General features: G+C 39.6%; 1 protein-coding gene across 1 annotated transcript; it reads left to right on the plus strand.

The window, feature by feature from the left end:
* Positions 1 to 555: 555 nt before the first annotated feature.
* Positions 556 to 51,835, plus strand: plpp4 (phospholipid phosphatase 4). Its single transcript, XM_085182684.1, has 7 exons — positions 556 to 1,476; positions 29,062 to 29,170; positions 33,127 to 33,217; positions 36,772 to 36,835; positions 36,999 to 37,123; positions 47,125 to 47,295; positions 48,835 to 51,835. Exons 1-7 carry the CDS (start codon positions 1,388 to 1,390, stop codon positions 49,041 to 49,043), a joined length of 858 nt encoding a protein of 285 aa, XP_085038810.1. The 5' UTR covers positions 556 to 1,387; the 3' UTR covers positions 49,044 to 51,835.
* The last annotated feature ends 20,254 nt before the right edge of the window (positions 51,836 to 72,089 follow it).

Below are 72,089 nucleotides of genomic sequence, written 5' to 3' on the forward strand. Positions count from 1 at the left end.
TTGTTTTGTTCTTATTAGGGAACTGGCAAAGACTCCAGGCACATCACCTAGAATTCAAATGTATGAAAAAAAGGGAATACATCAAAACCTCTGCTGTGCGTCTGCGAGTATAAGAGCGTGCACCCATAGCCTACATTTATTTATCTTAGCTACACATAGCTAAAGGGATGCCTTGTTAACCAAGCAAGATGCAGACTTTCTATTTCGTCCCAGGTTGCAGAGCTTGTGACCCAGAAAGAAATCTGTGGTCTGGGGCTTTCTCTTCAGTGGTCTCTCCCTCACGGCCTAACACGCATTCAAATGCACACGGCGGCACGTTTCAGACTGTCAGGTAATGCAGGTAAGGCCAGCTTTAGAGGGCATAAAATATTCATGTGTGTCTATAAAGTGCTGGCAAGGTTTCCTGGCTCACAGGTATTGCTGCTGTCTGTGCTCCTTCATCACTGCCTGACTGCTTAGACCCTGAGGTGCTAGATTTGTCATAGGGTATGATTGGACAGTATGTGGAAGGCCCAACAGAGAGAAAGTCTCTCCGCCCCTCCCAAAGTGGACTTCTTTTGTTCCAGGATTGCAATATCATGTGTCAGTAATATCATGTAAGCCTGATGTTGATGGATTAGTTCTACTAGAGTTGTAAAGGGTCTGGTCATGAACACCTGCCCAGACTGTGCCAGCGGAGAGCCGCACTGCTTTGTGTCGCATTTACAGCTAGTGGGTCATTGTAGTCTGTGAAGAGATGTTGGTTCAAGGTCTCTTTAGTGCAGAGCAGACAAGAAGAAACATGGAGGAGTGTTGGACATGAGCACTGGAGCCTTTTCCTCCCATGAGTGTCTGGGTGGTGTTCCAGAAACTTCTAGTCATCTGAATCTCCAAAGTCAAACACAGAGGATGAGAGAGAGGGAGAGGAAGAGAGAGAGAGAGAGAGAAGAGAGAGCGAGACCCACACCACACAAGCTCGCTGACGCTCTGAGTATCTCCCTTTTACTTTGCAGCCTCTCATCACTTCCCTCTCTGTGCTGACCCACACCTGTACCTTCTCCCAAATCGGCTGATATCTTCTGGCCCCGAACTCCAATCTTAAATTAAGAAACTGATGGAGTGGAAGAAGGAGAGTTTCACTCGATAGAAGAGCAGCTGTCAGCAACAGAGTTGATATAAAGAAAATCGCCCGAGGGGGACAGAAACAGACGGGGACGAGCGGAGACAGGCGAAGGAGAGAAAACGAGAGGAAGACTGCTTCAGGTGACCGAGTTGCAATGGAGGCGCACGGCATGCGCGATTAGGGAGCGCTGGGCTTTTGTTAAGGTGGATTACAAAAGTGAAAAAGCCTCCAGAACTGACCGGGACCGCCTTTTTTCTGCTTGAGTTGACGGATTGTCTCCGAATCATGAACGTGTCGCCTCCAGACCGCAGGAAAAACATGCGAGAATTGGCTCTGGAGATTGGCATCAGAGTTCTGCTTTTCGGAGTTTTCGTGTAAGTAAAGGCTCCAGCAGCTGAGTTATCTGAGAAACACGGAAAACATTCAAATTAATAATAATAATAATAATAATGCAAAACTGCCTGGCAACTACGCACGTCTTGGCGATGACATTCATTTTCGTCACTGATGTTATACATATGCCTTTCCATTATTTCGACACAGAAGTGTTGTGTTCAGGTTTATGTGCCGCGGTGTGGTGCTGAACGAACAGGTCCCCGTGCTTGTGTGTGTGTGTGGCGGGAGCTGCAGTTCAACAGCGTGGACAGACCGCTGTCAAACCAGCAGCAGACCGACGCTGTGGTTAACAGGTTGCAAAAAACAAAACAAAAAAAACAACAACTTAAATCTCCACCAGAATAGACTTTCTGTTATGAGCGCGCTCTGTACTGACTCTTATGAAAGAACTAGTATTTAGTTTCTTTTGATCACAGCCGGTTAGAGAGCTGCAGCGACAGCTCATCTGACCGTTTCACTAGACACGACACAGTAATCTAACTAAGCACACAATGATGAAATGATACTTTGCCCCCCTTTTTTTCTGTGAAGCTTCTTCCTCGCAAGCAAAAACTAACATAAGTAGATTATAATTGTTTGTCTATCTTGGAGCTATTAAGCCCCAGGTGCATCATGATTTTATCATTTACCATTTTGCTTATTTTTATGCTCGATATCATCCCAGTTGAGCTACAAGTCCCGATATCTACAATGCATCCCCTTGCTGCATCTTTTCCATTTATGGGAAAATAAAAGAAGAAGGGAAAAAAAAGAAGAAGAAGACGCTCCTCTGATTTTGGAGTGTGTAGATACAGTGCGTGCATTCCGTGTGTGTCATTAATATCTATCTCTTGGCTAAGTGGTCCAACTCTGTGTGTGCTCTCACAGCAGACGGATTATCCGGCCAACAAGAGCCTGATGGTGTGCCCTGATTGTGTTTGACATGGATAAACTCAGATAGAGAGATGAAAAAATGCATAAAGTATCTTGGATATGCCCTTTGTATATTTGAATGTGATACTAGGCTCTTGGATTTGCTTCTGTGAATCTGTGCCACATTGAAAGAAAAATGTAGTTTTACACAATATAATCTTCATCATCATGGTTTACCATCATCATCATCATCATCATCACGAGGCAAGTGTTGTATTGTAGCACAGAAGCCCCAGCCACAAAGCACTTGATCACCTTAATGAAGTGAGTTTTACTCCTCATATTCCCTCTAGACTGCACAGAGCATTAATCTGCTTCTGATAACACTCAGTCTCCCCCATCAGTACACTTGATCTACCCCTAATAGGATATTAAGAGCAGGATGGTTACCAAGCATCACGTTCTTCTATGAGACAGTGCACACACACAGACATGCACTGCATGTTGTTCAGCTTTGGGAAGGTTGTTACTTTCCTGCTGGACTACATCTGATACCGATACCTTGGATTAAATAGGATTAACTAGTGACAAAGCTGGTGAACCAAGACGCCATAGAAGCCAGATTCCTTTGTTTACTGTTCATTTTCATTTGATGGATACAGAGTGCCAAATTTTAAGAGCAAGTTTCAATCGTGTATTCCGAGAAGGGAGAATTCGATCTTCTGTGTTTCTTTGGGGCTCAAAGTTATTGTTGTATCGAACAAGTTTTATTTCAGCAGACCAGATAGAGTCGCCCTCTGGCCTCGAAGGGCAGCGGATCCTGTTCGTACCTCACCTCGAAGACTGTGGTGAAGGCAGGATAATTGGGGTCAACTAGTTTCTGTTGTTTTCTCCGCTGAAGGTGTAGAGGACAGGTTTTGGCTGTCGCTATCCGTGCCTGCTGTGCGGTGTAGGCTTGGTGTAGGTGTAATGCACTGTATTTTTATCTCGGGAAGAATACGACAGTCTCATCTGTGCATGTTTGCCAGGGAGATTTACCAGTCGTCTTAAATTTAGTTTCACAACTTGGTGTTTTCTTCCTCTGCAGCTCACTCTTGAATTTGACAAACTGGAAGGAAAAAGAAGAAACGATTTTTGCTCATTTTGCTGTTCATATTCGTTCATAATTGTGAACATGTACCGAGGGGAAATGAATGAATTCATCCTGAAGCAGGTCTAACGAGCAGATATGAATGCATCAGAGGTGTCTTTCCCATATGCAAGTTTGGTAATTCGGTTTGTCTTTGATTCTGATGAAATAATGCTGACTGTGGCAAGGAAGTTATTCTCTCTGCTTGACTGCCCACCCACACAAACAGTGGACTTTAATCCTAAGAGGCTTGAAATCTCTGCATTATTCACATCCAAATTTTTCCAGAGACAGCCTGCCTTTAAGGGAACGTTACTTTCTATTTGCCCTTGCTTGCCAAGCTGCTGTCTGTTCCAAGCCTCGGGAGATGCAGTGACCTTAGTGAGAGGCTGAAAGTGTGACTTTGAGTTGGCCCTGTGCTATGAAACCACTAATGCCATGCAGTCATCATAGGTTAGCACCCCAGGAGTCATGCATGTCTTATTCTAAAGGGATATGATCTCTGACATTAGGCAAAGTATAAAAAAAGAGAAACACAAATAAACACAAAGATAAAGTCCTTTTTTTAAAAAAAAATCTCTAGTTAAATGCTCAGCAAAGAAGGAGAGGATAATGAGATTGGTCTTATTTCACTTTCCTTGTAATCCAGAGCGCAACAAGCAAGAGCTTAGACAAATACCAAGGACTCATTTCTTCCTTGAGTGGTTGTGTGACAGAGCTCGTGTCCTCAATCAAGCAATACAAGCTTGAATTTTGTCAGTGTGTTTGTCCCGAAGCTCATAGTCGGACAATTGAATAAGCACGTCCCATAAATACCCGAACACTGCTTGCAAGCAGAACAGGCGATAAAAGCAAGAAAGACAGAGACAGAAGAGAAAGAGACAGAAGAGGAAGATAAGCTGGAGGACACACAGTTAGGGAGATCTAGATTGTTGAGAGATTTTCAAGATTAAGACCTGAGGCTCAGAAAATAGATAGGCACCATAACAACCGTGAGAACCCGTATCAAAGCAATCTAAAAGCCTCTTGATTGCCCAGAGAAGATGGCTCCTATTTTACAGGCTGTCATACACAGCAAAGCAGAGTAGATCTGTTTGTGCCAGAAGCAACAATTTGGAACGAAGCAGAAATTACTTATTTATTGAAGAAAATTATGGTGATAAAAAAAGGATTATTCTTAATTGCATGCATTGGTAATGAGGCATACTAATGTGTGATCTGAAGCTGGCATCAGCCATTAGATCATTTTTTGATATGCAGTGTCATGAAAAACTATTTGCCCCCTTCCTGATTTTTTTTTTTAGTATTTTTCATTTGTATTTTTTGCATATCTGTCACACGTACATGTTTGAGAGCAAAAGGTTTTTAATATTCGTCAAAGATAATCCGGGGAAATACAAAATGCACTTTTTAAATATGATTTCTTAAATGAAAGAAACTGTCTACACCCCCCTGGTCATATGTGGAAAAAGTAACCGCACCTCGTGTTAAATCATGAAATAACTGTGTAACCACAATTTTTGGAAAGCGGAGTCACTCACAGGCCTGATTACTGCCAGACTCCTTAAACAGAATCTGTCTGATGTAGGCTAAAAGATACCAAAACGCAACCATGATCTAAGAAACTATAGAGGAGATGAGAAACAAAAACTTTGACAACAGTCACCCTGGAAAGGGTCACAAAGCCAGTATTTAAGGCTCTGGGACTCTAACCATGGTGTGAGCCATTATCCACACATGCAGAAAACTTGGAGCAGCAGTGAATCTTCCCAGGAGTGAAAAAGCCTACCAAAATTACTCAACAACTCATCCAGGAGGTCACAAAAGAACCCAGGACAGCATTTAAAGAACTGCAGGCCTAACTTGCCTCAGTTAAGGTCAGAGGTCTTTGTTTTGCATTTGCCAAAAAAACTCCTTGATGATCACCAAGACTTTTGGGAAAATGCTCTCTGTACTGACAAGACAAAAGTTGAACTTTCTAGAAGGTTTTTGTAACATAGCATTTGATGGTCTGATGATCTGGGCCATTTTGCTGCTTCAGGACCTGGATGACTTACCATAATTCTAAAAATTTGCTCTCTATCAGAAAAATCCTGAAGAAGAATATCTGACCATCCATTCATCCCCTGAAGCTCAAGCACACTTGGTTTATGAAACAGATTTAAATCTGAGATGCTTTAGAATGACCTTAAACAGGCCTCTCGTGTTCAAAAAACCTCCAATATAACAGAACTAAAACACCTCTGCAAAGACAGTGGGCCAAAGTGACGTGAAAATTAGTCATAGCCTGTTATCACAAACGGTTGATTTCAGTTCAGCCAAGGGTGGCACAACCGGCTGATTGATTTAGGAGGCAGATTCTTTTTCAGGGCCAGATAGGTTTGGATTACTTGTTTCCCTTAATAAATAAAATCATAATTGCAAAACTGCATTTTGTATTTACTCGGGTTATCTTTGTCTAATATTAACATGAGTTTGATGCTCTGAAACATGAAAGTGTGACAAATATGCATAAAACGAAGAACTCAGGAAGGGGGTAAAATGCATTTTCGCAGCACTGTAGTTGCTGTCAAATGAGGTTAGATGCAAGTGTATTGAAATAACACAATTCATCCCTCAAAACATTGACTGCACATCATTCCCCATCTCAGAGGAAAGTTTAGGCAGTAGCGAGATACAGACCAGAGCGTTAGCCAGTCTCAGACATGATGGGGAGGAGCAGAGTCTTGAAAGAAACTTGGACTTTTTGAGAATAAACAGATTGTTTAGTCAACACGTCTGTTGGATTAAAGGTACTTTCAGCTGCTCAATATTTTCCCGAGGGTGGATCTGCATGTTTGATTTGGCAGAGATTTTTCACCATTTTACACCAGATGCCCTTCCTGACGCAATCCTCCCGTTTATCTGGGCCTGTGATCCCCTGAGGCTGGGTTTATTTCTCCTGCCGGTTATAAACTAGGGATCTTTCACGTGTAGAAGTGAACGTGTTATCGGATTAATGGTTAAAAAGATAGAAAAAAAAGAGCGATGCAGAATTTAAACTAAGCTGTAATCCTGATATAATTAGTCCTGGTTGATTACCATGACTGCAGTTTTATGATACAACAATAATTCCTTAAACATCAAACACAAGTGGAAATACAGGTGACTCTGTTTTTAGTGCAATTAGCTCACTTTGGTTTCATAAAGATGTCTGATCTGATCTGGATCTGATCTCACGCAGCACATAGTACAAAGAGCCGTTGTGCACAGCGAATCACAGCGGCGATGGTGACCCTGTAGAGGAGGATTCAGCCAGTCACCTACAGCTCTTCATCTAACCACTCCTCTAACTGTGCCTGCGCCGTCTCGTTCCATTAAAAATTTAATGGACCGCTAAAAAAAAATAAAAAAAAGATTGTTGATAAGCAGTCATAGTCAGCACACATTGCAGTTTTTAAATCTTTCATAATTAATCCCTCATGTTTTGCCAGTCCAACACTTTTAATGTGAGGCAGCATATTCTCTTTACATTAGCAGTAGCTTAATACTCTTACTTGGCAGTCTCCTGGTCCTCGTTTGAAGAGAAATAACAATAGACGGCGAGGCTGTTATCAGTGGTGTGGAGAATTTTTCTTTGTTTTTAATTACATGCATGCATAGTTTTTTTGTGCAAGAATACCCTCTGTGCTTGGAAAATCTAAATTCTGCACGGGTCTTTTCATTGCATCCAACAAACATTACATTACATCAAGAGTGATTATAGAATGTAAATGAAAAGGAGCTATGATCAAAATGGGGGTCTGAGATCATGAAAGCATTAATGTAATAAAAGATTATAACTAATATGTGGTATGGACACTAAAATATTCTTGGCCTTTCTCCCGAACTCCACTCACAGAAACGGTAGAAATAGTGTAATTATTTTAATATAAGATGTCAGTAAAGAGATTTTTTTACCCAGAGGGCCACAGGTGTAAGTGCCAAAGCCATAATATAAAGTGCTGAATTTTAATCCTTGTAATCAGAGGGAGCCGACCCCCAAAATAGACACAGTAAGTCTGCAGCTTTGCAGCCTTCAGCTCTTCGTTTTATTCATCTGTCTATATGGTTTAGTCCAAACGCTTTTTCCCCATGGGCAAAATTTCTAAGTAAACAAGATCTCTCCTGCACAGTACACAGTGGGTAATGGCAAAGAGAGGGAGTAAATTCTGCAGTCCATTAAGTCCAATGTGGAGCATTTAGACTCAGATACAGTGTTCAGAATTTGGATGACTGAACTAGAAATACAGACAAGCAAGAATTGGGGTAGCAAACGTTGACTGGTGAGAAAGAGGACTCCAGAGGGATGCTGCTGTTGTACTATTTGCCTGTATACATATTTATTATGTTCAGCTGTGGACAAACATGACTTCTCAACACTGACACATCGCCGTCTTCAGTCATCTGCCATTTGTGTAAATGTCATAATACCCGTCTTCATAATTATAATATATTCTCCTCGCCTTAATTTTTGCTGCTACCACATCTGAAGCACTGAGTCACAGGTCATCCAATCTGTGACCCTCATTATCTTTGAGATGAAGAAAGAATTGAGATTGCATGTTTGACTACTGACTGTAGCAAGGCACTGAAATACTTCCTGACTCGATAACACAAACAGACTGAGTCAACAAGCGGTGACTGAAAAAGTGTGACCTCAGTAGTGTTCCCTTTGTACAGTGGGGCAAAAAAGTATTTAGTCAGCCACCGATTGTGCAAGTTCCCCCTCTTAAAATGATGACAGAGGTCAGTAATTTGCACCAGAGGTACACTTCAACTGTGAGAGACAGAATGTGAAAAAAAAATCCATGAATTCACATGGTAGGATTTGTAAAGAATTTATTCGTAAATCAGGGTGGAAAATAAGTATTTGGTCACCTCAAACAAGGAAAATCCCTGGCTCTCACAGACCTGTAACGTCTTCTGTAAGAAGCTTTTCTGTCCCCCACTCGTTACCTGTATGAATGGCACCTGTTTGACCTCATCATCTGTATAAAAGACACCTGTCCACAGCCTCAACCAGTCAGACTCCAAACTCCGCCATGGCCAAGACCAAAGAGCTTTCGAAGGACACCAGGAAAAGAATTGTAGACCTGCACCAGACTGGGAAGAGTGAATCTACAATAGGCAAGCAGCTTGGTGTGAAAAAATCAACTGTGGGAGCAATCATCAGAAAATGGAAGACATACAAGACCACTGATAATCTCCCTCGATCTGGGGCTCCACGCAAGCTCTCATCCCGTGGGGTCAAAATGATCATGAGAACGGTGAGCAAAGATCCCAGAACCACACGGGGGGACCTGGTGAATGACCTGCAGAGAGCTGGGACCAAAGTAACAAAGGTCACCATCAGTAACACACTACAACGGCAGGGAATCAAATCCCGCAGTGCCAGACGTGTTCCGCTGCTGAAGCCAGTGCATGTCCAGGCCCGTCTGAAGTTTGCCAGAGAGCACATGGATGATACAGCAGAGGATTGGGAGAATGTCATGTGGTCAGATGAAACCAAAGTAGAACTTTTTGGTATAAACTCAACTCGTCGTGTTTGGAGGAAGAAGAATACTGAGTTGCATCCCAAGAACACCATACCTACTGTGAAGCATGGGGGTGGAAACATCATGCTATGGGGCTGTTTTTCTGCCAAGGGGACAGGACGACTGATCCGTGTTAAGGACAGAATGAATGGGGCCAAGTATCGTGAGATTTTGAGCCAAAACCTCCTTCCATCAGTGAGAACTTTGAAGATGAAACGAGGCTGGGTCTTCCAACATGACAATGATCCAAAACACACCGCCCGGGCAACAAAGGAGTGGCTCCGTAAGAAGCATTTGAAAGTCCTGGAGTGGCCTAGCCAGTCTCCAGACCTCAACCCCATAGAAAATCTGTGGCGGGAGTTGAAAGTCCGTGTTGCTCGGCGACAGCCCCAAAACATCACTGCTCTTGAGAAGATCTGCATGGAGGAATGGGCCAAAATACCAGCTACTGTGTGTGCAAACCTGGTAAAGACCTATAGTAAACGTTTGACCTCTGTTATTGCCAACAAAGGTTATGTTACAAAGTATTGAGTTGTATTTTTGTTATTGACCAAATACTTATTTTCCACCCTGATTTACGAATAAATTCTTTACAAATCCTACCATGTGAATTCATGGATTTTTTTTTTCACATTCTGTCTCTCACAGTTGAAGTGTACCTCTGGTGCAAATTACTGACCTCTGTCATCATTTTAAGTGGGGGAACTTGCACAATCGGTGGCTGACTAAATACTTTTTTGCCCCACTGTATATCTTTGTCTGAAGAGCCCAGGGAGAGCACCCAATGTTGTGCTTGATTATATAAGCTATATTCGACACAGTAACTTAATCCCTAAATGTGTAGGTTTAATAAAGTGGCAGTTTATTCAACAGTTTCTAATTAAACCAAAAAACTATATGAGTGAAAATACAAAAGAGACAACGTCAGACTATGTGAGGTAATTTTAAAAAGAAATCGCGTTTTGGATGCGATTGTGATTAGTGACCATGGTGAATTGGGAATCTGAGTGGTGTGAGAAGATTTGAGAAAAGATTAGCAGAAGGAAAGGTCTATTAGCAAACGAGGCAGATGCTGCAGCAAAAATATCCATGAATCCAGCGAGAGCAGAGTCAGCTGACTGTCACACCGAGACCAGGGAATCCCTGACAGCTCAGTCTGTCACCGCTCTAAGCTACTCTGGCATTTCATTCTCCACAATCGTTTGATCAGCTCATTATGTCTCGCTGTCCCTGCTGTCATTTTTCCAAACCCGTATCTTTATCCCTCCATGGGTAGCAGATTGCTCAGTTACTCTCTGTGTGTCCTTTACACCAGTCTGTCTTAAAGGGGTACTGCAAGTCGCTTTGTAAAGATTGCCTTGTGGGTCAACTTATCTGTTAGATGAAATTTACTATAAGAAAAAAAAAGTCAAACAGTACTATGCAACAGTCATGAGCTGCCTTTCATTTCTTTATTTTGGTAGGAAAATTAATCAAAACACATACAAACATACACAGAGATACAGTATAAAAGGAAAAAACTGGGTTTGTACAGTTCTTATGAGCTTGAAGATGAATATTTAGTTTGACCACATATGAACTCTCTTACTACTTCAGTAATGTTGAGGTCCAGGCTCTGGGGAGACCAAATCCATGACTGATAGTGTTCATGATGGTTTTTCAATTCAGTTCAATTCAATTTTATTTATAAAGCGCCAAATCACAACAACAGTCGCCTCAGCTCGCTTTATATTGTAAGGTAGACCCTACAATAATACATACAAATAAAAACCCAACAATCATATGACCCCCTATGAGCAAACACTTTGGTGACAGTGGGAAGGAAAAACTGCCTTTTAACAGGAAGAAACCTGAACCAGGCTCAGGGAGGGGCAGCCATCTGTGGCAACCGGTTGGGGAGAGAGAAGGAAGACAGGATAAAAGTCATGCTGCGGAAGAGAGCCAGAGATTAATAACAAGTATTTTTCAGGTGTTTTTCTGTCCAGGTGTGCCTTTACTGCATTGGCAGTGTGTTTGGAATCACTGTAGTGCTGCAAAATGAAGATGTTCTAAATCTGATGCTTTTCAGATGGTATTGCACGGTGGATCAAAATCTGATGCTACTTCTTGTGTTCATAATTCCATCAAGATCCACTGGCACCACAACCATGACACAGCCTCCAGTGTTTTACTGGATTCATCACTTCATAAGACCTGTTGTCACTGATTTTCATTCCAGTTCTTCTGTAATTAGAAATACTTTAGCATTTTCTCCCTATAGCCTAAAAAAAATGGCTATAATTCGTTCTTTGCTAAGTTGTCTGTTTTGTGCGTCATCCCTTGAGTTAGGTGCCTTTTTTATGCTCGTAACAGTGATTCATAGGTCAGTGTTAAAAGAGGATTAACAAACAAAAAAATGGACTTCAGGTACAAGGACTGAAAATGAATAAAAAATAATAATATTTTATGAATGTCAAACTGTCATCTTTGACACGTTTCATGGAAAAAAAACCCCATCAAAACAAAACAAAGAAAGAAAAAAACTATTGCCTGAAAATAGTCAGGTACACGGAATTAAAATGAGCAAAATACCCGCCAAAGTCCAAAGAAAACCTTTGAAAGACCTTCAGAAAGCCTGGAGAACTATTGCTCTTTCAGTGCACTTTAAAGAATTACAAACAAATATGGCTTCTTGGAAAGAAAACATTAAGAAATGAGGGGTGGCTCAAGACTTTTGCACATGACTGTAGGAGAAGCAGAAAAACCCTTATTCTAGTTAACAATAAATCAGATTATAGATTTTTGAGTTGTTTTTTGTCGTGAATTTACGACATCTGAAAACAGTTTCTAGTAACTTTTACATCCACTCTGAATTTAACGTTGTTGTCATGCACCTTAATAATTTATCATATAGCACAGAATTGCACTTTTCCTCCCAAATCTAATTCCCACTGCTCGTATTACAAAGTGAAAATAATAAACTTAACCGGTTTCCACCATTGAACTGGGGGGACTTAAAAGTCAAAAAAGAATCTCGTAAAAACTACAGTAACAGCAGGGATTGTGCTTTTCATGTGGAATTTTCAGCTGGAAAAACAAAACAAATACTGGAATGTAACCACTGTTCAGAATTATGAGCTTTTTTATTTTATTTTCTTAGGGAAAAGCTCTTATTGCAACATGGTATTGTGTTCTGGTATTGCAATTTCACCATTGTAAAATATAAATGTCAATCTCAGTTCTAGCCGTAAACAAATCATAATGTTAAAACTGTTCCTTTTGTAAAATAAAGCGGCTCAGCAATCAGGTTGAAGCTCAGAGGATGCAAATGATGGAGCTGTAATGATGTTATGAAGATAAACTGCATCACATTATTTGTTCATTTTGTGCTTCCATTCTGTTCATCTGAACATGTTCTCTAAAACTTTAAAGTTTCCCCATTATTTTAGAAGTATTTGAACCATGACTGGTGCTCGGTAGATGTAAGCTGTGATGAGGGGCAGTGCTGTGGCGCTCTGAGGTGTGGAAGTGCGGAAGTGACAGCTTCTGTCAGAGTGGAGAGGAAGGTCCCCTGCACTGAGTTACACTTCCTCCCATCACGACGTTTCTATTCTTATACCTCCCCCTGTCACTTCATCGTTTTATTGCCCCTTTCTTAGGTGATTTTTTTTTCAGCCTCCACTGTATTACTGTCATTTTCAGCATCATACTCTTATCTATATACAAAGACAGATGAGGGGCTGAGAAGATGAAAGAGCCTCCCGCCAACACACACACTAGCACATTTGGCAGTCTCCTGGCCCAAATCTTAAAATATATAACAAGCATGCTCCTCTCCTTCTGGAGAAGCCTTCATCACGTCTGTGTGTGTGTGTGTGTGTGTGTGTGTCCCTCAAGCCCCAAGCTTTTGCTGTCAGACCACTTTTTCCTTGATGAGTATTCTGTGATTTCCTTTAGCGAATACTGCAGAGTAACTGCTCACTTTTTGCCACAGTAAGGTAAATGTGTGGACAGTGTGCGTGTCATAGTTGAAGGGAAGAAACTTACATGTATATTTTGAAATCTGTCATAACTTTAAAGTAGAATCCCAGCTACCGTAGCACAGGAGGTGGCGTACACGCTGGACAGGTCAGCAATCTGTCACAGTGCTAACACAGAGAGATTACATAACCATTTCCATGACATTCACACCTATTTTTTAAGATTTAGAATCACTAGTTAACCCAGCCCCACTAATTTAGGTTCTTTTGACTGTGGTAAGTACCTGGAGGGATCCCACGCAGACATGGAGAGAACATGCAAACTCCACACAGAAAGGCCAGATCATGGATTTGAACCGAGAACCTTTTTGCTAAGTGTTAAAGAAAAAGAAAGCCAAGTAATAATGAATGAATAAGTAACGAATAACACTGCGTTCCAGCTCACTAGATCAGAAATACAAATAAACAAAGTCTTTTCTTTTAATCTTTTCATTCTTTCTTTATTCTTCAACACTGTGGTGAACACAAAAGAAAAACAAATATTTGTATAATAAGGTTTAATGGCGGCACAAACTGTAGCATTACAATCTAATGAACTGGATTATGCAATAATATTCTGCACCCTTGAGATACATAAAGCTACTTTTCCAGTTGAGTTTCTGTTTTCAGACAGTCCCTCTTATTATTATATCACAGAATTACAGGATACCCACAGATACTGGTTCATAATTCTGTTGTAAAGGTGATAGGACTAATCGATAATGACTGGATCGAGACAGCTACACTAAAAATCACATGCAATCTATTGTCCAGCTGTCAACAGACTCTAGCTCAGTCTAACTTAACCTTTTAATGTGTAAATGCTGCACACCAAGGTGCTCCAGTTCAATAAATTATGCTGATTAGACCTTGTCACAAGACTTTGAGGTTAAAGACAGCTTGATTGAATTGTCCTTGACTCTAATTAGTGAGACTGAATGTGTATGAAGTTCTGACCTCTGTGTTTCCAGTATATTCAGTAGCTAAATTAAGGTGACCTTTTCTTCTACATACAGTAGTTCAACCATCATGAAGTGTAGGAACTGACAGTGTTGGGAAGGTTACTTTTAAAATGTATTCCATTACAGAATACAGAATACATGCCCCAAAATGTATTCTGTAACATATTCCGTTACGTTACTCAATGAGAGTAACGTATTCTGAATACTTTGGATTACTTAATATATTATCATGCTGTTTACAACTACATGAATGAACTATTGCTGTGATTTATTACTGTTACTGAAGGTCCGCGGCTCCGAACCGTAGTAAAGGGACCTCCGGTTAATACGTTGGGTTCTGTGTCGGGCTCGTAGCCGAAAACTAGCTTTACTTTGTTGTCTGGGTCAACTTTGCTTGCGAGAGACAGAGAGAGGCGTTGAAAGGCTGCTCCAACGGAACTTATTGTTTTTGGAGGAAAACACAAACAGCGTACAGTCGAGTCTTAATAGCTTACTTACAACTGGGCTCGTCAGGCACTCTTCTTGGCTGTAGTGGTTATTATTATATTTACATGCTTCCAGCTCCCGTTTTAGCTCGATGACAGCTCGAACTTTCCCTTTTTCTCCCTCCCTCGCTCACAGACACATAACGAGTATGGCAGTCCATTCTCCCTGCAGCACGGACTACACTGCCTATGATGCTACATTCTTTAGAGCTATACCTGTAGCATTCTGCCTATTAGCTTAGCACAACAACAACAACAAAAAGGCCTCTCTCACCCAGGAAACACGCAGAGAGAGAGCGTCACCCTGTAACCATGGCAACCGTAACGCTGCCGCCTGGAACAACAGAACATAGCTGTCAAACAAAACCCAAACAGTCCTGACCCGCCACAATATGAAACAGGGAAGTACCGCCGTGTAATCCATTTATTTCAACAAAGTAACTGTATTCTAAATACTACCTTTTTAAACGGTAACTGTAACGGAATACAGTTACTCATATTTTGTATTTTAAATACGTAACGGCGGTACATGTATTCCGTTACTCCCCAACACTGGGAACTGAATATTGTTGCCAAACTTAAGAACTTAGCCTTTTTAACTCTTCTGATAGTCTGTTTGTCAAAACAGGACTTACAATTACAGGTACTAGTAATCAAAGATGGTTTAATGATTAATGCCAGTGAACCAGGATGCAGAAAGCCAGGGTTCTTTAACCCTAATACACCTACATGTATCTGTAATACACATCAATGCAACCTAAGATCAAAATAATTTAATATAATTATTTAGAATGAAAGTACATCTGAAATGACATCCAAACAAAAGACAGCAGTTAAAGACCAAAGTAAGCCCACCAGTGGCTCCAATTATTTTGGCTGATTAGAGTGTAGAGTGCTTCTCCAGACTTGGTGTGTGTGTGTGTTTGTGCAGTCACGCTTGATCAGCATCTCTCTCACTCCCTGTTTGCTTCGCTGTCTTTAATATCCTTATTAATGCCCAATATGTAATGTCCTGTGGGTTTGGATTTTTTTGCCATTTGAAGTGTTTATATTTTTGGGTTTAGCTTCCTTTTGTTTAGTATTTCTGGTAATTCTGGTAAGTAATTTACTAATTTTATTTAGAATTTATTAGTGTTGTCAGGGTTAATGCATTAACGTGTTAAAATGTGCTAATCCGCATTAGCGAGTTAACGCAGATCAATCCGTGTAAAGGGTTAGTCGGTGTTAACGCATCATCACGACTGATGTGACGAACATTTAACCCATCTGGAGCGCAGACTGACTCAAAATCCCTGAAATGTCTCTGTCAACGCATTTCGGGCAGTTTGTCCACAGTTTGTCCATTCTGTGCTCCAGATGGGTTGAGTGTGTTAAAATATTTAATCGTGTTAAACATTATGACAGCGTTAACGTGTGTAACCCCTTACCCTTACACAGATTGATCTGGGTTAACTCATTAATGCTGACAGCACTAGAATGTATGTTTTTAGGTTTTTGTGTTCTTGTGGTTTATTAATATTTGATTCCTTGTGTTAACTTTTTTCTTGCCTCCTCTTTGTAATGTGATTCTCCATTTAGTTACAGTTTCAGCTGTGTCTTGTTCCCCCGGTGTTTCCACTTCTCTTGATTATATTGCTCAAGGTGTGTCATCGGCTTTACAATTAAAAGTGTGCTTTGTTTCAATCCTGGATGGTTGAATAGGATTCATATTAATTTCCACTCAAATGTTGTAAGCAAGGAAATCCAACCCTCACTTTCACATGTTTATTTGAAAATAGCATCGTCAATGGCCAGTATAAAAGGCATTTCGGTCGATAACACTGTGTTCGCTCTAGCTTCTCCTTATCAGAGTTTCATTGACTAGAGGAAAGAAAACCTTTCACTAGGATTAATGATTAACTCCTGAATGCGAGTAGGAACCCACAGCTATTGTTTGGAAATTTTAAAAAATGAAGTGATTCCATTTTCTTGTACATGGCCATTGATTCTAAATAAAAGATGGATGGAGCTATTTCAACAGCTCCTGATTTGAAGCCTCAAGCGTAGCATCTCGTTGTTTTGAAAGTGGACATGATGACAGATGGATGGTCTGACTTAAAAACCTACAGCTGGGCTCCTCAAGCTCATACAACAGGAACTTGAATTTGCCCCTCCCAAGCATACTCTTTTTTATCATCCTTCTTGACACTAATCGGGACCATAATTACAAAATCATGTTGTATTCACTCCTGAAACTAGTAATCAAGGCCATAAACTCATTGGGACAAATGTTTATTAAATTAACAAATAAATAATCCATAGATTTTTATATTGTCAGACTACTTTTTGCAACAAGTGGAGTCACAATCCCACTCGCTACTAGAACAAAAGCATTTTTCTTCATTGGTTTCACTTTTCAGATCTGCACATAATATATTATTCAGGGTCTCCACAATAACAATCTTCAAGAAAATGAAAAAACAAAGTAATTTTTCTGAAGTGGAAAGAAAATCACATTGAAGATAAGATTTGCAACAGAAAACAACAACAAAAATACCCACGAAATACTATTAAAAAAATCTGAGCAAGCAAAGTAAAAGTATTACAGTGTGATAACACTGAATATATAGACTTCACAGATAGGAGATGTATCATCATTATACTTCAGATCCATAAAAATGCGGCATCCCTCTGTGTGTGTGTATCCATGTTTGTACAAGCAGTGGACCTCATCTCCCGATGCTTTCACACTGAGTGGTATTTGCAAGGGTTTTGTACACTCACTCTTCCTTTGAATGAGCAAAAAAGCTGCACTCTCCTTCATGTTGCTGTCAACTTTAACATTTACTACAATGAGCAATAAGCATGACAACAGGGATAAATGTCAGCTGTGTGTTCCAATCCCACATCTGTGTCCAATCTGTGTGTGCAATTTCTGTCGAATTCTTTCCACCTCCCTCCCTTTTCCCTTGTCTTTTTCTCTAATGCTCCAATACATATAATCATCAGATTCAAATAAGAATGCAGTGGAACCTTTTAGATTAAAACATTTCAAGGTTGGCTGATAAATACACACACGTAATTCACCCGTCAGTGGTTTAACCAAAGGTCACAGGATAACTATATAGAACTGTAGTGAGAGTTGCTTGGATAAAAATGCATTAGATGTACATTAGATATGAATTTTATTAGATTAGATTCTTTTTCTTTTTAGGGCCAAATTTAGGGCTAGGTTTTTTTTCATTAATGTAACAAAGTTACAAAGACTCCCTGGCAGCCATCAGTCTTTTTCTTCTTCTTTGGGTTGTCTCCTTTAGTGGTTGCCACAGTGGATCATCTGCCTCCATCTAACCCCGTCCTCTTTTGTCATACCAACCCTTTACAGGTCCTTCTTCACTACATCCACGAATCTCCTCTGTGCTCTTCCTCTTTTTCTCCACAGTTGCAGCTCTATATTCATATCATTTTTTCCACAATATTCCCACTATCCCTCCTCTGCACATGTCCAAACCATCTCAGATTTTCCACCCTATCTTTATCTCTAAAACGCTCGACCTGAGCTGTCCATCTCATGTACTCATTTTTCATTCTTCCTGCTGTCCTTCTGTCCCACATTAAGTTTAAAAGGTTATTTTCATGTCAGCTACTTAAGTCTTTCTGAAACATCAAAGATAAGCATTAAGTAATGTTGGCTAGAATTACACTTCTTTCTAGAGCAGCGATTTTGAAGAACCACCAGTAGCAAATGGCTTAAAAATATGATCATTTTGTCAACATGGTGGAAATATGTTATTTCTAAACATATTCTTTGAAGTTTAAAGAATAAAACTTATGGTTACTACGTTATTTGAGCAAAGGCCAGCAGTACCCCACTGTTTATTGAAAAATACTTACTCAGCCACATATAGTTACACTTTACACGTAAAACTTAAAGGAGCTTCTCAGCCATTTTTGTGCAGATGTCGATGCCAGAGGATGTTTTGAGTGCTGCACTTTGCACTCTATAATTTTATGTGGTCTGCCAATTTTTCGACTGAGTTGCTGTCGCTCCTAAACTCTTAATCTTTGCAATAATACCACACTAATAATAATGTAGAATATCTTGGAAGGAATCACAGCACCCCAATCAAATTCAGTGAGCTCTTTAGAACGACCCATTTTTTGACACACGTCTGTGTGGCAGTTTGATTCTGCCTGTGACAGTGGAAGTGAAAACACCTGAACTCAAAGGTTAAGAGGTGTGGCCGACGTTTTTATTCATAGTAGTGCATGTTAATCATTATGCACTGCTGTGTATACCACCCCCATTTCCACAAATCAAATCTTTTGTATTTAACAGAGCCTGGAAACAGAGCCCGTTTAAAGGGAGAATATCTTTAACTCATCATTAAAGATAATGGTATGAACAAAAAGACTGTATAACATTGATGGTCACACACCTTTTTGCTTCTTGATGCTTTGCCTGTTAAGCATTGTGGCTGTTAGTATTATTATTATTAGTATATTCCTGGGTGACTAATTTCTTCAAAGACTAAACAAAGGGGGAAAAAATAAATTAACCAACTAGTCTAAAACTTAGAAAAATGCCGTATCAACTTAAACTGGAGAACTGTTTACTGGAAAATGTCAAAAACTCTCTAAATAAAGGCATTTGAAACAATTAATTGCATTCTTCAATAATGATTGGCGTTGTACAATATAAATACAGCCCTACTCCGAGCCCCTCCTGGTAGATTGAACTCTTCACCCTATCACTAACAGAGCGTGAGCTCATCCTTTCGCCTTTTAAATAACTAATAGTTACAGTGTTAACAAACAGAAAAGGCTTAAATTTACAGATTTATGGTATTTCTCAACATTGATGCGCCATCTGGTGGCCGATGGATGCATAGCATTAAGAACACAACAATTTAACTGCACTGGGCATCAATTAAAAAGTAAAATGGTTAGTTTAAACTTCTAGTGTGTTTGGTACCGACTAGTGACAATAGCAAAGATTGGTCAACTAGTCCACTAGTGTTCTTTGTTAAATAATTGCTTTCAAAAAGCTTAGAGAGTTCCCCTTTAAATGACTTGAATGATCTGAGATGATGAGCAAACAGCTGGTAGCTTCAATGTTGACACAGGATAAGGTCACCCAGTCTTGTCTCCTTGATCTTTCAAATATTGCGAAAATCAAACCTTTACTGTCACTCAACCATCTTTTAGTACACACTTTGATTTTCTCCCACTTTGATCATTACAATTCACTCTTCCCGTGCATCTCTCAGTCCTCCGAAGCTTGTCTCCAATTGGTGCATAGCACATTAGCAAGGCTGCTAACAAAATCTAGCTGGCGATCACATATTATATCTATCCTTGCATCCTTTCACTGACTTCCGTTGAAATTTAGACTCCAATTTTAAAAATATGTTGGACAGGCCCTTGCTTACATAGCAGAGCTTTTGGGAATTTTATCATTTCCTTAAAGAACAATAGCCTGTTACATACCGTAGTAGTAGTACATGGATATTTCTGTTGTTTGTCTAACAGTCGTAGTAGTTACACCTGCATTACGTATTGTATGGATTAAATCAATTGGATTACAGATGTGTAGTTAGGTTTAAAGGAGTTATTATTATTATTATTATTATTATTATTATTATTATTGTTATTGTTATTGTATTATTATTATTATTATTATTATTATTATTATTATTATTATTATTATTATTATTATTATTATTATTATATCACAATGTGTTAAACATTTTTTTGAAATGTTATAGGCTGATGCCTGTTGCTTCATTCCTGTGTTATAGTGAAGCCATCATTGAAAAGTGTGGAATTAAAAGCCGTTGATAAGCTGCGTGCGTCAGAAATTCAGGCGACAGCATCTTATTGTAGAACAGCTCCTTGTTGCTACTGTTTTATGTGGGAGCACCGAGTGTGGCAATTTTCTCTGCACAATGGAGAGAGAGAGCTCAACTAATATGATGAGTTAACACCAGTGGGGTGTTAAAGTTGATGCATTTACTCAGCATGCTCAGTGAATATAAGCTTTGGACCTGTTGAGCTTGTGCAAAGCTTTCTGGCAAATCTTCAGTACATGGCAGCCTCGCCATGTACTGCCTCCTTACAGCCTCCTTCCTATTGTGGGTTGGTACACTTATCTCACCGTGTGCCCCCACCCCACCATGCTTCCTTCGTGTCCCTTTGGTGATGTCCTGCCAGCTTCATATGGCTGCATTTTCTAATACCTGCCTCAGATGTGAGGCTCTGACCTTTCCAAAAGTGTCTGTGGGGCTTTTATCGTGAACAGACACCTTCAGTGTTACTAAGCCAGCCCTCAGCTTTTCAATGCACCCTCTTGATTTAGCCAGCTTCAATGGGTAATTAAAATAAAAAAGGACCTAGTTTTCCACTGTATCCCCCACCAGGGTTTTGTGTGACAAGTGAAGGATTTTCTGTTTCTTTAGCCAACTTCAGACGGGACTCCTCCAGGGAAGGCAGCGCTAGCTCAGTGTCACTCAGCATCTATTTTGCTCCCCTCCTCTCTTCCCTGCCTGTGACAGGACTGATGCTATGCATTCCCGACACGTCTGGCCAAAGCCCTGACTGTAACCAGTAGCACAGACACAGAAAGAGAGGGCATGTGACACTTATTGCCCACACCAAATTCAGACTTGCAAAATAAAGAAGCCACTTGGAATTTTTTAGTATGTCTTGGAAATTCAGGTGACAGTGTTAATGCTAGTCATGGAGTTGGCTCTATAGGAACTTCTGATGGCTATATTAATATTATTAAGGGTGATTTTCCCCATAGCAGGTGTACGACCTTTGTGGTATGATTTAGTCATGTGTATCCAATCCAAACTCAAGCTGCGACTGTTTTTCTGGAAAAGGTTAAAGAACTTTTTCGCTCAGAGGCACAACGTTGCCTCAGCTCAAGACTCAATTTCCCAAGCCTCAATTCTGTCTCCAAACTCCAGCCTTTAAACCCCCTGCCATAGCCGGTCACACAGCCTCGCCTCCAAGCTTAATGCCTTCTGTTTCCACTTGTTTCCCTGCTGTCTGGTCTCTTTGCAGCCTAAAAAAATAAACATGCAGCCTCAAATGTCATTATATCCAACAGAATTTTGCCAGGTAGATCGCTGCTAGCCTGATTTAAACTTCTCTTTTGAAAGAGTGCAATTATCTTCCAGCCTTCGGACATTGAGCAACAGTCACACACACACACACACACGTACACATACAAGCATGTGTTAAGTATCAAGACAGGATTGCTGTGCTGTGGTCTGCAGGCCCCGGTAATAAATGAAATAAAATTTGCATAATTAAATCAAGAATGTATCCTCAGTTTGTCGTTCAGCTTCGCTCTTTCTCCACTGTGAACCAGCGCTAATCCAATTCCATCATCAGCAGCGCTATATTAAATTACAGATACCCGGTTGTCTTATTTTAATCCAGCTGTGCCAGAGGAGTTCGATTTGATTTTGCTGGAATAGCAGAGACAGGATTTTTTTCCTCTCCTATGTGGAATAAAAATTTGTAACTTAAGCAAAAACCCGTACTCGTCTTTTCCCTTTCAGCGGTGTTGAGTGTGTGTAAGTTGTGGATTTGTGATAAATCCAGGCTCACCCACTGTGACTCTCAGCCATCAATCATTACAAATTCTACTTTTGTAGGTTAAAACATCGCCACAGCACATTTCACAGATCTGCATACCATTCATCTCATTCAGCTCTCAGCTTACTCATTCACTGTATTTCTAACAGGGTGGGCGGGGGGGGGGGGGAGTGTTCTTGACCCACTTTAAGAAGTCGTTAGATACACTTCTATGCCTGAGTTGAACCGAACCAAAGAATTTAATAAAGTCTTCCAATGACCAAAAAGCTGTAAGCAAAAAGTTGATTTTTTTGCAACCATATTCTTAACATTTCTAAATCTAGTCTGTGCATTATTGCTCAGTTATTCCTTTTAAACTGTGCTGTAGTCAGCTCAGACAATATAGAGATCTATCCAAGCAGCATGCTTGAAGGAAGTCATTCCAAAACAGCCCACGTGTGTGCCAGCAAACTACTGGGACATAACTCAGCCAGAGATCAGAAAGCCAGCAGACTCTGCTCTTCTATTCACTCCCATCATAGCACTTATTATTTCTCCCTTGCATAGCCCTTTCTCTCTTCTATCAGTACACATTTTTATTGATAAAACACAATGAAGCCCCCGCTCTTCACGTTCACTGCTGACCATTGAGATTCATTGAACTGCCCTGATTCTCAATTTGCATTTGATATTGTGCAGCGAAAATGAATAGGAGTTTACCAGAAGTCAATCAGATTCACTAAATAGTGAAGGGTGGGGTCTGACATAACCTCTGATCCTAATAGCTTGTAAATCTCAGAAGTTCATTTTTGAATAGCTGCCTCCTCTATGATTAAATGACTGGAGTAATAGGTTTTGGGGGGGGGGGGGGGGGGAGTGCATGTGGTGGCATCAGACCGAGAAGAAGGGCAGTAATGATTGCCTACCTCTGGTGGGAAAAATCATTTCGAATTCTGTCCCAAATGTGGCAGATGGTCAGCCCCGCACTCCCCTACCTCAGTCCTTCACTACACACACAACTAGCTCTTAGTTGCTTAGCTGATTGCCAAATGTGCACCTCCTGAGAGTGCAAATGCAATCAAATGTGAATGACCTGACAAAATGCCTGCATCTTTATGAATGTGTCCCTGGATTGCATCACATATTGCATTGAAGCTGAAAACAACTTCAGCGCAAAGCACAGCAAAATGAGGACAGCAGCTTAACCCCACTTAGGAAGGATGCGACTTGCTTGAGAGTTAACTCTAAAACACCAGACGAGACACTTGTACTGTGCTTTGAGCTCTGTGTCATGGAGATTGTAAGGCTCCCTGATATTTTCCTTTCCCCTTGAGAGATGAAGGTCACACACTCTGTCAGCCACAGAAAGTGAGCTGTGTAGTGTAAGTGTTGCTCTGCTGCCTCCAGCACCTGTAGACGGTCACCTGTGTGACTGTAGTCTAATAAGGGCTCTGGGCAGTTTAGTCAAGCTACAGTAAGCAAACCCCTGCTTGCAAATATAATGAAATCAGGACTGATGAAAATTCTCAGCTTCTGTTGGATGTATCTGTGATAAGTTAGTATACAAACACAGTCTCTCTCTCTCACACACACATACAGACACAAACACACACATAGACGTTTAGCTGGAAGATTACTTTCAAACTTGCAACTCAAATTCCAGAAAAGCTGGAGCTTTGTATAAAATGAATTCGAAAAATGTAATAACTTACAGATTATTTAAACCCTGTGTTACATTAAAGGATCCAAGGACACATATCGAATGTTGAAACAGACGTTTTTGTTATTTTTTTATCCGATGCCAGCAATCTTTGACAACCAAGGAGACCAAACGCTGTAGTTGAGAAAAGGTTTCTTTTCATGAGCTCTAGATTGCAGTCAGACCTGTTGAGTAAGATTTTGCTTTCATAATTCTTAAGCACAGACTTTCAGATACTATTTATCTGCTGGAGATAGTGTTTTAGGCCTGCCACGTCTTCTTTTGTCTTTCACTCGTCCAGTTTCCTCAAATTCCTCAAATTTTTATGGAGACACTGCACACCATGCAGAGATATGCCAAAGTTTCCACTCATAGCTCTTTGGGAATTAACTTGGTGCAAAAATGCAATGTTATACCTGTCAGAATGGGTTGTCTTTGGCATTTTTCATACATTCAACTAAGTTAAAAGTTAAAAATTTTGAAATTTGTTTTGCTATTATATTATTCTTAATTAAATGTTGGGTTAAATTCATTTGCAAATCACTGTGATTTTATTTACATTTCACACTGTGTCTCAATTCTTTTAGAAATGGGGCTGTGGTTTTTTGACAATGGAAACTTGCCTGAAGTTTATCCAACTAAGCCGTTTGGCTCTTCTGTGTGCCTTATTGCTTCACTGCATAACTAATTAAGGAACAATTCCATTACTTTTTTTTTCTCTAAATCACTTTCTGTCACAGTGGTGCAGCAGAAGAATGTCTTCCCGAGGCCACGATTCTGCCCACAGTGCATTGTAAATCAAGCGCTCTCGAATAAGAAGCTCATATTGTTCTTTCTACTGTTGCATGCTAAATCTCCCAATTGTTTCAGCACGATAGAGGAAGAGCAGATGTTGGGAAATAATTTTGCTTCATTTCTTTAGCTGTGGCTGCACTCATCAGATTTGGGATATGCATCAAGGAGAGATGGATAGGAGCCGGTGGTGATAAATTGGCCCAAATGCCGAGCTTTAACGATGAAGAATGGGGACGAGGCAAATTTCATCGCAAATGGGCATGTTTTGCTGTCCTCAATGTAGACATTAGTAGCATACCTCGTCTCCACTCAGCCTAAATGGCCCTATACAATTACACAATTTGCAGAAAAATCAGACTAACCGCCTCCATTAAATCCTTCTTAAAGGTTCTTTGCCAACAATAGTTACCTTTACATATTCACCTCGAGGTCTGTTGTTGGCTTAATCTATTATGCTTTGGCCCCTGCAGAGACGTTTATCACTTTGCTCAATACTGCTCCTACAGAGGGTAAACAGAAGCTGATAAAACAAAATGAAGTACTCCCCAGGCAGCCAGCAGGCGGTGCTGAGTTCAGGGCATTTGCTGTGCCTCCTCTTTATGGGCACTTAGCTGTCTATTCTTGCCAGAGATTATGTCGGTGGGCTCAGCGGAGCCTTGATGAGTCTGCTTTTATAGAAAACTTTTTGTGGTGCATGTCCTGATGTGGTGGCCTTTTTTGTCACTGCTCCTCTGCTGCTTTCTTCTCTGTGTCTCCTCCTATAGCTTCAGGTCCTGTGGTCATTTGCAGTGCCTGTTTGATCTTCTTGCAGTGAGCAGAATAAAGATGAGCATTTAACAGGAAATAAATAAATAAAAAGGCCATAGTTCAGACCTTTCAGACATTTTGACCATCTGAATGTGCCAATTCTACCTTTGACGCAGCCCACCCCTCTCCACAGTTCTTTTACAACTTTATGAATCAGTTTGCCTGCAGATATTTTCCTGGAGGACACACTGAGGACTTTTTTTCTCCGCATTGTCTCTTGATGCGATCAGCATGGCCCTTCCTTTATCAAACACAGAAAAGATCTTCCATCACCACCTTGTAAATGTGTTCGCTGCAGTCTGTAAATTACAATAAAGGTGAAAAATTAATTTCCAGGTACTTCTATCCACAGAAAGAAGAATGAATTCTGTGCTTGACTTTTGGAGCCTAGAGCCTGAAAGTGCACATAAACTACATTGGAATTTCACATTTTAATAAATTTTATCACTTGGGGAAAAAAAAGCAAAAGATGAGGCAAAAAATTCAATCTGAATTTCAAGCCAAAGGAAATCCCGTGTGGGCAGTATTGATTTGTTAGAAGAGATTTGATACAAATTCTCCAAAAGAAAGAGGAATATTACATGTCCAAAAGGCATTTGATTTCGAGCTTATGAAAGAAATCATTTCCACTGAAGAGAGAGAAAAAGAAATGCAATGAAAATACAATGCCATAATAATACTGAGTCGGCCATTGTCCGTTGTTTCAGAATATGGCTGCAACTCAGTCAAGTTATTACTGGGGACCGAGTGGCAAAACTTCACAAGCACCCATATTGTTTTTATTCTTCATCACCTGTCTTCTGTCTATGATAGTCCTAAAGCATATGGTCAAAAGTTCTGCAATTTGGCACACTGATTAGCGATAGTGGAAAACATAAAAATGGAAATCAGACCAAGTTTCATGTCTGAGCACTCTAGCACCATCAACAGGTTCAATATTGAGATTCCTTTAGGCCTCAGTCCTCGGCCACCTCTGGTTGCAAGGAACACATTTTTTATTCCCCCGCTGGTTGGCGAGTGGTATGGAACCAAAATCACCAAGTTGGTTGCAAAGTGGGTGGAGCACCAAAAAGCTCCTTGTCATTGATTTGGTCACTTGCAGAGTGCTGGAGTGACGTGTAGTTTGCATGGAAGACAACAGCTTCTCTGCAAAGTGTATCATAAACTGGAACTGGAGATTGCTCACCTTCAAAGTAAAATATGTGTCTTAGTGTTGCAACCAACATGTTTCAAAAGGTTTTACTTTGAAGGCAAACAATTTTTGTTTCCAGTTTGCATTTTATGTGTTCATGGGTTAGCACAGTAAGCAGTTAGCCAGTGTTTGCAGACAGAGTGTACACCAGTGTCTGTTACCTGTTACAGCAAACCAAAGCAGCTAAACAGAAAGCAAGTATTCTGGGCCTCTTCCTGAGATCTTCCCCAAAAAGTGTGTCATGTGACTAGCAGGGTTGGAGCAATAATAACAAAAATTAACTGAAACAAAAGAAGATTTTTTATGAGGCTTAATGCATTAACCATTTTTTGTCCTGGTTTAAAATGCCCTGTTTCTCTTTGCATTAACTAAAAACAATCTTTAGGCTGTTTCATTGCCCATCCAAGACAGGTAGTATTAAGCAGTCCAGCTAAAAGTTGATGCCTACGTTTTTCTTAAGTTCTATCTGCCTGTCTGTGACTAATTCAAAGAAGGAGACTCGCACACATTTATGTGCAAGAGTAACTGGACTGGCTAACAAAACACTGGAAAGAGAAGCTTGCACTATCTCACACAGAGGAAATGTGACTTCATTCTCTGCTAAGAACTCCAGTACATTACGTCATATAACAAATTATTACTTGCTGGTATAATAATGCTTAAAATGTCATTATGGGATCCTTGAAGTTACACAATGAAAGTGAGAGTTACAAAACCTGCAGAGAGAGAGATGCAACTACAGTATTGAGCTTGTTCCAGCTTATTTTCATCCCTTAAAAACATACATACATATGCGTCTGCTTTCTTTAAATTCATAACACATATGTAATTTAAAATCATAAAATAAAACATGACTCTAAATTGTCCATATTAAGATATGTTACAAATCTCAAACCACTCTTAGTCTTCACATCCATACAAACCTAATGTGTGCATTTGGCAGGAGCATGCAAAGTTAGTATAAGGTTAATATTATTATTATTATATGTGGAACAGCAAACTTTAATGGACCCATATAAAGAAGTGATTACACACCAGAGCAAGTCTGTGCATGCTGTGCATTCTAACATGACCCATGAAAGAAAATATGTGTCGCTATCTTCAGGGAGCGTGTGCCTAAAACTCATTAAGAATGTAATGACTGGATGCAAGATAAGCCTTACAGAGCGACAGGTAGATCATTGCAGTATTTAATGATCCAAGAGCTGAACCTCCTAATGGAGGTTTGTGTCTGTGGGGGGGGGGGGGGGGGGGGGGGGTTTCTTCACTTGACTGTGTGTCTGTACTGCTATGTTTTTAATCCCTGGGGAGTAAAATAATATTTCCAGTCACCGATACCTGAACAACAGAGTTAAAGAGAATACAAGCTGGGAAAATTGAGTAATTTATGAAGCATATTGCGTGTCATTAGCACAGCATAATATATTGTGAACCACATACCGTGAATGTAATGCCGCTGAAGTGAATCATGCGCACGGGCCCAGCAAGGTGTAAAACGAGCAAGTGCTGATTAGGCCGCTCCTTTGCAAAAACATCAGGAGACATTATTATGAGCCGACCAGCAAATAGACTTGGCCCAGTGTGTAACGTGCTGCATGTGTCCTTGAGAGATTAAAATTCTGTAATTGTTTTCCCTGTGAAAATAAGAAAATTTGTTGTTTATCCTTCTTATGTAGCCAATGTTTCCAGAAGACACATGAGCCCAATGGCCTTTTTAACTTTCCACAGTTAAATTCACGCCGGAGAGCCGAACGAGATCCACAATATTCTCCAATTTCTGCCGCTGGACAATGAGCATGTCTATTGGAGTAGATAAATGCTTTGCTGAAGGGCCCACATTGTGGAGGAGAACATTATTCACTTGGTATTTCATCCTATGCTGCATCAGTTCATCTGGAGGTTGGCATGTTAAATCCAAGAACTGCTACAAGTTTAATCATATTAAGCTTTTTGTTGAGGGGGTGGAGGGTTAAAATCTATTCAGCTTAATTAAAACATCTGCTGCTTTTGCCGATTTAAAGTCATTAATTGAATGAATGGATTTATTGAAGTCCTTGTTTAAAAAACACTTTTAATTGAGGTCTCTTGGAGCTCACTTGCAGAACCGAGGAGCTTGAAGCGTGTTACAGTGCATTGACAAAAAGACCTTGTTGAAATGACAGAGAACAAGGTCGTGCCTGACAAATCACTGGGTGGCCCAAGAAGACTGGAGGAAGTAGGGGCATGCTAATTTGCTCCCACTCAATAAGTGTGTGTTGGAGAGGCAAAGCATGAAATGGACACAATGGACCAGCGTGTCTGTTACACGCTTTGCCGTGAGACCACAAAGTAGTTGATCTTGGGTAAAGACGTCCTGTTCACATGGACTCAGTTGTGGTTACTTTTGCAGAAGAACGACAGGGTCTTCTTTTTCTGGAAGTACTTTGCACATATTAAGTCATGCAATCTCTCAAATTGTACTTTTTTATTACTTGTGCATAAAGTGTTAGTTACTGATCAATGTGCATTTATTCTCTGCCACAGATTTACAGAGTTTCTGGAGCCCTTTGAGAGAGTGATTCAACCAGAGGAGCTTTGGCTCTACAAGAATCCTCTAGTTGAGTCAGATCACATTCCCAAGAGGGTCATGTTCGTAAGTACTGCCTGTTTAACTATGCATTCCTCTTATGTCAGACTTGGCACTAAGCACTTGGTAATTTTTGCATCGTTTCCATGTTTAACAATTTCTGCATCATTTCTGCACATGGTTGTATTTCTACTGACAAGCTGAGGCCTGAATCCTGGTAACAAATACGAAAACAGCTTTAAAGAACTGTGGTGCTTAGCGCAGCAATGTAAATATCTGTTTTGAACAGCCGTAGGTGGTCCTCTGTTAAGATGAATTTCTAGCCGATGCAGCGTGGATGGAAAGTAATTTTTCTCTGCCTCTTGCTGAAAGCACCGAACAGATAACCTGATGTTTTTATCCAGCATCGATTGGAGGGTCTGCCAATTTTGACCTCAGTTACAGCAACAATCACTGGCTTCAGTACACTTAACCAACAATGCTCAAATCCCTGAGTAAGTCATTGTTTTCTACCTCTAATGATACCACTTGAAAGAGTGATTATAATAAAATAGGACAACACAAAAACAGCTTTAAGCCCTTTAGATAAAATAAATAAATGCATAAATTTATGTATGAGTGTATAAATGTGAATTATGTGTCCCTCAAAGTGTTCGAAGTTGAAGTTGCAGTGAAATTAAATATAAAACAAGATCTGTTGAACCTTCAAACCTGAACAATCTGCACTCTCAGGAAATGAGATGTCTTTTTAAAGGTGATATTTCATTCAAAGGTGGTATTTCATGACTCAGTCCTAAAAACTGAGTTTTAACAGTGATTGCATTCTACCATGCAACATCATACAGTAAATGGTTTCCAAAAATCGATCAAACTATCTTTTAGAGCTTTAACAGTCAGATATCTCGTGGCAAGAGAGCAGGGCCACTACTATGCTATAACAGGCTTTGCATGTTGTTACACTGTCCTGTGGCAGAAATGGTATTTAAGCTACAGATATTTACAATTATCTCTTTAATATTTCTTAATATTGCAATCAAGAAATTACTTATTTTAGCATAGCATTCTCAGATCGGTTCCATGTGTATGTAATCGTTCACAGCAGGACAGGCTTATCTACATTATTCCTTGTTAGAAGACCTTCTAGAAGGTTCTGACTGTTTAATCAAACCATCTCAGCAGGCAAACCTTTGGATGCCTATTGCTCATGTAGCGTACCTGTTGAAATGTCGGCGTTTGAGTGACTGGTGCTCCACTCCATCCTGTGCTGCTTGACACACATCAGTCAACAATCAAATTATTATGTGCAGAATCAGCTGCATAGTAGGTGGTAAGTTCTAACTGTCTGTCAATTCGAGACAACTGTCAGCTTACGCAATGCAAAACCCAACACCTTTACCCCAAGTGCCTGAATACAGCCCATTAAACATCAACAACTGATCCACTTGAGCTTATCTTGGCAGCTCTTCGTGATGTTTAGAAGCTTTTGTGACAGAAAAGTTAGTGCTTAACATAAAATGGCTAAAGCAGAAGCAGATTTTCTCAAATGGAAAATAAATAAAAGCCGAGCTTTAAATTGCTCATCAGTGAAACATTTGATGGGTAATTTGTGATAAGCACTCAAAAACGCATTAGTCATAGAACGCGCCAGTCGAGCAGAAAAAACACTCACATTCACATAAGCAAGGGCTTACAGTTCAACAGCTGAGCTGAATGTCCAGCCAAACACCATTCACCAACAAGATTATTTAAAGCTCATCATCACTCTTTTGGTTTGTGTTTAATTTATAGATTATCACAACTTCAGTGTGCAAAGATCTTCACTCATGACATGACTGTAAATTACCCCACACTCCCATCACCCTACAGTCGTCTAGGAAACTATGCACAACTCAAGTTATTCAGTGTCACTGTTCTAACAACAGCTCTGAAGGTGTGGAGGATTTATCTAATAATTAAAAGCTGCCCATGAAGTGGAAAAAAAGCTTTACAAATCAGTAAAATACAAAAATTGCAGCTGTTCCCATTTTTGCACCGTTTATTCAAATACCGGTAGTTGATTATGCATGATATCCAGATGAAGCCTTGAAGAAGTTAATATGAGTATAAAGTATTCTAAAACATTATCTACAGTAATAATCTCTCTATGAAATGAAATGAAATTTGCTCCAAATACCAGGCAGTGATATTAATTGTTTTATGAATTAGGTGCTATCCTGCATAAGCCCTAAGGAGATGGGCAAATCTCAAAAGTACATGTAAATGTAAAGAAATATAAACATTGCAGATTACAAATGTATTACAAATATGATAAAATGCTGTTATATAAGGAGTTAAAGAACAAGCTATGTGTCTGTTAAGTATTAAATAGGCTTACTGTTAATTTAGTAAAAGGTTTGCTTAGTAAATGTAAAAGAAACAGTTAACAAAATCTTTATATTCTAAAATGACGTATGGAAAAGCCTCCAGCTGAGCACTTTGGACATTTCAGTCTTGATCTTTTTGAATGTCATGCGTGAGAGGTGGATCTGGCTGGGAACCCAAAAACATTGCATGCCCATGATGTACAATACTGCCAAAATTATTTGCTTGTTTGCCTTGAGTGACATCCAATTCTTAATCCATAGGTGTAATACAGGTTTTAGAGAATACCCTAGGTCAACATACCTGAATCAAATCATTAGTTCATTACCAGGCATCTGGAGAACTTCAAGACATGTTGAGGAGGTAATTTAGCCATATAGATCTGCTGTGTTGGATTAAATCTAAAACCTGCAGAACACCTGACCTTGGGGCCTGGAGTTCCCCCACCCATGGTTTAATATGATGTTAGCCCATCCTTTGCAGCTATAACAGCTTAAGCTCTTCTGGGTAGGCTTTCAATGAGGTTTAGGAGTGTGTTTATGGGAACTTCCAGAAGCCCATGTTGGACAACAAGGCCTGACTCTCAGGCACTTCAGAAGTATTCTGAGGTCTGGACTGTGTGCAGGCCTGTCAAGTTCTCCCACACCAGCTCAGCCATGTCTTTTTAGACTTTGTCTTTATGTCTTTTCAGGCTATGTCTTTATAGGCTTTGTGTATGTAGGAACATTATAGTGCCAAAAGCATTCATGGCCCATGAATGCTTTTGGCACTATAATGTAGCAACTTTTCAATCACAAGGTTTCTGCGCTTTGCCTGATTTATTGTGTGTTTCACTCTAAATATGCCAAAATGTACACAATAAAGATGCTGTAAGAAAATTTTATGTCTCCATTTGCATTTACAACGATAATATATTCCATGTATGTTAAAGTTATAAGTTACATTGTCCAGAGTACACTTTGTCTTTTATTGTACATTAAGGTTTTGCATAATGTTGTTCAGCTTTAGTAGGACGTGTGCACTTTGCACCAAACCGACTGCCGTGTTACAAGGTTAAAAAAAACACAGTGACTTGTTTAAATTGAAATTCAGAGAGCAACTCTCGCTTCACTGAGTGTGAATGAAAGTGTGATTACAAGTTTGAGCTATTTCGAGGGGATAGTGAGGTGCAAAATGAGATCATAATTGGCGGCGATACACAGACATACTCAGGATGTACACAGCTGAACTAATGAACAGGACTCACAGGGAAAGGAATATATGTGCGTTATAATAATGGGACTAAAACACTACCTTTGTTTTTGCTACCTCTGTTGCTTAAGGAAAAGAAAATATGCAGAATTTGTCCAGAGAGTAATTAATAGATTCTCGGGCATGAATAATTACCTAGGTGCTGAGAGGGCCCCAATCTCATATCAAACTAAGGGCATAATTCTCTCAGCTCAGGCACGAAGAACCACTGAACAATAAAGAAGCTTGTTTTGCCCCTCGGTTTGCCTTGTTAAAATTAACTCTGAATAATAAATGGGCTCGGGTCATTCCCAGAGGCACAAATCATTTCACAATTAACCTGCAAAAAAAAGACCTAATAGAGTGCTGTAGTACATCTCTAATGTCACAGTAATAACCATATATTTGTCACTGTCTTTATTTCCTTACAGGCAATTTCATTCCTTACTCCACTGGCAGTGATATTTGTGGTGAAGATAATTCAGAGGACGGACAAGACAGAGATAAAAGAGGCTTGTTTAGGTTCGTGGAGTTATTTGTTTGAAATGTCACAAATTTGTTGCTGATTATTGTCAGTGTAATCTAGCCCATTAGAAGTCTTCAGCTGACATTTATATTGCATGTAGTGTAATGCTGTGTGGTTTGGATTTCTTGTAAAATGACTATTAAAAAATGTCTGTTTCTTTAATCCGTTTGATCTTTCCACAGTTCGACCTGCTTTTACTTAACGGTGCAGATCTTTCAGCTTTGTGTTTGCCCGGTGCTGCACAAATTGATCTTAATCACAGCAACCACGAGTATTTACCAATTGAAATTTTATGCTGTTTGTTCTATCAGACAACATCTGAGCGTTTCCTCCGCACTGATATGCCATTTTCCACTGGGTCCAGAGGCCTGCAGAGGCTTTGGCACATCAGACAGCATTAAGAAAGTTTAACACAAATCCAATTAAAGATTCTCCCAAAGATGAATGGGGAGGGGGGGGGGGGCGAGCGTAGCTCAGTGCATCGGTCCCGAGATTGCAGAGTTGTGTAGAACTAAACAGGCCCATTACTGCCTGCAGAGAGGCACTCCTAGAAGCTGAACGAGAAAGCAGCATCGCGCCGAGGAACAAAGACTAAAAGGAAGCCCATTATTTTGACAAGTTTCTACATGATCACATTACTGAAAGTAGCTTTGAACCAATTCTTCCACAAGACTTAATGAGAAAGAAAAGGAAAGCAGCTGTTCAACTGGGTCTGTGGTTAAAAAGTAGCTTTACCTACAGACCAATTTATTTTTCATGCCAAACTAAAATCACCGAAAAGTAGCTGTCCTCATATTCTTGCTATTTTATGGGGTTTCAAGCAGTCCCCGAGGGTCCTCTAACTCTGAATCTATAAATCAAATTCTCAGACAGATTTAATTGAACTTTCATAATTTGTGGGTTTCGAGTTAGATTTCCCGAGTACCAATGGGAATTCGTTTTTCTAATGTACTGGGTTTTAATGTTTGATACAGTGCAATCTGCTAACACACTGCCTCTTTACCTCATTTTCTTTGGAGTGAAAAGGATTGTTTTTCTTTTTAGAGTTCTCTAATAATCCTTTATCATTCCCAAAGTCATGCCGCTTAATTACGTGATTATCTCAGTGAGGATACAACGATGCCATCTTGGAAGTTTTATTATATTTTCCAGAAGACGACTCTCGGAGAACGGCAGATGATCCTGTAATGATTTTTTATGTGTGTTTTTGGTGACAAAGAATGAATAATATTGCTCAGCATCTGAATGTGAGATCCCATACCACACATATAGTGACGTTCTTATTTACTTATGTTTTTTTACTGTGTGTATGGGGATCAATATTCCATCAAAGTACAAGAATGCATTTGTGTTTACACTCGTGTGTCAAAGCATCAGCATCTAGTTATGAAAGTACTATATAAAAAAACGAGGCTCTATGTTTGAACACCTGTGCTGCTAAAAAGAGAGAAAATTTAGAGGGTAGCAATATATTAAGGATATGACAATCGATTTAAACAATCTGTGATTTCGTCAAATCCCACAAATCACCTTGTTTTTCTGTAAGAGCTGAAAGAGAGGGTCTTTGCTAATGTAATGGCCGCGGTCCTATCTTTATTCATGAGGCTACTAATTTCCTGAAACTGTGCCCTAGAGTAATCATTGGGGCAAACTCTAGGCTATATGCATATGAATGCGACCAGATTTGGTTTGCAGAGGCATAGCCCCAATCCAAATGTAAGTAGACCTATTTGGCATAGGGACTGGTGCCGGATGAATACTATATTAGGGGGATGAATATATTAGGATCCCTCATGGTGGGCTAAAAAATGGCTAATCATGCAAGCTCCTCTCGGACCCTTCAGGATTAATTAGTGGATGTGAGGTGAATTTTGGCCGAACTGGAAGCACAGAGTTGCAGGGTGGGAATATACATGCGTGCCATATGGCAGTCCACCGCACTAGATGCACATTATATTTATAGCAACCACTTTCATCAGCAGAAATCTGCTTATTGTGTGGCAGGAGTTAAACGGGCATTAAGCGCAAAACACAAACTGTCAAACTGTGTCAGCATTACGTTTGGCTTTAGGTCAGCAAAAAAACCATTAGTGCATTAATGACCGTCAGCAAGCACCACAAAGGATTTGCTAACATGTTATGGAGTTGGAGTGGAGCAATAGTTTTATCCTGACATGATGAGGGAAACACGCTGCGATTTAACGTCCCTGCCGAGACGGTATGTGCCTCATTCTGGGATTTTATTTGATCTGCACTGGTTTGCCCAAATTATCCAGCTGTTAAATAACACTGAATATGTGCTCCTGTCAGCCACTCAGGAAGATAATTCATGTGTGTTTTGGTGGTAGGGTGAGTAGATTCATTTCCACTGCGGACTACTGGGATGAACCTATGAGGTCAGGGTACTAATGATGAGTCCCGGTGGTTTTCTATACAGCTAATTAAATGAACATACATTTGCAGTATAACACCTACCTGTCAACCTATTGTAGTTTTCTTGTTCCCCATCACGAATGTTGAATAAAGCAGTAATTGCTTCACAGTCAGACTAGGCTCTAAAAGGATGCGCTTATGTCAGTTTTTCTGTGAGGATTCTTTCTTCACTTTTATCACATTTTCAAATCTAACAAGTAACACATCAATCTCACCCTTTGTATTTAGTACTAATACTGTTACTAAGCTTAGAAAAATATATTCGAATGATCCATCTATTTTTTACAGCTTACCTAAGTTTTGTTGGTGTGCAGTAGGGCTTACCCCTGCCCATCTTTTCCAGCTCTTCTAAGTCTTTTTCAAAGCTTTTCTCAGCCAACTTCTCACCTGCTAGATGTCCATCTATAGAATAGACATACTCAAAAGCAAGGCACGTGTCTCATTGTATTGGTGGAAGAGCAGTGGCTCTATTTAAGGCTATCTCGCAAACTCATTGCCGACCCAGTTGATAGCCACGGCTTCAGTTTGAGGTCCTCATTCTTATTCTAACACCCAGCTGCATAAATCTGAATGTTGCTGCTTCATGAAGCTGTCATGACCACTTCATCTGCAAAAGAGACAAAGATGTAATCCTGAGATGATCGGACAAGACACCCTATGCCCCGAGCCTCGACTGAACCTAAAATTTTATCACTACTGTGAGATGAGAAAGCTTATTGCAGGATTTGATCTGACAGACATCTGTTATATTTGGTCCACGGCAATTTACCCACACTCCTAAAACAACAGCTAGATGGGGCATTTATAGTAGCTCAAAGCACCACGAGTCTCACAGGGTAGCTAAGCGTACAATCTTGTCAGTCCTACTCGCTACTGTTGCTGCTCACACGTGACCCTAACAACCACGTGTCCACCTGCAAGGGAAATTCCCATCTATGTTTTATTGCTATATTATATCAGAAGAGAAGTAAACCTGCCCGAATCTTTGTCACACTGAAAGAATGAATGATTTACTGCAGCGTGATGGTTTCAATTAGTCCTACAGATGCTGAAAAATGTCAGTCTTTGTACCCCAACACTGTAAAATGTTCATTTCTATGTGTCTCTCTTCCTCCAGCTGTATCCCTGGCTCTTGCTCTAAACGGAGTCTTCACAAATACTATCAAGTTGATTGTTGGCAGGTACGTTAAACAAGCCCATGTTTTTTTAAAGGCAGTGTCAGTAATGCTAAATGTTAGGCTCTTGGCCCTTGCCACATGAGATCCCTTTTTCACTCTTGACAAGTAAAATGAAATTCTTCCCGTCGATGGTATTGAAACCGCCCTTCGGTTGTTTGATTTTCAGACCGAGGCCAGACTACTTACAGCGTTGTTTCCCAGATGGGCAAATGAATGCAAAGATGCTTTGCACTGGGGAGCCGGCGGTAGTCTCCGAGGGGCGCAAGAGCTTCCCCAGCAGCCATTCCTCCTGTGAGTATCACAAGGTGATTGAGATAAATCACCACCAGAAGTTGCAACACAATACCAGAAGATATCAGACACTCATTAAAACGGCATGGTGCTCTGAGCAACATTTCACCAAGTAGAAACAAAATCTATGACTGACTGGCTGCTGTATGTATGAGGTGTTTCTTGTTGCTCTCTCTCTTTCATGGTAATTACAACATGCAGCAATCAGTTTCATTCAATTTGCGCACCATAAGTAAGAGTTGAATGCACCCCCACCGTTTGATCTGATATCCTGCTGTGCTCAGCTGTGCATTCCGGCTTAGGACACACAAAATCTTATCCTCCAAGCTGTTTTCACTTCAGCAGCATGTTAAATAATTCAAATGTTTTCCTGTTGTCCAGCAGACGAATGTTAAGCGGTATCCATGGAACATTTGCTGGAGGCCACACAGATGCTGAATAAACTCTTGGCATAGCGTGGTGCATCTGGGATGTAAAGGCTTTAATCAAGAAGATACATCTTTGCAAAGATCTATTAATGGTCTTGCCAGCACTGAACAAAAATGTGACGGCGTGGCTTTGGTGTTTTGGGTTTTTATTTTTTTTTGTTCTGGTGTTTCTCCTCTACTTGTCCAATTTGCTCATATAAAAGTGCCTAAAGATGGAATTTAAAGCAGGTTCTTTGCTAAGTTGTCTGTTATGTGACACAGCACTGGTTCCTCCCTTGAGTTAGGTGCCTTTTTCATGTTTGAATGAGTCATAGGTCAGTGTTAAGCAGAGATGGGCAGTAACGCGTTACTTGTAACTTGTAACGCGTTACTGTAATCTGATTGCTTACTTCCTTCCTTACTTTTCAAGTAACGAGTAAAGTAAGGGATTACTATTGCAAAAACGGTAATTAGATTACCGTTACTTTCCCGTAGGAACGCTGCGTTACTGCGTTACTAAAACCGTGATTTTTTTTTGCGAGAATGTCTCATGACAGTGACGTAAGCAATTGCGACGTTCGTGGCAACAGCTGTGTGCAGATCAACAATGGATAATATATCGAGTGCGGGAGAGAGTATGAGCGTGCAGCGTTTAAAGCGTGGAAGTACTGACCTTACTTTAAGTTTGATTCCATAAAAAGAGACAAAAACATTAGTGTCCGTTGTGCGTGGGAAGAAAACTTCTGTTTACAGCGAAAAAAAAACCCTAAACTTCCGAGCAAGCACCGAGTACGCTGCCACGTAATGGGAAATTCACAGAGAAACTTGTGGATTCTTCCACTGACCGCTGCGGCACACCTGCACCAGGGTAAACCTCCGCCTACCCACTCCCGCTGTACAGGTGAAAATAGAACAAAAGGACCGCTAGTCTTTGACTTTATTTATTTTCTGCTGTGTTTTACTTGCATCTATTTGAAAGAGTGAGTGTAAACACACACAAAAAAATATTTTATGTGCTGGAATGTGCAGAAAATAGGTTTAAATATTAAACAAATTTCTTCCAGTCAGAGAATGTTGCATATAATTACATTTTTGCTTGATGCATAAAGTTAAAAGATTAAAACTAATAAAACAAGTTTTAAAAAGAGACTTTTCCATTTGATTACATTTTGTATGATTGATTATGCAGAAAAAGTAGAATTGGGCTGAAAGATCTATCGCTTTATCACCTATTCAGGTTGTAAATCGTGTTTTTAAAAAGTAACTAAGTAACTAAGTAATTAATTACTTTTGAAAATGAATAATCAGTAAAGTAATGGGATTACTTTTTGGAGGAAGTAATCCGTAATTAGTTACTGATTACTTTTTTCAAGTAACTTGACCAACACTGGTGTTAAGTGACAGGAGCCTGGAGAACTATTACTCAAGATATGAAAAATTGCAAGAAAGTCTGGCTGCTTGGAAGAAACAAGGGGTGGCTCAAGACTTTTGCACACCACAGTATCTGTTTTTTAAAGAAAGCATCTTTGTGTGCTTTGCTACCGCTGTGACATGCATGAAATGTATTTTGTTTTGCTTGCTTCTGCATTTTCATTACATTTCTACTCTACATCCTCATTCAGAGCTGACAAGGTAATTACGCAGTAATCATTTGTACTGCAGGAATGTGCAAATAAGCAAACTGCTGCATCCTACGAAACAGTTATTTGTCACAGTAGTGAAAAGAGCTGAAAATGCAATATGAATCTTAAACACCTCTTCTTCTTTTTTTTTAAAGATTCTAATGAAACCAAATGAGAATTATTTGAATTATTATTGAGGGATATTGGGCATATGTACAAGAAACGCTCTGCTTCTGAAATGGTTGGGAAATTAGTTTAATTGTCATCCTGCTGTGAGTGTGAATGTTTACAGCAGGCTCCTAATCAAACATGAGATCACTGGGCTTTTGTGTGTTACATGCCAAGACCATGTGAATTCAATGATGTAATTTCACAGCCCAGATTTATTTGAAATACATATTTATAGTAATAATGCTAAAGTCTAATGTTTACAGCCTCTCAAACACCTGCTTTAAAGAAAGGCTTTGAAGTGCTGGCTTTGTCCCATTAGACATGGCAAAGAGGGACGATGCTCTGTAATTCACCGCAGCACTGAGCATGGATTACATTCATCTATGCGACAGCTCTAATAGCCTTATGTTGTTGCACAGTGAGTAAGAAAGTGATTGAGAGAACAGTGCAACTGGGGACATAGGGAGCGCCCATACACTAGCACATCTAGAGAGCAGAAGAAATCCAATTTCCCGTCTCTGTCCCTTTTCACCAGACATTGCTTGTTGGACCACGAATAAGTTACAAAGCTTTTACTCAGACAAATGTGGCGTGGGACAGAAGAATAGGGCCAAAGAGAAGACGAGAGTGAATGGAGCCTTGTTTAAAATGGCATCTGGATGTCTCACAAAATCAGTTCTGGCTTGTGTGAAGACATACACTCAGGCTATAGGGGAAAAATAAACAGTTTTGCACTCACAGACTCAGAAATGAGGTCACAGATATGCAGTTTGTGTCATTAAAGGACGCACGGTAAAATGCAAACAAAATCCATCAAGAATAGCCAGAACAGAGATATACATATATATCAGATTCCACTGTTTGTCGACAGCTATTTTTTAAACCCTCAGACTATTATTATTGCATTTGAAAGTTGTTAAAGCTGCTCACGTTGCCCCTGATTAGATTTCTTTTTCTTCGCCAAATAGTAAAGTAAAAGAATAACATAAATTGGAGGAGACAGGTTCCAGAAAAAAGAAAAACAAACAGATAAATAGCAACTCCCCTGAATCCGCTGCACCAATATCCACAGCGATAAAGCAACCGGGCCCTAAAGCATTAGCTCTAATTGTCTACTTCATATTCATATTCATCTCACCACTCCCCCCTTGTGAATATTAAGCCATTAGATATGATCAATTAATAAACACTTTTGAAACCCATCTGCCATCTTACCGTCTACAGTCTCTCCGATTCCTAAATGAATCCTGAGAGATGGAGCTAATCACATCTCCAGCTCCTGCTTCTTTCACTTATGCACAACTATCTATATTAAATTAGCCTTAGCTTGCCATGTCCATCATATTAGTTGAATGTCTAGGGAGAATTAAGCTGCTGCAGCAGCGTGTCCTCTTATTTCTGCTATAACACAGTCAGACACAGTTCAGTGCAGAGTGAAGGAGCAATTATACAGCGCTAATAAGGAGGTTCTGTTGAGCTTTTGTATGTTAATGGATGAAACAGTCTCCATGCTCAAGTGGTTAATTAATATGCATTACTTCTGTGAGAGTCAGGGTTGTGTCCCACTTGTTCCTGCTGGGGTCAAAAGTCAAAACAGCAAGGAGAGTGTGAGGAAGGCTGGGAGATTGGAAGCATAATAATATGAGTTTGGAGTGTTGATGGAAATTCATATTATAAAGTAACACATAAATGAGTAATGAGTTAAGTGTTTAAAGCTAGAATGTAGATAAGTTTGGTGTAATGGCTCAGCCGCAGCCACTGAGATCTTTGAGACTGAACTTCAGCATTGCTCTGAGCTAATGCTAATGTTAGCTCATTTGCTGTGTTAATTCTAACATGCCGGTGTCACAGATAACAATCTTTGTGAAAGTTGGACTTGCAGATTGGCAGTGATCTTGGTTACATCCCAGGGCAGTTACTTTTACCTAATAATAATCAACAGGGAGAATGCCATACGTTCAGTGTCAGGAGTCACAGGGATGTATAAATTGACATAAATCTGTTAAAAAAAATAGCAACTGCCAGAAAATAAGGTTTAAAATGATCTCCTCCCTCAGGTTATACATATAAATGCATGTGGAAAGTCAAGATAATACTAAGTCTTACTCTCAAGTGCATACATACTGTAATCAATGTCTCTGGCTCATCCTACCAAATACATTGAAGAAATGGCAAGCTAATAGATACAGAGTGCCAAGAAGCCGAGTTTGCAGGCTGAGCTTGACTCCGTGTCCTGCCAGAACTACAACTGAGTTTAATGTCAGCGTTTTTATACGGACCAAAGTCCTGAACATTTTAACTTAATAGGTAGATAGACTTGAATAAAAACGTAAAGTAATTACCTGTGGGAAAAATGTCTATCAAATCACATGGCAACCTGTCCCGCTGTTGAAATGCTCCAGTCAAAATCCAAAGTAGGTACAGGAGCGTTTCTTGTATAAGAAATAATTGTGCAAATCTTTTGAGAGCCTAAAGAAAAACTCCTAGTTAGCAAATTCTATCTCATTATTTCAATTTATCATGCAGCTCTGCTATTGCCTTTTCTGCTGCACCACATCTCTAAAAACATGCAGCTACAATTAAAAATCAAACAGCAAATAAAAAAAAATGCCTGTAGGCTCAAACCTATAGGTGGTTGCTGGGGCGACGGAGGGGCTGAACAGCAGGCAGCGATGCAGAGCAGCACATGTTAGTGAAAGAAATGGGAAATGTTGGTGTCTAAACAAATTTGGGGTCTTAGTTTGGTGTATGAGGCGAGGAGAGTAAGGCATGTAAGTGTGTATGACGCAGTCTAGCTTGAGCAGTCTGCCTGAACTAGCTTGCAGACTGAGCTCCATTTATGTGGCTGAGCGTTTCCTTGGGATGCACCAGTGGATGCAGTTTCTAACACGTTTACCAAAAAGAAAAACCTTCTTGCATCATTTCCGTCTTTAAAAAAAGTGCAAAGTTGGTCCTTCTTCACTTGAAACTTCTGCGCAAACCTTGTGTTTGTTTGAAGATGAAAAAAGGCAATCACACTGTACTCATTACTCTCATTAGGCATCTCTGTTTAGTCTCAGGGGAATAACTTTTTCAAAGCTTTTGAAATGAATGAGACAGATTCATTAACATGATGTTTCCCCCCCATCCTTGGCCTCTTCCCTCTGTCCTCTGTCCTCTTAGGAACTCCTGCCGCTTCTGAACAAGACAATAACATCCCAGTGGTTATTAAATCAGTGTATAGAGCACATACTTATTGTATTATTCATGCCGAAAAAGCATTTCTATTAGAGCAATCCTCAAGATGTTGACTCACTGTGTCTACAAACATAAACTTTGTGTGTACTATGGCAATAAAAAAGACGATTTTGGCTCAGCTTTGCAGCAGGTTAGATTTAATTTATTCACATTTGTTGTTTCTGTCACTAAATTCTAAAAATAAAGGTTAGACAATATTGTTTCTATCTACAGTTCCCCTATTTTCTGTCTGGAGTATTTCAACATTGTCTTCAGTTGCTCAGATTTATAGACTGCACGTCAGTTAAAATGGGCCATTTGCAGAGTTTTATGTATGAAATCCACATATTACGAAAAAGCTCTGGTATTTAACTATAGCAGCAAATTGCTACAAATCAGGGAGAGAGTTGTTGTGTGAGTTTGGTGACCTGTGCAGCCTCCTTCTCATAAATGGATATGTTCCTGTCACTCTGAATGAATGATTATAGCGGGAAAGAGCAGTTTACTAGATGGCTGCTCCAGCTGGGTCATGATTTTAGAAGAGAAGAATCAAAGCATGTACAACGCACAGAGTAATGTATACGTTTATCATGTTCAAACAGTGAAGATGACTTTGTGCAATATGATACCCTTTTTGAAGTGTTACATTACTGCTGTTACTAATACAAAAATGATGTGTGTGCTGTCCAGAAATTGAAAAGATAATATTGAAAGTCTTGTAGAACTAATATGAGTTAGACCATGCTGACTGAACATTTCAATGTCCGACTCTATGGTTTATTGATAATTTGGTCCTGTCTTTCACAGTGAGTAATGTAATTGTATTAGGTATAGTAAGAGCTATTAAAATAAATGGTGTGAGCTGTGATGGGAAATGTGGTGAGGTTGCCCAGAAGTGAGATTGATGGGCAGTGAGGAACGCTTAGGCTGGGGATCCTGGATGGCTTGTTCATAACCTCTGAACAGATGAACTCAAGTGAGCTAGAAAGCTCAAAAGTAATGCATTATTGGTAATGCTGACAATGTGCAGTGTGTTATTGCATACAGGACAAGGTATAGCAAATACTGGCACAATTTAAAGCTTGAGGTCCACTAAGCCTCTCTGTGCAATGCGTTGTTAATATTGGGCAGGTGTGAATTTCCTCTGGGAGCCTCTTAAATCTGCTGTATATCACCCAAAGCTTCATTATCTTTGTAGTGTTCGCATCTTTCCTCGCATTAATTGGGCTCCCAGTTTACCCCAGTCTACTTTTCAAGCAGGATCCAACTTTTGCTCACATCTGATGGGTAAATTGGCTGGCTAGCAAGAAGAAGATACATTGTGAGCAATCCAGCAAAAACAAAAAGAGCAAAAAAACCAAACAAAACAAAAAAACGTAGAAAAATGTAATATGGGAAAGTATTCTGAATAAGGATGCAATGAAGGAAACTACAATATGTCCATAACTTCCCAATGCGAGTAACAGTGAATAACATAGCACTCTTTAAATAAACCTTATATTAGCCTAAACCAACTGTCCATTATGCTGCTGTAAACTGTCCAGTGTAAAATTCAGAATTGTTAATGGATCCAAGTCATCACCTGAAAGCAAGACAGGCAGCTGTTGGGACGGCTGAACTTTCTGCCTCTTCCTTCTACCCCCATTGGATTTCCCCTGTTTCTCCTGGCTGCACATGTGTCCTGCTGGCCTTAGTATTCTGGGCCAGATTGTGGGGTGAGTGACAAATGGGCATCTGATAGGTGAGGCTGGGTGCTGTTTGGCCTGCTGTAGCAGTTAACTAATGACCCTGTGCCAGGGCAAAGATTAATGGCTCCATCACAAAACCTTTAATTCTGATAATTAGACTGCTGCTTTTTCTACAACATCAGTTAAAACAAGGGGTGGTCTCTTCAGCATTGCATGGCGAGTAGCTCAGTCACGATTGTTTTCTTACTCAGGGCTTTATTTTTCACTGTAACGTATGTTTCTGTGTGTATGTGTGTAATTTATAAACTGTAACCCACTCTTGAGATGTATGATTTGGGACATGTGTGTTCTCTTCTTTTTATGAGTGAGTGCTACCATAGGATCACTAATCCAATGATTTTCTTATGTACGGCAAATTTAGACCATTACCAGTGCATGTGTTTGGACTGTGGGAGGAAAACCGTGCACCCAGAGAGAACTCCCACAGAACTCAAACATAGTCCTCATATAGAAAAGCCCCAGCTGACTCATGGATTCAAACCCAGGACTTTCTTGTTTTGAGGCGAGAGCTGTTCAGTGTTCGGTCATTAGGAAGCTAATTTTTTCACGTGGGATGCACACATTGATGCCGCAAACAGACCTCATTTTGCAAGAGTATGCAAATTGCTAAATGAGTCTCCTTGAGAGTGTGGGCTCTGCTTATCTCTGTAAGTGTAGTTTTCTGCTTGCTCCCTTCTGCTCCTAGGCACCTGCAGAGTGTTTCAGCACAGCGTTTAGAGACTGCCGTCTCAGTGAAATTACCTGTGAGTGGGTGGCTGTGGGAAGAGGTCAAAAACTCCAACAACATCTCATCATAACGACTTCATTGTGATGATCCCTTGAAGGCCACAAGCCAAAACACCGTGGTCAATTAAAAAATGTTTATCTGTACATTGCAAGTTTTGCTGGAGGTTTGACCTCTTTCCATTTTCTTTATCATTCAATTCATGCACATTGAAAGCAGGTAAAAGTGCAGTGGAAACAGATACTAAACTTCTGAAAAACTGCTGCAAAACTCCTATCAGTTTCCATTACATTTTTCCAAAATGCTCAACAGTTACACAGATTGATTAGCTGTTCAGTGAATCGATCCCTAACTCCTCCACAGGTTGAAGTATCCTTGGGCAAGGTACTGAAGTCCAAGCTCAACCTGATGGTTAAGCATGTGTGTGAATGTTAGTGTTGTGTGTCATAGGGTGAAAATGAGACTTATAGTAATAAGTTGCTTTGACTGCTCAGCTGAATAGAAAGGTGACTTATAAGTACAATTTCATTTACCTTTTAAACTACATAAATATATGGGTAGTATGATTTTATATAGACAGGTTCCTTTTGGGGCTTCTTCACTCACCTCTTTTCCCTCTCTGTGTTTGTACACCACTCCACATTTAATCAGTAGTTATTAATCTCTCGCTCTTTTCCACAGCTTGTGTTTTGTCCTTTCTCCCTCACCTCAACCTCAACTCATCACGGCAGATGGCTGCCCCTGCCCGAGCCTGGTTCTGTTGGAGGTTCCTTCCTGTTAAAAGGGAGTTTTTCCTTCCCACTCTTGCTCATACAATAGGGCAGGGGTATTTAACTAAAATTTAAAGAGGTCCACTTAGAAGAAAGTTACTGAAGCAAAGGTCTGGATGATCATAATGTTTAATTATATACATATATGTATGATTTTTCAAAATTCTCGCCATTAAAAGTTAAAGTGTTTAACTTCAGAAAAATCTAATAAAGGGAGGAAAATCTCAAATTGCCTCTTTTCTGTTTCCTATCCGGACTGAAAAGTCTCAACCATTATAAATCTCAACACAGCTGAACAGTTGTGAGCAGTTTTAGAGGCTCCCTTTATTCCCCTCTTTTAATTATGGAGAGAAAATTGCCACAAAAAGGGTTGCAAATGTGTACAATATGTTCCACAAGTGTAAATTAAGACTTACAAATATGTACACCGATTTTGTGTGTAACTTTCTAGGACTCTCAAGCGTGTGCTCCAATCCACACACAAGTAAGAAGCAATCTGACAACACGTAAAACTATTTTACAAACGTGTGCGTCAAAACCTGAAGAAATACTGATCATTTACACACAAATTTATTGTGAGTGAATTGAGCTCTAGCTTGTCCTGCAAGGATTTTAAAGCTCATAAACATGTGGAGGTGCTCACTGATGAGCTGGGAATGATATTTAGTTTTGATTATAATAACTGTGGAGAAAACTGCCTCGGTTAAGTGCGTAGACCCAAACGTGGTCAAGATGCACAGGGCTACTTTCCTCATACCTGAGAAACCTAACTCAGTTGAAAAGTGCAAGGATCAGCACATACAAGCTGCTCTTTCAGGTCCTCATTATCTTAGAGATCAACAAATTGCATCTGGCGAAGCCCAGCGTTCACCCATTGCTCTATTTTCACTGTCCACTTTTCATTTTTGCACAGCACCGTTTGTTCCTAATTTTTTCCTTCCTTCCTCCTTGTCAATTTTTTAAGCTTTTCACACAATCGTCTGTATTTCTCCCTTTCTTTCTTTTCATGTGTAACTTACTCTCAGCTATTGACACTGTAGAGTCAGTGTTTAACACCTGGAATGCACAGAGCTGATTGGCTGAGTGGTATCACATCACTCTATTATTTATATTTTAGGGTCTTTACATTATAATATAAAACCCCTTGAGGCAACTGTTATGATTTGTGTGTGATTTGGTGCTGAAAACTGAATTAAAAGTAACTGAACTAGCCTTGTGTGACTGGCTCACTGACTGTATTTATATCAAGAGCCTAGATCAAGACAACGACTGATAATCTGAATGTTGTACATAACATTCAATATTGATTTGTCTCTCTTTCTTTCTCTTTGTCTTCCCTCTAGTTGCATTCTCAGGTCTTGGTTTCACCTCCTTCTATCTGGCGGGAAAGTTGCAGTGTTTTACGGATCAGGGTCGCGGGCGTAGCTGGCGTCTCTGTGCTATGGTGCTGCCTCTTTACAGCGCCATGATGATCGCACTGTCCCGGACCTGTGACTACAAACACCACTGGCAAGGTCTGCCTTAAAGCTTAGACACGAGAATTTCCTCCATTTATTCAAATTATTGCCACAAAAAGTCTTGTGCCCGTGTCAGCCAGAAATTATTGATGTTCAGTCCAACCTTGCTCAAGGCACATTTGTAATTGTAGATGCAGATGAGTAATGAGGCCTGTGCTTGTAACAGCTGTATTCCTATAATCACAACAAGCTTTAACTTCATCATCACACCTGACAAATTGAGAGGAAGCTAAAAAGTGCAGCCGGTACGATAAGTTCGCTTGTTTGTCCAACAGGCGTAAAATTGTGTCTTAAAGAGCTGTCTTTAAGATATTGCATAATGATTAATTCCTGAAAACTGCATCAGATGCATCATATCATTCACCAGCTTTGGGAGGAGATTATGATTATAAGGTTAAGGTTTCATATTTCTCTACATCATTATTCTTTCTCTGTTTTAACTTCATATATTTACTAAAAGACTTAGAAAAACCTGGGATGGAGGGGTGAGGCGAGAGGAAGCGAATGAATATGTGGGTGAGGTGTGTAAAAGCGTATGTGCAAATATGATGACAGTTCTGTCATGGGGTGTTAATTAGTTTTAGAGAGCCATATGTTCCACTTTTTTTTAGGAACTAAAATATATTTACAAGGAAAGCAAAGCACCTACAGCAGTTCAAGACAAACCAATCATTGCATGGGTCCTCATTGTGTTTCTTAGCTCAACTTTTTCTCGTGAATCTCCTCAGCAAACTGTAAGTACGCAGAGGGCTATTAAACTTGAGGGGGCTCAATCTGCTCCCACTGTAAACACAGGCTGGGAGCTGCCATTAGCCAGGCTGCGGCACCATTCTCGATAGATACTAATTTTCCTCACCATTCCTTTTCACTTTGGATGTGCCCTCTGTTCTCTGAGGGGAAAAGGCTGGCCTTCCACACGCCGTCTCAACGAGGCCACCCAGCTAATATATCGCATCAAGTCACAGTCTATTAAATTCGGTTGACAGCAGTCGATGAAACATTCAGTGAGCAAACTCGTGCACTGTACAGCTGTTGAATGGCGGGAATTGATGTTGCAATATTTTTTTCATTTTACCCAGAAGGACGAAATAAAGGGAGACCTGTGGAAAAAACATCATTTTGATATGGCAGAAGCCTCTACTTGAGCTGTTTCAGCCACCAGCTGGTTGTGTCATTTTGATCTATAAGGAGCAATATAGACTTAATACTCACCATGGCAGTGTGATATTATATGATATATTATAGCTTAAAGGTGCCTAGGTATAATACAAGCCTGTTCAGCATATGACAAAGTGACACAGACAGCCTCCTGTCCTGAGGCAAGTGAAGCCACCGCTCAGCAGAGCAGATTCATTACTCTCCCTTTCAAGTTTCTTTCATCGAACTCCAAACTACAGTATAAGCACTGCAACACATACATCACTGGCTTATTAATTGTGCTAATTCTATTTGCAGGTGTTATTTTACTTCCTTCACACAGGCTAAACTTAGCTATCCATGCATTCCTTTAAATATATCTGTTTTTGTGCCTCGCAGACGCTTTTGTTGGAGGAGTGATCGGGTTGCTGTTTGCATACATTTGCTACCGCCAGCACTACCCCCCCTTCCTGCACATGGACTGCCACCTGCCTTATGCCAGCCTGGCTGTCGCCACGCACACGCCCATGCATCCTCAGGACGACCCGCAGCCCACTGACAACGCCACCACCCTTCCCCTGGAAGGCTTGACTGAAGGGCCAGTATGACTAGTGGCCACCACTGAGACTACCCCCAACGCCCTCACCAAGCCGCCAAGCCCACCCCCCATTCCCAGTGACTGACTGACTCTTGTATACATTCCAGTGGACAGTGAAACGCCTCATGCATTTCTATTCTCTTAAACCCCACACTGCGGGTGGCACCTACATTATTCCTGTTTTGTTTTTTTCTCTTTGATTTTGCTCAGCAGCCATTAAAGTCTATATTTAGATGTGTTGTATGCGAGGAACCTACGAATATGGGACATTGCCACAGAGAGGGACGAGAAAAAAAAATGTTGAAAACCTGAGGAGATGTTTTACTAATGGCTGTGAAAGAAGATGAAAATATTGCCAGCTTTCGCTGGAATCTTTCTGCGCAATGAGAGACACGGTTGGCAGGTTGCTATATGCTAGAGTATATTTATTGTTTGGTTGTAAAGGAATGGGACAGATGGTTGAGGAGATCCCATGAAATGTCACAGCAATCAAACCATGAAATTAAACTAGTGTTATTGTATATGTCACACTTTAAAACAAAATGTGGAATCTGATAGCACCTCATGCCAGAAACGAAACAAGATGCTGTGTTTCATTTAAATCTACAGATGTCTTCTGCATTTTGTAGGGCACCAGGCCTAAAACTTTAAGGCATGCAGGAGCAGTCTATATTCATACCTCTACTATTTCCAGCAGTTTTATTTTATTGTCTGGCAGCATAACGATAAATAAAGAACCAATACTCACTTAGGGAAGCACAGCTCCATGTCAAAAGCAATGTGTTTTTTTTTTTTCCATTATTCAAATTCTCACCATTCTCTTGGGCTTTAAACCCTGCATATCACCACTTCCTCATTTCTCTTCCTCCTCCTCTCCCTGTCACCATCAAACTCTATTTTTCACTTGCTTTGCATTTAACACTTGTTCCCCAAGGTTGCACAGGGACACGGACCCTCAGTGGGGGCAATCAATAACAGCCAAGCGGGAATGCTGTGGCAGAAGCGTGTCTGGGAAGGCGCAAACTCCAATCTGCTTCTGCATTAATCCTCATTAAGCACGGTCAGCCACTGCTCCTTATGAGGGCATTAGAACTATATGAGGTGCCCCGTGAACTGCCCATGCATCGCAAATGGCTTTCAGTCTAATGTAGCCCCACAAACAGACAATCTAGTATTCAGCAGACTACAGATCTGAACCCAGGGCTGTGATTATGGTGTATTTATCATCCATTAAAGTTCAATTTTTTCTTAATATAGGGACAGCATGTTGAAACAAGCAAACACCAAAGATCTGTAGGTTTTTTTTATGCCTAGGTAGTATGCACCAAGTTTTTCATTATGAACAGAAATCCCAGATAGGTAGATGACTGGTTTCCTATCATCAACAAAGCAATTTGTAGCCTTTTGCAGTTAGAAATGATGTTTTTTTTTCATTGCCTTGGTTACTATGTGCTTTTTTGCCATTGCTGTGACATTAATGGGAAAATTAGATATTAGGACAGCTCTAACCCAAACGAGCACTAAAAAGCAATGTGTTGGGCGATGCAGGAGAACTGCACAGCATAACAGAATGAATGAGCAGCAAGCCAAATGTAGAAAGCTTTTTTTTTTTCAAATCCTGTCAAGAAGCTCGTGAGCAGTGTTTTTACATTCTCTACAGTCTGTCGCCACATATGTTTTAGTGGAAAACATCACCTGTACCTTTGGCTGTTGTTTCACTTTATCCTGGGCACAGTTCAGCTCGTGGCACAAAGGTAGACAAGGAACGATCTCTCTGATCAAAATGACTTTATACATGATTTATTTAAACGTGTCACAATTAAGCCTGAATCACAAATGCAACCCATTGGCAGCTGTTGAAAAGCATTCGTGTGTGCGCGCACGCGCGCGAGCGTGTGAATGTTTTTGTGTGCAGCGTTTGACAAGGCCGATCTCACAATGATGCAATACAACGTGAAACTTTACAAAGAACGAACGTTTCACCAGAGGGGAAAAGGTGCTCGACGCTGCGCATCAGACTCTGTGATGGGACTTGAGACTCTGAGAGCTGACTGTAAGAAAGGAGAGTGACTCCATGGAGTCTTTCAGCACATGACTGCAAATGTGTCACTGTGAGATACTGGCTTTGTAAGGCAGATTTTCAGAGATAAAAAGGATTGTGACACAAATACACAATGTTCTATACCTGCATTTGCCTGACTGATGGCGGTCTGATGTTTGTACTCTGTCATTTAGTTTTCTCCTATTATGTGGTACTGTATATTGCAGGAAAAGCATTGTTCAGAAGTCTGTGTTTTCACCTTTTTTCAACAGGGGATTTGAGTTCCCCGCTCTCTTAGAAATAATCTAAGATCACGGCTTGTTTTCATTTGGTGCTATAGATGCTGTTGTAGCAGTTGGTGTCCTGTTATTTCAAATGGTTGATGTGTCACTAAGAAACGAAATTCAATCTTTTTTTAGAGAGAGAAAGAAAAGTTATTAAAATAAATATTTAATTATTTTAAATTAGATAAGCAGCCAGTGTGTACTCCTCAGATATTCTTTCCAGATGTTTCACCTTCACAAGGACTGAAGGCATAAATAAACTTAAGAAAATAAAAATGCTGAAGAATATTGAGGTGATTGTCAGCTATCATGAATAGATGTCTGAAGAAAAAAAAAGAATCTTTGTTCATGGCATGCCAGTTCCATTTGTGAGAAGATTGTTTTCTATCAATAAGCATGTCAGGCCTTGAGAAGTCTTTGAGCTGTGTTTTGCTATTTGTATACTTTATGTACAATAAAGGACTGCAGCTGTGTGAACCTTGTCCATGAAGAATTAAAGGATCCTTAGGTATCTTGTGCAATCGTGGGGGTCTGTACTAACTCTGATGAAAGAAACTGAAACTCACAAATCAAGGTTTGGGGTATTAGAATAAAAGAAAAAAACTGTATTTAGCAGCTACTACACTGTTTCTTATATTATGCAAATGAACAATCTTAGATTGTGCAGTAGCAAACATCTGAATGAGCTCAGTTAGTTCAGTTACTTTATGCTTCAGCGGAGCTGCCATCGGTTAGCACAGCGCAAGCAGAACTCTGGTCTAAGTGTGTGTTGTGCTTTACTGCACCAGCTGTGTTGCACTCTTGCTTAGGGAGTTTCCAATAAACATATTTGTGCCTAAGACTGCCTGTTGATTTTCATAACCTGATTGGGTTGCTGTCAGTGACAGCTCTAGCTTTTCTTTTCTTTTTTTGGCCATGCTAATGACAGCAGTGCTAATACGTTGGTCGGTCAGTTCGCCACACTGGAATAACTGCAGCTCTTGGATGAGTTGGCATAACGTATCTTACAAACATTCTTCTTAGTGACTTTGGTGATTACTTGACTTTTGAGTTTGGCCTCAAATGGGTGGCCCGTGGTAATTATAAACCGCACTCCACATTTCCACATTGCATGTATCATTTTTTTAATCTTTCTTTTTTTAATATAAATTACAAGAAGTATATATTTGGATCTTTTAAAAGATTGGACCCAATTACTGTGAGTTAGTTTCATGGGAAGGAGCCAATGCCAATACTAACACTACAGAGGTGTAATTGATTCACCTGGTGGTGACTAAAGAGGTAAAGATGCCTTTTATTAAGCTTTCAAGTCAACTGAAACTCTTTTAAGATTTTAAGATAGCTTGTTAATGAAAAAAAATATGAGCAGGATTTTTATTTATGGAAAGTTTCCTTAGAAAACATTTTTACAGAACTCTGTGCAGTCTTAGGTATGGCTTCTATAGGCATTAAGAGGGTTATTTGATTAACCGCCAATATGACCACCCCTCTAAATTCAAATGTTTGTCAGTTTGTTGATCTGCACCTCTTAACACCTTTATTTTACAACTTTTACATCTGTAATAACACAGGTGTGGCATAACTGTAGTGTGATAACTGAATTTATTACAGTAATGCATTACTGTGTAACCCTTTACCCTAAGACTACTCCTCTGTATATGAGAGCATTCTTGAGTTAAATGTAAGGCCATCTGACAGCTAAAGCGTGGCTGAAATCTGAAAACAAAATGACTGAACAAGAAAAGAACCAAAGAGCTGATATGGCCTAGTCAAAGTCCAGACCTCAATGCTGAGACAAGACCTTCTGAGACCCACAAACATCAATGAACTAAAGCAATCTAAGGAGCTTAGAAAGAAAGCGACTGGACTTCTTTAAGTCTCTTTAGAAGTCCAGTCGCTTTCAAACCTGCAAATAATAGAGCGTGAAAATACATTCAGTAAATTGAATGGCTAAAATTTCAAACCCTTTTCATGAAGGCCTTTAACCCTTGTGGCGGTGTTACTCATGGAAGTAATTCCTCCTGAGTAATAAGATAAAGACATCACGGATCAATGAGGTTGTTGCTCCCAGACATCTCCCCTCATTGATTGCACTGACGAGTTGCTGTGATGTGTCTTTTTTCCACAGCATATTAAAGTGTGATGACAATTGTGAAAGCAAACGGCCTCAAGGTTGGTGAGGGTAATTGAAAGAAAAAACAGAAACTCAGCTGAAACATTTAAGTGCTGTGTGATGTCTAAACCCCCCACCCAATCAGACCCAGCAGACCTGCAGCACCTACTTCAACAGTAAGTGGAGAAAGTCTCCCTGCTGAGAGTGAATCTTTGACAACCTGAAAACTCCAGGCTTCACCTAACACCTCAGACAGGTGTGAGGGTGTGAAATATGATCCGTTCTGCAATAAAAATTTATAAAGTGAACGTAATCTGACGTTCACAGTTGTTTGTTTGGATTTGACAGTGAGCTGGTAAATAAGCACAATATTTCCTAGGAGCTGGCACTTCTGCTAGGTACAGCAGATAGTGTCGTTTCAAGGCACATTGAGCACATGCGAAACTGAAACCCCCCCCCCACACACACACACACACACAATCACTATTACACAGAAAGCCACAGTTGAAAATGTCTTATGGAAAATTTGTGAGAAGCCTCTTGCTGTGAACTAATAGAGATATTGTTCTGAATCGCAGAAAATTAAAATTTCATACGGCAGTAAAAAGCTTTGTGTAACACGTTTGTTTGCCTCAGAAATAGGCAAGATGATTTCCATTCAGTATGTGATTGATTAGAGTGCTCAATCACAAGCAAATGTCATCCCTCAAAACACCCAGTATTGTTTTCCTGTCAAGGGCAGCTCCCCACTTCTGGATGAGCAGTGCCATTATGGGAGTCAGATCAACCTAGATCTAATGCATCAACAGTCAGCTGGCATCTAATATCACTTAACATTGCAATACCCTTCAGGAGGCTGCACACATAAACATAATGTTTTCAAAGGGGGTTTCAAACAGAATGTGCTTAGACTATAAGGAAAGAGGGATCGTTAATATGGTAATTAGTTATTGTAGATGCTGATAAGATATCTAACAGTGAACACACACACACTATCTACCCTATATACATTTTTCAGCAGTGTAAACAAAAAACAGCTCGATTAAAAACACTGTTAATCAATATACATGGCATTATCTTTGCAATACCCAAATAACAGAATTCCACCAACACTAATAGTGACACTTATCAGACATGTGCTTCAGGTCAGATCTCTGATATTAAAGCAACAAATCAGTTGCAGAGTTGGGAAATTAAAATTATTAGAGGCACACGGAAGTAACAGTTTTATGCATAACAAGAAAAATTGGGGTAGATGTGCTTTGCCAACTTAATGCAGAACATGAGAATGTTTTTGCCAAATATATCTGAAGTATTGCCGTTTTTAATTGGTTTCAGTCATTCTTCTGTGCTGCAGCAATTAGGGGATCGTCCAGCATTTTAGTATTTTATGTTCATAGTCACAGGACTCAAAATTAATTATCTTGCAAACGATTACTTTACAGTAAGTTTAGGTATAGCGGTTCAAAGGATTGTTAATGCAAATATCTATAGCAATTGACTGCGTTTAGGGATTTAAGAATGGTCAGGAAGAACTGTTGAAGTTTAAACTGAGCACCACATAGAACAGAAAATTGACTTTAAACAAGTCGTGGCTGCTGGTCAGACGGACTAAGCTGAGTATTTAGTAGAAACTGCTACTAGGATTTTCCCATACAACCATCACTGAAAGGTTAACAAGAATTCTCACAAAAAACAGGGAAAAAGAAGAAAAAAAATATCCAGTGAGCAGCAGTTCTCTAAATGAAAATTCCTCGTTGACACCAGAGGTCAGAGAATGGCCAGACTGCTTTGAGCTGATGTCAGCAGTAACTTGTTACAGTAAAGTCATACAGAAGATCATTTCTGAATGCACAACACATCAAACACTGAAGCCGATGGGCCACAGCAGCAGAAGACCACACCAGGTGCTACACCTATCAGCAGTGACTTGGCAACCGAGCCCTTTCTTTAGCATAGTTCTGCTGGAGGTTTCTTCATATTAAAGGGGAATTTTTTCTCCTTCCCACTGTGCTTGGCATTTGTTTCTTTAATATTGTAGAGTCTCTTTAGTGCCTTGAGAACACTGTTCTCAGGATTTGGTGCTATGTAAATAAAATTAGAATACAAATAATAAATTGATTGAACTCACATTGACTCAATTGTGCAATAGAGGGAAAAGACTTACCTGATCTGAAGTCTCAATTTCTCCTGTGACATCCAGCGTGTAGGCTCAGGCATAAACAACACGAAGCCATGGATCAAACCTACCTTGCATGAACATTTCAGGCTGCTGGTGTTGTTGAAATCTTGTAGAAAATATTTCTCCAGCACACTTTTGAGCCCCTTAGTACCAGCTGAGTATTGCTCCCTCTCTTTCCCATCTCCTGAGGGTTGCTTCCAGCAAACTCAAATCAAACTTGAACATGACACTGAGTTCACTGTACTCAGTGGCCTCCAAAGTCACCAGAGCTCAATCTCTAATAGAGCACCTTTGGGATGTGGTGGAACCAGAGATTCATACCACAGATGTGCAGCTGATAGGTCTGCAGCAGTTGTGTGATGCTGTCATGCAAATGTGGACCAAAATCTGAGGAATGTTTCCAGCACATTCTTAAATCAATGCAGTAGTAGTGTCTAATTAGAGCAAGACTGATGAAAACAGGGGAAACCTAGTTCACCTTTTCACTCCTGTGTGGCTTTATTTCTGTAAAGGATGAAAATATTGAAGGGTTTTTTGTTTTTTTCTGGACAGGGCTTTAACCCAGGTAGACTGGGTTAAATAAAAAAGAAAAGTAAGGCATCATGTTTCAAAATTGGGATTAATTAAGTTTGTCAACTTCAGACGCCCGCCCCAAAAGTTCTGCAGCAGGAAATAATCTAACAACTGACTCATTTCATTATTTTATTATAACAAATGCATAAATAATAAATCCACGTTCCCTCTGTCTTTTAACTTCATATAGTGTGTTTTTTTACACCATATGTGAATTATTAATGGATGCAGATTCTAGTGCCACATAAAGGAGTCATCGGATTTGCTCATATTTAATGGATCAACCAGGAAATATAGTTCTCATACTTGTTGTTCTAAATGACTTTGGAAAAGAAAAGTAGCAGAGATATGCTGCCAAGCTTCTTAAAGCCAGCCTTAATTAAAGCCAAAACTTACAGAGAGATTGATATGTTATGTGTATGTTTAAATTACTCCAAGCACAGCAAAGCCTCTGTGGCTTTTGGCAGAAGGAGTATTTTTGTGTGGGTCTACACCTTTGTCTGAGTTCATTACAGGGTTTATTCAGCCATATAAAACAATATTCTAAAAAAAAAAAAAAAGAATGAAAGAAGAAGGGGAAAAAGCTGTACGTGTGGAAGGTAGCATACACAATAATTCTCCAACTCTGCATGAATCACAACTAAAATGGAAACTGACATTCATAATAGATCAATAGCAATGAGCAGACAGCTGTGGATGTACTTTTCATGCTCCTGTAAATTCCTCAGAGCGCTGTGCTATATCGCAATGTGTCATGTCTGCCTCATTAATACACAAGCCACAATTCTGTCAAAGTGCAACATTCAATATAAACCTGAAAGAAGGGTTGGGGGAATTGTTGGCAAAGCGGGTAGCAAGCTCACGCTCTCCTTTCTTAAATGTTAAGTACCAATTCCACTCTTGTTTGACTCAGAGGGACAAATTGATCCATATCATTTAGAAATATGATGCAGACAAGTGTTCGAGTATAAACATACTAAACATACGTGGGAGAATGAGCGCTCTCTATTTTTATTTTGTCAGTTAGTTATGAGACAGAGTTTTGAGAAGCCATCAGTAAAAAAAGACAGCCTCACAGCTGTTGCTCTTTTATATGGCTGGTCAGTGAAATGGGGGAAAAGCACAGTAAGATATTATTAGGTGAAATGCTTTAGTGCGGTATTAAACAGGTTTAAGCTACAAAATCAGCAAAACCAAAGTGAAATTTGAGGACAGCTCCATCCATCTCTGCTCACACCGTTATTTAGTTGTATTACATTCACATTGTCTCCTTACACTTTTTTCACTCCCACAGTCCACAGTATTCTCGTTGCTTCCTACTCTTCCTTCAGAGGGAACACAGACCTGCTCTGTGCCAATAATATTAGTTACATCTGTCCAACTCCTCAATATGGCAAACATATATCTAATCAGCCAGTCGCCAAACCACTCACATGCATTTGGGCATGTGGATATTGTGCCTTTGAATCTGGTATGGTTGTTTGTGCCAGACAGGCTTGAAACCAAAAGCCAGTCTTGAGATAAACAACATGAAAGCATCCATCCAGTATGAAAGATTCAGAGTGCTGATCGTGGCGTAGCCTGTTGATGTAGGAGGCATTTTCTGGAACACTTTGAGCTCCTAATTGAGCATGATTAAAACAAAAAACAAAGCCTATGTGAGTGTTTCTGGTCGTGATCATGCTTTAACCTTCCAGAGTATTAGGTATTAGAATTTGGATAAACACGAGGCAATTTTTTTCTTGCCCCCTTTTACCCAACCACAGAAGCAAAGATTTTGGATTTGTTTAATAGATTTTACACCAATATAGGTTTGCTTCAAGAAAAATACAAAATGTATCACAATCTCTTTATTACTGTGTATGGATGAAGGAAGATGGTGCAGATGTGGTCTAGACAGCATGAGCTAGAAAATGAATAAAGTGATGAAATCTTATCAAATCTTATTCAACTAAGAGCAACCGTTTTTAAAGGGAAAATTCAACTTGGAACTTTTTTAAAATCATTGATAAAAACTTCAGAACATAGGGATGTGCTCGGAACAAAAACAGAAGCACTAGAAGGTCATAAAACAAAACACGCGTCCAAAACCAAAAGAAGACAAAAAAGAAACACACCGGAGCCCAAGAAAACCAAGTCCAAAAACAGAACAGTTCAGGGGGCCGACAGCACAGGAGTCCGAACAGTTCAGGGGGCCGACCGTGCGGGAGGCAGCGGCGGCGTTGCAGACGAAGGAGACAACAGGACTGGTCCGTAGCCCTACCGTGCGGAAGGCAACGGCGGCGACTCAGGCGAAGGGGGTCTGGAGGCCGTCCACGATGGCGATGACGCCCAACCAGTGACTGGAGGTGTGGAGGTTAAGGCCGGTCGTGCTAGGTGTAGACGAGGAAGTGGCAAGCCAAGCGCAGAAGGGGACGCTGAAGGTGAAGACACGGAGGCAGGACCAGGCGACGCTGAAGGCGAAGACACGGAGGCTGGACCAGACGAGGATGAAGGCACTGAGGCTGGACTTGCATGGTTCTAGAGAAATCTATGCAGCAGTTCCCAGTGGTTTCCTTTAAATGGATTTGTCTGACAAAATAGGACCATATATATGCTCTTGAAGAAACTGATGTAAACATAAAAAATACTACCAAAGCAGAGATTACGTTTTCACACCCTGCACTTGCTATAAGAACTTATATCATTTTGTAACACGTCTGACAAGCTTGTAACCTTGTCAAATCAGCCTCTGTGATCTAATATGTACTGTATGATGCACTGTTTGAATGTGCTAATACTCCTGGTACATGGCCCCAGTTGTCATTAGTGTTTGATAATATTTAATACAAAAACCATCTTCAAATAGTACAGTTCATTTTAGTGCATCAAAACATTAATTGACATGCATCCATCTGTTAGTGTGCAATGACTCACATATGCCTATCTTCTAATGTAAACAGTAGGCAACGCTACTTTGGGACAGTACCTCCATGTTAACATGATACAAGTAACGTGTTACTGTTACTGATTGCTTTTTTCAAGTAACAAGTAATGTAAGATACTACTATTGCAAAAAAAAGAAATTAGATTACTGTTATTTTCTCATAAGAACACTGCGTTACTGTGTTACTACACCGCCGTGATCGTGTTTGCGAGAGTGTCTCATTACAATGACGTAAGCGTGTGTGACATCCGTGGCAGCAAGAGACGTGTGTAGATCAACAATGGATTATATGGAGTGTGGTAGAGAGTACAATCATGCATCGTTTAAAGCGTGGGCGTACTTACATTACTTTGAGTTTGATTCAAACATTAGCATGCTCTGTGCACTCTGCATGGGGAGAAAACTTCTTTCTGCAGAAAAAAAACAACCTTTAAACCTGACCAAGCACCTAGCACACTGCCACGGGAATGTGAAGTTTCCCCCAATGATATGACCGCTGCGGCACCGGGCAAACCTCCACCCGCCCCACTCCTGCTAAACAGGTGAAAATAGATTATTATTGTGTTATTACATATTCAGGTTGTGTATCAGGTTTTTTAAAATTAACTAAGTAACTAACAATCTAATTACTTTTGAAAATAAGTAACGAGATTACTTTTTTGGAGAAGTAATAACTAATTAGTAACTAATTACTTTTTTCAAGTAACTTGAACAACACAACTCATGGCTCTGTTAATCTCTGCGGGATTCTTGCTTCATACCATCTTTAAATCAGGAACATAAACAAGGAAATAAGCCAGAGAAATGGTGTGGAAAGGTGGCAGCTTATCCTATCAAAGTACTATACAAGATTAGAGAAGTTGATATCATTAAAAAGACAAAAGAAAAAAAAGTGGACAAAAGTTTCTTGTGTGTTTCAAAATTGTCCTCTCAGTTCCTGCTATAGAGGTAAAGTGTTCAAAAAGGCATTCGGGGTCTTTAAAAAGTCTCCCTCTTTATCAAGCTATTGCCTTCGCCTCAGGCAGGAATGTCTCCCAAAACTTTATGAGCTGGAATACAATCAGAGTGAGAAGAAGACAAAAAGACTATTAAAACTTTTTTTTTTTACAGTAAGATGTTAATCGTTACCGATGTTTAATAGCCATGTTTGTTATCCTCACTCATTTGGATTTGATCCTTGATCGCAGTAATTACCCGCTGTTGAGACTGCAGCATCGCTTCCAGGTATTTAATTATCTGGCACTTGAGGTCCTTGGCTTTCTCTTTCTGAAAAGACAAAGAGTTGTCACATGAAGAAGAACCCACTGTAGCTTTTGGCTTTCATCAGGGGAACAGTGCCCCAACGTTATTTATTATTACCTGCTCTGTTCTCACATTGATGTGAATCAAAGCAAAGGAATGAAGTGCATGTTTGAAACCAACCATCCTGAGCTCACAATGAAGCTGCTTATGCTACTGGAAAAACCACAAGTGTTCACGTCAAATATATATTCGAACATTGACAAAAAGAGCAACATTAATTCTACTTTGATGCAAACTTGTAGTGAGACATTAAAAGAAACATTTCCCAACATACCTCAAACCTGAGAACCTCCTTGTGTACAGTCATGCCTATTCTGTCAAAATCTCTCTCGTACTGAGTAACCCTCGCCTCCAACTGACGACACACAAAGGGAGAAAAAGAACCTACTTTTTTTTAAGCATGGATTGAAGTGCAGTGGCCTTGTTGAACACTCCGCACTCCACATTAAAAAATGGCCATACGCAAGATTTTTTTTCTTCTTTTTATTAAAATAATTAAATTGTTGTCTGAAGCTGATAGAGAGATAGAGAGCTTTTCTTTGCCAGGGTCGTTGACACACTGGCAGACAGAGACCAGTGAATGTATAAACCAGTGAACCTGGAACAGTGGCACTGGGCATCAATTAAAATTTGAACAGTTAGATTAAACTAGACTAGTAAATCTGAGTAGTGACAACGGCGACATTAGTCACCTAGTTGCCTGCATTTCTAGTGCACACACACACACACACACACAACAAAAAAACAGATTTATAAAATACACGGTTTAAATTACAATTAGTAAACGTCATCTTAGCTATCGGTAGCTTCAACGGCACATTAGCATGCTAGCGGGAAGGAAAGAAAAATAACTTTGACTCACCAGATCCTCATTCAACTTGATCAAATGGATCCACAAGGGTTGATAGTTGGACAAGATCACCCTCAAAGATTTAGCGTGAAAATGCTTCTGTTCCCAACTTGCTCTGGTTTAATCTCTTCTCCCTACTCAGGTTTGTTTGTTTGTTTTTTTGGATTTGGATCTTCTACAGTCACTGTATCAAGATTCCAACACGTCTCAGAGAAAACACCTGAAAACTCCTCTCTTTGGTGAACAGCTAAATTCCCCACACGGCGTTTTATCCATCCGAAGGGCATTAGCTGAAAGTAGGCAGGAAAATCACAATCTAGAGAACAAAATTAAACAAATTCAAGAAGAGAACATTTAACTTGAGGAGAAGTGCAGACAAATGGAGGCCCAAAATAAGCACATGGGAGAAATGCACAACAAACTACTCATGAGCCGATGAGTTAAAAACACACAATACCAGCCAGACAGTGCTTTTACCCAGAAGCACTGGAAAAAAATAAAGAAATGCTTCAAGAGAAAGCACAACAGCAAGAAATACAGAAAGACATGCAACTTGTTCTTCAAGACATTGAGAGAAAAAATCTAGAACTGCAAGTATGTTATAACAAAATGAAGGACAAAACCAATGAACTAGAAGAAGAAAACGAAAAACTGCAAAAACAACGCTCAGAGATGTAGCATAGGTTCAATGAAAGGCTGAGACAAAACACAGAGCTTGTGGAACTTAATGACAACTTGATGTGCAAGAACACTGGAATGCAGGTACAAAAGAACAAAAGAAAACACATAAGGACCTGCAGTGTACGCTTCAAGAAATGCAGAGGAAATATCAGGAGTTAGAAGACATGTACAGCCAAGTACAACAGAGCAATACAGACACGAATACAAGCACGAGGCACAGCTAGAACGGGAGGCAAAATCTAAAGATCTGAAGACCCCTTCTGCTCTCCCCTTCCTCTTCATCCTTTTTCATTTTTCACCCTCAACCCCCAACCAGCCCCAACAGTTGACTGTCCCTTCCTGGGCCTGGTTCTGTCTGAGGTTTCATCCTATTTAAAGGGAGTTTCACACCATATTAAACTCTACAGCTTCACATCATATCAGACTGTTTAAATCTGCCAATACCTGCAATAAATATTCTGAACTTTTTGTGTTCTGCACTGTGTCCAGGTTCAGCCCTCTTGCATGACAGATTCTTTAGTGCTTTTGCAAGTATCAGGTTAGATACAAATGTGTGGTGTGATAGAGAAACGGCGGGTCCAGAGGGTGTTGTTCAAAGCCATCTTTATTGCACACATGGCTGCAGCTCTCACATTCATCACACCACAACTCTTCTCAACCCCTGCTTCCCTGTGGTTTTTAAACACGGCGGACATGATTGCGGATGTCGTGCACCGCCCACCATGCTCACCACAAAATGGAATGTTTAGAATGTAAGACATCAGTAAATCTCAATTTCCAAAACCTAGAAATTTGAGGTCACTATTCAAGTAACCAAATTTCCAAACATTTGCTTGAGAAGGGATATTTGGATTGTATTGGGGGGTTTTTTTCTCAAAAAAACCCCAGGAGCTATTTAGTAATCTTCCAATGCATGACCTGAGTATAAATTACAATAAGTAATGATGTGATACACCACCCTGAACACGCCCGGCTCTTCTGATCTCGGAAGCTAAGCAGGATTGCACCTGGTTAGTTTTTCAATGGGAAACAGCTTGGAAATACCAGGTGCTGTAAGCTTGGAGTGGCTGTAGCTCAGAAAGTAGAGCAGATCAGCTACTAATCAGAAAGTTAGCAATGTATCCTGGATACATTCACTGAGGAGTCTTTTTTTTTTTAATCGATTGTTGTTTTACAGTTGTGGAAGTTTTAGTAAAGGTTAGAGGGGCTCCTCCAATGTGAGTTATATCCTGTGCACTTTAGGAAAACAGTCAATAATTTTGGAGTGCTCACACATCTCCGGTTGACTGGTTTCTTAAACATGACAATGAATTGACTTTACTCAAATACCCTGTAGTGTCACTTACACTGTGAGACAAGATAGATTATATAACTTTTTTTTTCTCATTTCTGAGATAAAAAGTTTTAAAATCAAATTGTAAACAATGCAATAAAATCTCGGCATCAGCAGTTTGCTACAAAGTCGATATTCCCTGCTGTTTAGGCTAACTCTCAGGGAATTGTTATATTCTTTTCTGTTTTATGGTCTCTCTTGATGACAGAATTACAAGTAGAGCTAGAGCTGTGTGACACCAAGAGAGAACAAATCCTGCAATGTCAGCACAACTGAACTTTAATGTCTCGCCCCTCTAACCTTTACTAAAACTTCCACAACTGCAAAACAACAGTCGATTAAAAAAATAAGACTCCTCAGTGGCAACTGATGCTCTGCTGTATTGAACTAGCACCATCAGCACCACTGACAGTGTTCTCCCCTGTAGCTCAGGCCACTGGGAAATGTCCTGGAAGAGAGCTAAAGGATTACCCAAATTATCAGCTCTCACCAGGTACAGCAGCCACAGGTGAGCTGCATTATGCTAACAGCTACTGACCTAGTTGTGAGCATTTTCAATGACGAGGAAGACCAGAAGAGTGGCTGTGCCTGCAGAGACTCTTAACAGAAAGCTTGGCTCAGTTGCTGCTACAGCTGGCTGCTCACATATAGTCTGCCACAAGCTCTGTTTAATTATTATAACCTCAAACAAGCTTTCTTTACATGCACAGTTCATTCAATGTGATTTTAATACAGTGTTGTGTTTACAGGCACTGAAGCATTTAATCAGAACAATACGACACGAAGTGATGAACAGATCATGGATTTGTCTTCCTCTGTAACGACCACGAACGCATTCGTTCGATCAGTTCTCTGAAGATTATCTGCTAAGCACACTTGTTGTGTTGCACTTCATTCTGTAACATTTTATAAAGTTTGGATGTTTGCATTAATAAAAAAAACAAACTCATTGCAGAGAACTCTGTTCCACTCTGAAACAATGATTTTGGGGCACATGAAGAAACTTAAGCTTTTATTTTAAAGAAGGCATGCGTGAAGAGGCTCAGCGAGTTGCTTGTTATAATTTTTCTGCTCGTTAGCTTTTAAAAAGTTTGAAACCAACCAAGTTTATTCTGATTGTTCTGTTAAAATAAAGATTTTGCTCCTTAAACCTTTAAACTGATTATTGTTGGAATGCTAGGATCCATGAAAAAGTAGTCTTTGATCTGCATCTATTTGAGTACTAATGCACAAATTAAGAAACTTTTTTAAAAAACTCGCTATTTTTAGATCTCATAGATTCGCCTACATGCAGCAAGGTCCACTAAAGCCATATTAAATACCCACGGGATGTGGTTCTTTGAAGAAAGGAGCTGACTGACTATTTGCCAGTCACATTGTTTTCCCTTCTTTTGCAAATTTTATGAAAAGAATTACATATGCCCGAGATTTTTTTTAAACTGACATTTTTTTCCAAACTCTACTGATTTATTTTAGGAGCTATATTTCAAAACTGACACATCTGCCACATGTGATGCCAGCTCAGCTGACAGCACAAAATTATAAATCTAGGGGAAGAAAATGATAGCAGGTAATTTCTGCAGTTGACACAAGGATGTCCCTTTTACACGTTGTTGACACAGTGGTGTGTATTTTTGACAGACATGAGGTAAGTTGTTTTTTTTTTTGTTGTTGTTGTTTTTTTTCAGAACAGAAGTAGGGTGAACTTAATCAGCATCACTGCTCTAATGTCTTATCTGGCATTTGCTGACCCGTAGGATGGAGAAGACGGATGTCTCCTCTTCTCCATCTTTCTTCATGTTTCTCCCAAACACACACGCAAATGCTCACACATGTAAACGCTATGACTGAAGACAGATTATTTTTTCCCTTTTTCTGAACAACCTTTGGGGTGTGTTAGTGCCTTTTGCTGAGAGAGAGGAAAGCTCGGTGTGGAATACATAAATATTTAATGATCAACAACATGAAGCGACATGTAACGTATAGGTAGACCTGACTGCAAATGCTGAAGTGAAATCCACAAGTTCAAAGAAACTTGTACAAGCAATCCGATATAGAAATTATAGACCTCCACAGATATTTAAATTCCAATCATTGTACAAGTAACCGATATCAGCATTGCTTGCTAGATCTCTTTAATATTCAGTACACCAGCTGGAAACACATCTGCAGTCATCTATATGTGCTACATGGTCTGCGGGGGGAAATTGGAGCAAAAATCACCTCTCACATATCTGTTAGAAATGAAAGAATTGGATTTTTCTTTCAGACAAAATTCAATGGGCTTGTTTTGGTTCATATCAAAAGGCAAACTCACCAAAGACAAGATGGAAAGATGTATCTTATTTAATGTATTCCAGTGTATTTGGGGGTCTATGTTTTGGTCTGAAATCTCAAGCAAAAAAAATATTTCAGAAGTTAATATTAGGAATCGGCTGTATGAGATTTTCAGATCAAGTGCTTACTTTCCAACATCTTTTTAACACAAGATTTCAAATTCTATTGCCATATTATCAAGTACACTGTCTGTGCCTCAGCAAAGAAACAAAACAAAGTGGAATTTGTACATTAAAAAGAAAATAACTCTTCATATGCTTTAGATTAGCTTAGATTAGCTTAGATTAGCTTTGGCTACAGACAAAAAGAAAATATCCACAGCAACTCTTACACTGACTTACACAAAATAAATGTGTAAAACAAAGACAGGCTATCGCTTAAAAATGGAACTAGTTAGCTCTGGTTTTTCAACAACTTGCCAGGTGTACACATTAAAGTTACAATGTGTAAAATACAGTAAACTCAGTTCCATCTTCTTACACCTCAAAATTCAGCCAAGAGATCAAAACTGTCTCTCACCTCAAAACCTCTGGCCACTATTCATCTGAGGTGAGTGTACCTGGTTAGCAGTGGCTCTGGACTGAATCTGGCCTAGAGTTTTTCGCTGTCTGGGTAGACTGTCCCTCTCCTTTTTACCTCAGCTGTCAATCAATATTTACTATTGAGGAGGCTGTAGAACTTTATAAAAGGAGTCCAATATGAGTCGAGGAGTCAGTGATGTTCACTTCAGTTTGATGACAGAGGCGAGTTGTTGACCTGAACTTTTGCTGCTGTTAGCATCTGTTCACTGTTGCTAGCTCTCGTTAGTGACACTTGCTTTGAAGGGAACATATTTGAACATATTTGAAGTTGGACATTTTCAAATTAACATTTAAATGATGTGAGAAGGTAACCAAACTGTTTATCAGAGGGAAATTGTGATTTTTAGGATACTTAAACCTAACAGTAGCTAACTGGCATAATGTTAGCTTGCAGCCAGTTGCTGTTGTTGTTTAGCCAGCTCATTATCAGCTGTCCAGAGTGGAGGGTTGCATGTCTAATATAATAATAATTGCAACAATATTGGGAGTAAATACGTGTGTTTATGCATGTTTATTTGTGACTTCAGTTCAAGAGATGAGGCTTGAGGTAAAAAGGGAAGGGAACTATTATGATGATAAAACAAACATATGATCCTTCATATCTTGATTCTGAAGATGCAGACATGAATTAAAATTTGCCTCCACGGCACCACAAACACCTAGGAGTTCTCTTCTCCTCAGTCTTTGGCATATTTCGTATGTGGCCGATGTCTAGCCAGATACATAAAACACAACCAGGTGGAATGATGATGTCCATCTCAGCCACTGTATTCAAAATGGCGGGGAACATGGTGGCTTCCACCCTGAAAACCTACCATACTGTGAAACCTTCAAATATTGTTTACAATGCATCTCACAATTAAATAAATGAAATTAAATACCCACATAGCTGCATACAGGTGACACTGACAAAAAAGAAATGTGTGGCTAAAGGCCTGAAATTCAATCTTCCATCTGAATGACTTGAAGAACATTACAAACTGTGGGATTACCTGTCACTGTGTTTACACAGCCTTGAGGTACATGCAGAGTTTGCATACAGAGTCTGGGATCATGCCCACTCTGTGCATTTATGCTGTTAAGTGAGCACTCATGCATGTCTGTATATCTTTCTGTCCACCTGCCTGACTACAGGTGAGGGCACCTAGAAAAAGTGAGAAAATTAAGTCAGCAAGAAAAGCTTGACACAAGAAGTGCCATCCGCCTCTTAAAAGCAGAGAAACATCAATAATTCAGCAGTTACAATAGCTCATCCCAAGTTACAAACTTGTGCGTCGGGTTATATCTGTGCTTTAGAACAGCCTGCCTCTGTGGCTGTCCCCGACACTTTCGGCTTGCCGTCACAACATCCAGCACTGAGATCTAACGAACGAGTTATTTGTTCTGATTAACTGTGCCGATCGTTTCCTGCATCATAACCGTATTTGTACCTTATTTCTTGAAAAATACTCCTACCTCCCATTGTTAGTAACTGATGACGGTTAGTGGGAGCTGATGGCAGCATAGTACAATTCATAAAGTAGTTACTTTATGAATAGAGATTAAAGTCAGAATTCTGACTTTAATCTCATAATTTTGACTTTTTTGTCAAAAGTCTGGAAAAGAAGATAAAAAAAATATGTGCCCACTTTTTTTTTCCAGTGGCCCTAATCCTCTTCCGTAGCTATCAGTTTGCAAATGAATGGAGTCAAGTTGACAATTACATGCAGCCTGTTTGTGATAATACAGCAATGACACTTTGCAAAATATGCCAGAAAACTGTAACAACAAATGTGTTTTACCACTTGAGACATAAACACAGCATCAGATACAACCAGAATATGAAGGAGGAGATACTGGCACTCTGACGTGTGACCCAAATATAGAAAAAATTACTCAAACAAGCAAGTTTAACTTCTTTCTTCTAACTTTTTATTAAGTGACAATAGTGTGGAACAACCTGAAGATTCGTTAGGTTAATTGACTCTAGTTGTATTTAAACTGAAGTGTTGAGCTGTTTTTATTTTATACTTACTTAAAATTTCCAGAGAACCTAGGTTACTTTTGTAGTTTCATTTGACTTATGCTGTGTCACTGGATACAATAATGTGTCACTACTATTACACTATAGTAATGCTGCTGTTGGCACCTTATTTCAATAGATTCGCACTTGAAATTAGGTAGTGTGTCATCGGTGACAGTAGCTCATTAGAAAATAAGGATAGAAAATGCTCTTTATTTACTTGCATTTATAAATGCTGCTGCCTGCAAGCATCAATAAAATGTTGTTCATATTGTTTTTCTATGTTATTATAAATATAAAATATACAAACTGTTTCTTACATGTTTACATGTACTGTTTCAGGCTATATGTTGCTCATCCCTAGTTGCCAAACATTAAAAAAAAAAAAACAACAAAAAAGACTTTTTCTCAATCACAGGTTACAATGCTATTTACTTTATTGTCCACCAGCACATTTTCACTTGCACAATCTTCTCTTAAATCATCTGCTGTGAAGTGCCAGCTGTGCGACATACTAAACTGGTATAAAAACTACACATTATTAGTTGTTGTTTTTTTTAACAAATGTGATATTTTTAAGCCTTAAATGTTCAAAGTTGCATAAAATCATCCAGAGTGTAACATAATTAATCTTTATTTAACTTTTATAGCAATAATAAAGGCTTTTACCTTACCTTACTAGGTAGTATATCATTAATTGGAAAATGTAGCATCTTTGTCTAAAGCATAAGCCCAAGGAGACTGATGACTGCCATACCTCCTAATATTACGATAACACCCACATGAAAAGAAAGTCATTTATTTGCATTGGATAGGTGGCAGTTAACTTAACTTAGAAACACTGGGAGGAGGGGGAAAACAATCTACTATCATAATAATAATGATAAATATTATAAATGATAATTTTGGTTCGTAAGATAAGATAGCTGTTGCCTAACTGTAGACCTGAGAATAGTAATAGTCTTTTTTATTATGCTCTTGACCAGAATGAAAATGGCTATCGCAAAATGTCCATCACATATTTCTTTATAAAAATTCTTAATGCTCTTGAATATTTCCAGTGAAATGCATGGTGGCATAGTCTCAAAAGGCTACTTTTACATTTGTGGGTGGAATAAATAGATGTAACTCTAGTATAACAGGCAAATAAAGCCTGTGCCAGATTTCATTGGTAAGCTGATGATAACCTTGAGATGACACAGTTTTCTCAAAGACTCTGAGTCCATGAAAAAGGTTTATCACAATAACTCATATGATTTCTCTTTGATATGTAAAAATGTTTTTGTCTAAAATTTCTAAGCTCACAGGCAGTGAGACACTAAATGTTAATACATATTTCCTCTGTAGCCTTGCAGCAACAAGAAATCACATCTTATTCTTTCAGTTATGGTGATTGGTACAGCGTCTTACACCTAAGTCAGTTGGATTTGCCTATAATATCAGTAAATAAAGCTTCTATTATTAAGGAACTGTCACTATTTTTTCCTCAAGGATTTTTTCAATAATAAGAAGCTGATGGAGAATGAAGTCAAAAAGCCAGTTCATCTCGAATATATTAAGCTGTGAACACCACTGAGAATCTGTTGTGTATTTAATCATCTTCACTCACACAGCATGACTAGAGCCAGCCTAAGAAAACAATACTTTTGATTTGTGTGTGTTTTTCTAAATAAACTTGTTACAAAGCATTATCTTGCCTGAGGCCAAAAAGAAAAAGTCTAAAAAAATATCTGCCCCTAAAAGACGAGTACCTTGCCTGGCAGCTCAACTGCCCCAAGGCTACCCAAAGCTGTCTGTCTCCCAGGAATCATATATCAGACTTCACAAGTTAAGGTAAATACAGCGAGAAACACACCTATACAGTTCACAAAGGATTTTAATAATACATTATAGATAAATGGTGTTTGTTTTCTACCTACTCTTACTAGAGTTCTTCTAAAAAAAAAAAGCAGCAACAGAGAAAAGCATGTGTTTAAGAAAAGTGTTTAAGAAGCTAGGCAAGAGTTCGAAAGAGATTTGCTGAGTGACTGAGACAGGATACATAGAAAAACTGTCTCATCTTTTCCTTACTTGTATGTTTTATTTATTGACTTGCCTTTCAGTCCGTTTGCTTGGTTTCAAGTGATGAATCCCAAACAAATTCCAATTTTCATGTTTTATTTTTAGCTTTTCAAGATGTTTTTGTTGAAGAGTTTCCCGCTTTTTTGCCACAAACTTCGTCGAATATGTTTGAAAACTTGAGAAGAGATTTTTAACAATATAGTCAAAGCAAAGAAATCCTGTGAAAAACCAGCAATAGTTTTCTGTGTGACTTTATCAGTCTATCACATTGTTGTGGAGGACGTTTGGCCCTCTCTTCTTTACAGTTCATTGAAACCTTTGAAACTCTTTTCTTTTTGAACCATTCGGTTGTAGATTTGCTGTCAGACAGATGGCCTCACCTTTGACTCTAGAATACTTTGGCACACAGAGGAGTTGATGGTCGACTCAGTGAGACCAAATCATCACTCCTCCACCACCATGCTGGTATGAAGTATTTGTGCTGATGTGCTTGCTGTGTTTGGTTTTCTTCAGATGTAGTGCTGTGTATTATGGCAGAACATCTGCACTACTACACTAATACTCCTGGGAAGTATGTGCTATTGTTTTAAAACACACCTGTATACTCCAGACCAGCAAACTACCATAAGTTCTGTTTTTATAGAGCTTCGCCCTTTCTGGTCATCAGTTAATACAGTGTGTTTGATTAGCAGCACCTGGCTGTTACTTCCCCTCTTATCATTGTGTTTTTAGAAATGACTGAAAATGCACAAGACAAGAGTTTTAAGAACTCGTAAGCTGTTTTGTAAGTCTGTGTTTTTAATCTATATGATTTGTTGGTCAACTCAATTAATCAGGAAATAGATATTTATGAACCAGCAGCAAATGTAATGCCCCTTTCACCGCGAACAAGGTAACCACATCTCCTCCATATTATTCATGCAGAGGAATTGTATCAGATCAGTTTCTGTCAGGCCCTTTTCTTATAAAAATTATATTCATGAAATCTGTAATTGCTTCAGTTAGTTAATTTTATTCGCATAGATGTACAAACAGTTGGCTGGCTCTCTGAAGTGGGGTTGATGCGTGAATCTGGGGCATGCAGTGACTGATGTTCAGTGCTGACGGGCATTGGCACTGCCACTGTGCCAAACCCATGAGGTGCCCAGCAGAGAAGAGGAGCTGCAGCTGGCCTGGATAAGATTTGCCATCAAGTACGACGGCAACCTGGAATCCGTTGTACCTGAAGCACATACCGCATCTGGGGACACCTGAAGGATGCTGAAGCGGCAGTTTTCTTCTCTGCTGTGACGTATTTCGAGAAAAATGATGTTGGTACTACTAACAGGGGTCTGGGTTGGGATGTGATAAAGATAGACTAACTACAAGTTAAGTAAAAACAAATCCTCTGAAAGACTGTGAATAATGTTTTAAGGTGTAACTGTCGTATTGTATATCCATCTTAACAGGCCAGTGAGAAATCCAAATGAAAGATTTGTTTTACACCAGGGATCTCAAACTCAGTTTACATTGTGGGCCACATACAGCCGACATTAATCGCAATTGGGCCCCGACCAGTGAAACTTCCCACACGTTTAACACATTTAAACCTGAGATATCTTAATAAAATAAAAAGACATGCAGTTTTGAACATGATAAATAAATGCTGCTGCAGTAAATGAAAGAAAACTGTCAGGATGTCTCTTTGGGCCTAAAATTGTAAGAAATAAATGTGTAAAATTAAAGAAACTTATTGCCCAGACTGTGATCTAATTATACAAAGAAAGTTTTTATTTCACAGAAAATGTTCT

This window comes from Neolamprologus multifasciatus, chromosome 13 (genome assembly GCF_963576455.1).
Source record: "Neolamprologus multifasciatus chromosome 13, fNeoMul1.2, whole genome shotgun sequence".
Taxonomy (NCBI): Eukaryota; Metazoa; Chordata; class Actinopteri; order Cichliformes; family Cichlidae; genus Neolamprologus; species Neolamprologus multifasciatus.

Coding starts and splice junctions, on each gene's coding strand:
- plpp4 (XM_085182684.1), top strand. CDS start 1,388: ATGAACGTGTCGCCTCCAGACCGCAGGAAAAACATGCGAGAATTGGCT. Junction 29,171..33,126: donor TTCCCAAGAGGGTCATGTTC/GTAAGTACTGCC, acceptor ATTTCCTTACAG/GCAATTTCATTCCTTACTCC. Junction 36,836..36,998: donor ATCAAGTTGATTGTTGGCAG/GTACGTTAAACA, acceptor TTTGATTTTCAG/ACCGAGGCCAGACTACTTAC.